Source organism: Lactuca virosa, chromosome 8, assembly GCF_052849685.1.
Source record: "Lactuca virosa cultivar CGN04683 chromosome 8, Lactuca_virosa_CGN04683_v6, whole genome shotgun sequence".
NCBI lineage: Eukaryota > Viridiplantae > Streptophyta > Magnoliopsida > Asterales > Asteraceae > Lactuca > Lactuca virosa.
The window spans coordinates 196,804,966-196,877,054 of record NC_136433.1 but is presented as its reverse complement, the minus strand read 5'-3'; the positions used below and the strand labels follow the sequence as shown (position 1 = coordinate 196,877,054).

Genomic DNA, 72,089 nt, shown 5'->3' with positions numbered 1-72,089 from the left:
TTGGCTCGGTTTCCTCATGCCTTTTTTTGGATACAGCTGCAAAACGGGTAAGCATTGACTCGAAATCGGGTTTCTTTTCAGGAGCTGGTTCCTCTCGTTGGTAAAAGCATCTTCCTCTTTGTTCATATTTCTCTTCTTTGGCTTTCTTGTACTCATCATAAGGTAACCACTTTTTCTTAGGCTTTCTCCAATCTTCATCAAATCGATCGCCGCTCGAGTAGAAAGCTTGAACCTTTCGGTTTCCATTTTCGTTAAGATTACAGTCCTTAGTCAAATGTGGCCGGTTACAGTTTTCACACCCAACTCTTATTGCATGGATTGTTTGATCCATCTTATTCATCCTCCTATCCATGTTTTCCAACATTGCCAAAACTGCCGACATGTCTTCCGAAGCAGCATTAGTCGATCCCCTTGTTACATCATTTCTCAGGTTGTGGTACTCTCTAGATTGTTGAGAGAATTCTTCAATGAGCTCCTTGATTTCCTGCAGGATTTTTCTTGGTTAAGGGGCCTTAAGAATCAAGGAGTTGCCTAGTTGTGACATTCACCCCATCGTAAAAGATAGAAACTTCTTGTTGTATATTGAGATCGTTTTGGGGGCGATTTCGAAGTAGACCCTTGTAGCGCTCCCATGCTTTAAACAACGACTCCCCCATTTGTTGTTCAAAATTAGCAATGGCCTTTTTGAGCTTAGCCACCTTGGATGGTGGGCAGAATTGTTCCAAAAATTCTTCATGCATTTTTGCCCATGTAGTAATCGCGCCTGGTGGAAGTGTCTTTAGCCAATCCTTTGCAACTCCCTTGAAAGTGACCGGAAGCATTCTCAACAACACCGTTTCTCATGGAACATTTGGAATGTTGAAGTAGTCGGTGATGTCGTTGACTTCATCAAGATGCTTGTAGGCATCTTCATCATCTTTTCCGGTGAAAGGAATCTCCTTTAGTGCATCAATGATGTGTCCCTTGAGTTCAAATGTGGCAATAGCAGGTATGGTGGGTTGCATAAGGCCTGGTCCGGTGTCATCACGAATTCTCTTCTTGTATGCCTCCATGGAAATGTCAGCAATATCCGCCATGATGTTTTCGGGTTCGCTTTCTTGATTACTACCTTTTTCCGATTCGTTATCGCTTTCTTCCTCTTCTGTTTCGTATGTGCTTTCGTCTTTTGGTGCCTTGTTGGATTCTCCCACTTGCGTTCCCTTCTTCTTACTAAAAACCGATTTGATATTCTTAAACGGTGATTTCTTTGGTGTTGCAGATTCTCCTACGGTTTTATCCGTGTTTTTACGAAAGGCGGACTTCGGGTCTTCAAGTGGTGGAATCAGAGGTGTGTTAGATCCTTTTGTCATAAACTGCTATAAAAGAAACAAATAAAACGCGTAAAAAGAACAAAAATGAAAAATAAAAGCTTACTGTTACGCCACCACGACATGGTGGTAATGACCACGACGTGGTGAGTCAAAAAGAAGAAAAAACTATAACGAAAATTAAAAACAAATAAACATAAAAATTCCAAAATAAATAGCAGATTTAAAATAACTAAAGCTGGACCGTTCCCCGGCAAGTCGGCAACGGCGCCAAGAACTTGATGCATAAAATAATAAGCACTAGTTAATCCTACTAACGTGACTAATTATTTCCTAAGGCATCGTACCTTGTTGAAGATAGTATAGCACACTAGATAGGTATCGAACACAAGGAACGGTGTTTTAGCTAATTTTTATCTACTACTAACTAATACTAATAAAATTAGAAAAAGGTTTTTTCTCTAGTTTTGCAAGACTTGAAACTTAGTTTACCAAACTAACTAGCTATCAACTAATGAAGTAAATACTAAAACAAAGCAAAGAACACAAAGATGATTTAACCAAGGTAATTGAGAGACTTTCGTTTAACTTCGGATTTATTTGCTATTATGGTTGATTTATGGAAGTGAAATGGATTTTAGTTTCATTGGTTACCGATTCCTAAGATGACCAAGTTAGTGTTCACTAGCTTAATCCTTTAGCAAACAAGCTTATTCATACGGTGATCAGGCGGACAAACTAACGAGTTTACTAGTGTTCAGTTCGAGTTAATTAGACTTATAATTAATTGATCAAATTGGGTTATTGATTCAATTCAATATATGATTTGTCGTCATATATTAGCTCCTATACTTTTCTACCCACTTTTCTACTTAACCCTAGGTTTTGTTCAAAACTCTAGTCTAACAATTTTGCTAGTCACAAGATCATAAGATTCAAATTCAACTAAGAAAGATGGTCATACAAACTTAATTAAATTCAACAATAAGTAGAGAAAATAGTTATCAAAAGTACGTGAAGTTCTTTAATAAGCAAAATCAAAAAATAACCAAATAACTAAATGCAATCCATAAATCTAACCATAAGTAAATCAAATAATCCTAGGCTAAATGAAAGTCATGAGGTTTAGCCCATGATCTCAGCAACAAAAATGGGAAAAACGAGTTTCATATGCATAGACATGATTAAACTAGAATAAGAAATCGTAATTAAGAGTTTTATTGCCTTAATGCTCTCAATTCCCAAGCTTCTATCGATTCCTTTGCTTCCAAGCTTCAATTCAGAACTTTTGGTCTTCAAAAATCGTTAAAAGCTCCAGGCAAAAGTTCTTCATTCAGAGGAGAATGGGATATATTTATAGTTTTCTCGAAATCAGGGCACCACGACGTGTTGAGGCCACATCATCGTGGTCTTCGTGATTATCCCGTATTCAGCAAGCCTTCGAAATCAATCGGTAAACTTCAAAACACCACGTCGTGGTTGGATCACCACGACGTGTTGAGTATATTTTTCTTCATTTTAAAGTATTAGCTCAACCTCCTAGCTTCCAGCATCCAGCTTCCTGCTTCCTTTTTTCTCCAAGCATGTCTTTTACCCCTACAACACAACTCATAACAAACTAAGTACCTTTTGTTCTATAAAGGGCATAAAAGTAATTAGGAATATTAAGATATTATGTAAAATTATGTGTATAAAATATGCACATATCAATGCTAACTGTCTTTGTGACTCTTGCATTGTGTGTTGTATTGGGCCCATTAGTATCTATGTTGATTTAGGCCCATTTGTGTATTGTAATGGGCTCATTGGTATGTTGGGTTGGGCCCATTTGTATGTTGGATTGGGCCCATTGATATGTGGGGTTGGACCCATTGGTATTATGGGTTGGGCCCAATGTGCAGGTTGGGCCCGTTGGTATTATGGGTTGGGCCCAATGTGCGAGTGGTACACCAGGAAGATCTTCTGGGAACACATCCGGGAAGTTACACACTTCGGGGATGTCTTTGATGTCTTTCACGTCTTGTTTCTTGTCTACTACATGGGCTAAGAAGGCGTGGTACTCCTTCCGGAGATACTTTTGGGCTTTGATGCATGAGATGATTTGTAAATTCGCACTAGGTTTGTTACCATAGATGAGAAGGGTTTCGTCATTTGGTAGATTGAGGCGAACGGCCCTTTCGTAACATAGAATGTCGGCACGGTGAGGAACTAACCAATCCATCCCGATGATTACGTCGAAGCTTTTTATGGTGACCGGCATCAGGTCAATTTTAAATGTATGGTTGCCTAGAGTGAGAGTACATTCTGAGTATATATCGCTAGTGCGTTCTACTTTCCCATTTGCCATTTCTACTACATAAGTATCCTTTAGTGATTGGGGATTTTGTTCAAGTAACTGTTTATATTGGTGGCTCACGAAACTCCTCTCCGCTCCACTATCGAATAGTACGCATGCATAAGAGTTATTGAGGAGAAACGTACCGGTAACCACCGTGGGATCCTCGACTGCTTCCCCATGTCCTATTGCCAGGACTCTTCCTACTCCACCAGCATTAGGGGCTTGTGCTTTGGGGCAGTCTCTTTTGAAGTGACCTGCGTCTCCACAGTTGTAGCAGGTCCGGGTTGCCCCCGTACTGGCGACTTGGTTGATTGGTTGAGCCGGCGCTTTACAGAAACGAGCAGTGTGCCCCTTCCTGTCGCAGTTGTTACAGTGCATCTCCCTACAAGCACCATTGTGGTGAAAGTTGCACTTGTTGCACTTAGGTAGTTTTCCCGCATATGGCTTCGGTGGTGCTGGAGTGGTACCAGTAGTGACAGTATTAGTGGCAGCATGGACAGCAACAATTTGTTGCTTCTTAGCGGGGTCCTGTGCTGGTTGGCTCTTCTTTTCGTTCCAGAACTTCCTTTTGTTGTTTCCTCCTTTTGATTTATCAGTGGTGGTGGTTGTAGTATTATGACCGGCTCGGTGGTCAACAAGTTGTTGTGCCAGCTCCCTGGCACTGTCAAAAGTAGTTGGCCTTGAAGCCAGGACACTACTTTGCACGTGGAGAGACAGTCCCCAAAGGTATCGCTCCACCTTTTTCTCCTCCGGAGTAACCATTGTTGGGCAGAGGAGAGCCAATTCATTGAATCGGGTGGTGTAGGTTTCAAGGTCAGAGCCCGTCATCCTGAGGTTCCAAAGTTCTTGTTCCAGCTTTTGAATTTCACCTCTCGGGCAGTACTCCTTCATCATCAACGCTTTTAGTTCTGCCCAGGTTATGGAGCTAGCCACTTCGAGAGTAAGTGACTTAATCCGGCAGTTCCACCAAGTAAGGGCCCGGCCGGTGAAGGTGAAGGCTGCGAACTTAACTTTGCTCGCTTCGGGGCAAGAGCACACCTGAAAGACTACTTCGGTCTTTTCAAACCATTGCATCAACGCGATGACTCCCCCGCTTCCATTGAAGTTGTCGGGTTTGCCATTTGTGAAGTCTTTGTATGAACACTCTTTTGCACGCCACGTACTGTCTCCGTGGTTAGAGTGTGTAGCTCCCGATCCCGAACCACCAGCTCCGTTGGTCCCTATCTGCGACATTGCGGCCGCTACGGCTGCTGTTACTGCAGCCTGGAACATCGCGGGATCAAACTGTGGAGGCGGCGGCGGAGGAGGTGTTGCTGTGTTGCTGGAAGGTCTTGGTCTTCTCCTTGGCGGCATGATTCTGGCATAAGTCGTAAACCAATGTACTTTTAGTAAAAGTGTATTTATAGGGAGAGAAATCTTTTATACATAAAGTATATTTTTACGTTGTTTTCCGGTATGTTTACGATACATACGATTTTATACTTTTTATTGACCCAATACATTGGGTTACGAGGTAAAATGAAAGTATAAAATATTTTTATTATAGTAACACAAAATACTCCTATAGTATTTGTAAATGTTTAGTTTTGAGTTCTTAAAGTATCCTTTGTAGTATGTTATTAGGTTTGTTAGATTTGTTGTCCATCCTGACCATCCCCCGGTATATGCAAGTCAATTCCCGGACAGATATAATTGATCAGGCTATATCCTTCCCAGACTTGATTTACATATACCAAGGCATACCCATAATGTACAACTCCTCTTCTTTTATTTTATGTTTTTCTAGTTATGACACTATGTGAGCATGTATGCATGTATTTATACTTTTAATAAAAAAAAATCATTTATTTTCTAAAAGTATATTTATTTGAAAAATGCACAAATCAGAGACTATTAGTCCCAATTGTGTTTATAGTTTGTATATCTTATGTGGTTTGTATATCTTATGTGGTTAGAAAAATCCAATATTTTCCTTAATGTGTAAATGTAGTCTTAAAACCCAAAGACCGAAATGTACAAGTAATTTGTCATATTTATAGTAAAATAATGCAAGTTTAAATCGACATAAACTCGTTAAATTTTAATGAAGTTCCCGTAATTTCCAATGTTTGTTAATACTTTATGTGAGCTTATTATAACCATACTATGACCAAGGTTGCCTAAAACGACGTTCTTCAGGCGTCGGAAATGTTATGACATTTGTCACCCCAGACCTATCGGTCTAACTGTTGCATGCAGTTTAGGTGTGGGTTTGTCAAACCCAATATAGATCTATACACAAGTATCACGCTCTCCCTCAAGGAGACTCTGGTTACAATACAAGACTTAATGATAATTTGAAGTAAATCTCTCACAAAGTCATTAACGGAATTACGTGTTATGAAAACTTGGTACCGTATGGCCGTACCTTGCTTAATGAAAATATCCTTTGTATAAATGTACCCTTTTTAAATGTATGTGTTATGTAATGTATCATAAACTATACCTATTATAGTTTATCAACCAAGGGTAGTACGTGGTAATGTATGCAAACTATATTCAAAATAGTTTATTTAATGTTTGAATGTATCGATTGTACTTTGATTATAATCACTTGTTATTCTTTATATTTTATATGACCAAATCCAGTTGTAAACTGATGTGTGTCTAAATATTAAGATAAAATGTCATATATTGCAGTAACATATAATCACATAAAGATATACACCTTGCTCAACATGTTACAAGGTGAAATGAACTTAACAGCAACTTTTCGTTAAAAACAGTTTCTGTTACCGTTCTTAGAAAATTTATAGAAAAATCATCAAAGCTCTAAATCCAAATCCGCAAATTTTGAGAGTTTGGAATATGAGTCTAGTTTGTTCGTAAATTTTATCATGATTTTTAGTGATCTCTAACAGAGGTGAAAATGTTCATAATCACAGACTGGTCCGGGTTTGCCTCTGAAATGACAGGCAGTTTTGTAAAAATCACCATAAATTGTAGAAAAATCATATGGAGATGTGCAAGTAGCCATTTTAAAGCTAAGAGTTTGAACTACTTGCACCTGAAACAGTTTTGAAAACTAAAATATTTAAGTTGACCAAAACAGTCCGTGATTAACGTCCATCTTTTCTGATGTAATCTGTTAGGAAAAGTTTAATTGTGTTCTTGATGATTTTACTTGTATTCCCCCCCTTAAAACTTAAGAAAACATGTAAATGTATGGGTATGAACTCACCTTATGTGGTTTCAGTAGATGAAAGTGAGAGAGAGGAAGTGTTCAACCCAAGAACACTAAGAAGATGTCTTGACGACTCGAGAATCTAACACCGAATAAGATGGAACTTGTGTAAGATATCAATGATTTGAGTAGAATGGAGTTTAATAATTATGTGAATGATGAAGATACTTACTAATTGAAGAAAGAAATCCCTGGAGAAAGCCTTGAAGTTCTTGAAGTTGAGAGAAAAGATGAGAGAATTTTGGAGAGTGTTCTTGGTTGCTAAGTGTAGAATGAAAGAGTTTTATGGAGAATGAGGAGAGAGGATCAATCCTCCAGCTCTTAGAACGTGGGAAGAGCTGGAGATTGGCTGTAAAGGTCCACTAAGGAGACAAGGGGTAGTGGGAAAGAATGGCTAATCATAGAGTGAGGTGGTGGTGGTTTGCTTTTGCCATAAATTAAGGAAAAGCAAATATTCCCTCAATAATTAGTTCAATCACCAATTCTTTTAATATATTTTATAAAAACCCTGGAGATTTATATATTTTGGGGCCTTAGTTTATAAAATAAAGTTTTGGGTGAAAATCCCACGTTAAAATAATGAAAAACGGAGTTAAAACGAAGTCGTAGTCGAAAAACCGGTAAATCGCTTCGGACTTCGGACCCTCGGACCTTCGCTTCGGACCATCGGACCTTCGGACTTCGGACCCTCGCTTCGGATCAGAGGCCTCGGATGCGAGGCTTCGGATGCGAGGCTTCGGTCCAGAAGCTTCGGTTTCGGATCCTTAAAGCTATTTTACTCGTTTTTACCCCGTTTCAAGCGATTTTTGACCCGGTCAAAGGTCGAGATGACCCAAATGATTACAAAAAGTTAAAGTAACTTTTGAGAGAGATTTGGGAGAGATTTCAAATAGAAAGAGATAGAGTGAAAACGATTTAGAGAGGTTTCGTTTGTGATTAATTTGAGTGTCCGGCTTCACAACGCAAGGTTCGTAAACCCCATTAAACCGTGTTTTAGTGTCTTACACAATCCCGATGATTGTGTAATAGTGTTTTATCGCTTTGGTTCGTTGTTTAGCACTTGTTAAGGCTAAGGAAAATCAAACACATGAACTTTCCAAATGATGATTTCTTATTAAAATAGCGAATTGTATAGTGATTACATAACGTAAACCCTAGCATACAAGGGTTATTGGAGTTGAGCGGTTTGACTTGTTGACTTTGAATTGACCGAAATTTGACGGTTGTCACATCATCCCCCCGTTAGAAGGAATTTCGTCCCGAAATTTTCATTTTGACTGGGATTTCAAGAGTTTGGGAAGAGATGTGGATACTTTTGTTTCATCTGATCCTCGCGTTCCCAGGTGAATTCGGGTCCTCGTTTAGCGTTCCAACGTACCTTCACGATGGGAATACGACTTTGTTTCGTTCGTTTGATTTCCCGATCCATGATTTCGACTGGTTCCTCCACGAAGTGGAGATTTTCGTTAACTTTGATTTCGTCGAGTGGTATTACGAGTGTCTCATCAGACAAACACTTCTTTAGGTTCGACACGTGAAATGTGGGATGTACTTTGTCGAGTTCCTGAGGTAATCGAAGTTTGTATGCTACTGGCCCAATCCTAGCAAGGATTTCGAATGGCCCGATGTACCTTGGATTTAGTTTCCCGCGCTTGCCGAATCGTATCATTCCTTTCCAAGGGGAAACTTTTAGTAGTACTCTATCACCCACCTGGAATTCCAAGGGTTTGCGTCGTTTGTCTGCGTAACTCTTTTGCCGATCGCGAGACGCTTTCAGTCTCTCTCGAATTTGAACGATCTTTTATGTAGTTTCCCTTATGATTTCAGGGCCAGTGAGGGTGCTATTAGAGACTTGCCCTCTAGCTAGCTGTGTATCCCCCACCTCAGCCCAACACAGGGGTGATCTGCATTTGCGACCGTAAAGAGCTTCGAATGGAGCGACTTTGATGCTAGTATGATAGCTGTTATTGTAGGAGAATTCGATAAGCGGTAGATGGGTATCCCATGCTTTACCGAAGTCTATCACACAAGCTCTTAACATGTCTTCCAACGTTTGAATGGTTCGTTCGCTCTGTCCGTCGGTTTGTGGGTGGTAGGCCGTACTCATGTCAAGCCTAGTTCCCAATGATTTTTGTAGGGACTGCCAAAACCGTGAGGTAAATCTACTATCTCTATCGGAGATAATGGATATCGGCACACCATGGAGTCGTACAATCTCTCTGATGTACGTTCTAGTCAGCTTCTCCATCTTGTCGGTTTCTTTCATTGGTAGGAAGTGTGCTGATTTGGTCAATCTGTCTACAATTACCCATATTGTGTCAAGCCCGCCCGATGTCTTAGGCAGCTTGGTTATGAAGTCCATGGTTATTCGTTCCCACTTCCACTCAGGTATATCCGGCTATTGTAATAGCCCGGATGGTTTCTGGTATTCGGTTTTGACCTTAGCGCAAGTCAAGCACTTGCTCACATAAGTAGCAATCTCAGCTTTCATGTTCGGCCACCAGTATAATTTCTTGAGGTCCAGATACATCTTATCCGACCCGGGATGGATGGAGTATCGAGTCTTGTGTGCTTCATTCATGACGACATCTCGGAGTCCACCGAACTTCGGTGTCCAAATCCGGTTCATGATATAACGTGCTCCATTATCCTTGACTTCTAAGTTTTTATCCATTCCCCTTAATGTCTCTCCTGCCACCTTTTCTGGTTTCAAAGCTTCCAGTTGAGCTTCCTTGATTTGTATGGTCAGGTGGGAATGGATTGTCATTGTTAAGGATTTTACTCGGCGGCCCGAGTACTCCTTCCTGCTTAGAGCATCGGCCACTACATTGGCCTTGCCCGGGTGATAACGAATTTCGCACTCGTAGTCATTCAGCAACTCCACCCATCTCCTTTGTCGCATGTTGAGCTCTTTCTGATTGAGGATATGCTGAAGACTTTTGTGATCAGTGAAGATAGTGCATTTCGTGTCGTAGAGGTAGTGTCTCCAGATCTTCAAAGCGAATACCACTGATCCTAATTCCAGGTCGTGCGTAGTATAATTAACCTCGTGCGTCTTAAGCTGTCTTGATGCATACGCGATAACCTTCCCTCTCTGCATGAGCACACATCCGAGGCCTTGATTCGAAGCATCACAGTACACTACGAAGTCCTCGGTTCCCTCTGGGAGAGACAAGATCGGTGCGCTGCATAGGGCTTGTTTTAACGTTTGGAAAGCAGTTTCTTGTTTATTTTCCCACTTGAATATCACACCTTTCTGCGTCAAGGTGGTGAGTGGTTTCGCAATCTTGGAGAAGTTTTGTATAAATCTTTGGTAGTAGCCAGCAAGCCCAAGGAACTGTCGAATTTCGGTTGGCGTCTTGGGTGCTGACCAATTCTCGATTGCCTTGATCTTGGAGGGATCCACATGTATGCCTTTCTCACTTACCACATGTCCAAGGAAATCCACTTCTCTAATCCAGAATTCACACTTAGAGAACTTAGCATAAAGCTTCTCCGCTCTTAGTGTCTCTAGCACTTGGCGTAGATGTAGGCGATGCTCTTCTTCGCTTCGCGAGTAGATCAAGATATCGTCGATGAATACGATTACAAACTTGTCTAGGTAGGGTCGACACACTCTATTCATTAGGTCCATGAATACCGCAGGTGCGTTTGTTAAACCGAAGGACATCACCACAAACTCGTAGTGCCCATAGCGAGTTCTGATGCAGTTTTGGGAATATCTTCTTCTTGAACTCGTAGCTGATGGTAGCCTGACCTTAGGTCGATCTTTGAGAAGAAATTTGCTCCTTGGAGTTGGTCGAAAAGGTCATCGATTCGGGGTAGAGGATATCGGTTCTTGATGGTGAGCTTGTTTAGTTCCCGATAGTCGATGCACATGCGAAAGGATCCGTCCTTCTTCTTTACAAAAAGGACTGGTGCTCCCCAAGGTGAGAAGCTTGGTCTGATGAACCCTTTGCTCAAAAGCTCGTTCAACTAACTGGACAACTCTTGCATTTCTGATGGTGCGAGGCGGTATGGAGCTCTGGCTACGGGGGTAGCTCCGGGTATTAAGTCAATTCTGAAATCGACTTGTCGTGCGAGTGGTACACCAGGAAGATCTTCTGGGAACACATCCGGGAAGTTACACACTTCGGGGATGTCTTTGATGTCTTTCACGTCTTGTTTCTTGTCTACTACATGGGCTAAGAAGGCGTGGTACTCCTTCCGGAGATACTTTTGGGCTTTGATGCATGAGATGATTTGTAAATTCGCACTAGGTTTGTTACCATAGATGAGAAGGGTTTCGTCATTTGGTAGATTGAGGCGAACGGCCCTTTCGTAACATAGAATGTCGGCACGGTGAGGAACTAACCAATCCATCCCGATGATTACGTCGAAGCTTTTTATGGTGACCGGCATCAGGTCAATTTTAAATGTATGGTTGCCTAGAGTGAGAGTACATTCTGAGTATATATCGCTAGTGCGTTCTACTTTCCCATTTGCCGTTTCTACTACATAAGTATCCTTTAGTGATTGGGGATTTTGTTCAAGTAACTGTTTATATTGGTGGCTCACGAAACTCCTCTCCGCTCCACTATCGAATAGTACGCATGCATAAGAGTTATTGAGGAGAAACGTACCGGTAACCACCGTGGGATCCTCGACTGCTTCCCCATGTCCTATTGCCAGGACTCTTCCTACTCCACCAGCATTAGGGGCTTGTGCTTTGGGGCAGTCTCTTTTGAAGTGACCTGCGTCTCCACAGTTGTAGCAGGTCCGGGTTGCCCCCGTACTGGCGACTTGGTTGATTGGTTGAGCCGGCGCTTTACAGAAACGAGCAGTGTGCCCCTTCCTGTCGCAGTTGTTACAGTGCATCTCCCTACAAGCACCATTGTGGTGAAAGTTGCACTTGTTGCACTTAGGTAGTTTTCCCGCATATGGCTTCGGTGGTGCTGGAGTGGTACCAGTAGTGACAGTATTAGTGGCAGCATGGACAGCAACAATTTGTTGCTTCTTAGCGGGGTCCTGTGCTGGTTGGCTCTTCTTTTCGTTCCAGAACTTCCTTTTGTTGTTTCCTCCTTTTGATTTATCAGTGGTGGTGGTTGTAGTATTATGACCGGCTCGGTGGTCAACAAGTTGTTGTGCCAGCTCCCTGGCACTGTCAAAAGTAGTTGGCCTTGAAGCCAGGACACTACTTTGCACGTGGAGAGACAGTCCCCAAAGGTATCGCTCCACCTTTTTCTCCTCCGGAGTAACCATTGTTGGGCAGAGGAGAGCCAATTCATTGAATCGGGTGGTGTAGGTTTCAAGGTCAGAGCCCGTCATCCTGAGGTTCCAAAGTTCTTGTTCCAGCTTTTGAATTTCACCTCTCGGGCAGTACTCCTTCATCATCAACGCTTTTAGTTCTGCCCAGGTTATGGAGCTAGCCACTTCGAGAGTAAGTGACTTAATCCGGCAGTTCCACCAAGTAAGGGCCCGGCCGGTGAAGGTGAAGGCTGCGAACTTAACTTTGCTCGCTTCGGGGCAAGAGCACACCTGAAAGACTACTTCGGTCTTTTCAAACCATTGCATCAACGCGATGACTCCCCCGCTTCCATTGAAGTTGTCGGGTTTGCCATTTGTGAAGTCTTTGTATGAACACTCTTTTGCACGCCACGTACTGTCTCCGTGGTTAGAGTGTGTAGCTCCCGATCCCGAACCACCAGCTCCGTTGGTCCCTATCTGCGACATTACGGCCGCTACGGCTGCTGTTACTGCAGCCTGGAACATCGCGGGATCAAACTGTGGAGGCGGCGGCGGAGGAGGTGTTGCTGTGTTGCTGGAAGGTCTTGGTCTTCTCCTTGGCGGCATGATTCTGGCATAAGTCGTAAACCAATGTACTTTTAGTAAAAGTGTATTTATAGGGAGAGAAATCTTTTATACATAAAGTATATTTTTACGTTGTTTTCCGGTATGTTTACGATACATACGATTTTATACTTTTTATTGACCCAATACATTGGGTTACGAGGTAAAATGAAAGTATAAAATATTTTTATTATAGTAACACAAAATACTCCTATAGTATTTGTAAATGTTTAGTTTTGAGTTCTTAAAGTATCCTTTGTAGTATGTTATTAGGTTTGTTAGATTTGTTGTCCATCCTGACCATCCCCCGGTATATGCAAGTCAATTCCCGGACAGATATAATTGATCAGGCTATATCCTTCCCAGACTTGATTTACATATACCAAGGCATACCCATAATGTACAACTCCTCTTCTTTTATTTTATGTTTTTCTAGTTATGACACTATGTGAGCATGTATGCATGTATTTATACTTTTAATAAAAAAAAATCATTTATTTTCTAAAAGTATATTTATTTGAAAAATGCACAAATCAGAGACTATTAGTCCCAATTGTGTTTATAGTTTGTATATCTTATGTGGTTTGATATACTTAATTCACTATAAACTGCGCTCTGATACCAATCTGTCACACCCCCAAACCAAGGATGGCGGAAACGTCCGGGGGTGGAGGACTTCATGTATAGTATCATAACAGCAATTGTAATAGTAATTCAAGCAAACACAACCAACATATATATAATTGAAAAAAATTACATCATTGTATGAATTACATGTTTACGAATCAATTACAATATGTTGATAAAATATGAAATAGTAGACGCATTAGCGTCCCATCCTCAAAAGCACTTGATTACCTGTTTAATGATTTCCTGAGAATACAAGTTGTTTGAAAAGGTGTCAACACAAAGGTTGGTGAGTTCATAAGCTTTTCGTTTGTAAAAGTAGTATTTGTGTTAGAAAAATCCAATATTTTCCTTAATGTGTAAATGTAGTCTTAAAACCCAAAGACCGAAATGTACAAGTAATTTGTCATATTTATAGTAAAATAATGCAAGTTTAAATCGACATAAACTCGTTAAATTTTAATGAAGTTCCCGTAATTTCCAATGTTTGTTAATACTTTATGTGAGCTTATTATAACCATACTATGACCAAGGTTGCCTAAAACGACGTTCTTCAGGCGTCGGAAATGTTATGACATTTGTCACCCCAGACCTATCGGTCTAACGGTTGCATGCAGTTTAGGTGTGGGTTTGTCAAACCCAATATAGATCTATACACAAGTATCACGCTCTCCCTCAAGGAGACTCTGGTTACAATACAAGACTTAATGATAATTTGAAGTAAATCTCTCACAAAGTCATTAACGGAATTACGTGTTATGAAAACTTGGTACCGTATGGCCGTACCTTGCTTAATGAAAATATCATTTGTATAAATGTACCCTTTTTAAATGTATGTGTTATGTAATGTATCATAAACTATACCTATTATAGTTTATCAACCAAGGGTAGTACGTGGTAATGTATGCAAACTATATTCAAAATAGTTTATTTAATGTTTGAATGTATCGATTGTACTTTGATTATAATCACTTGTTATTCTTTATATTTTATATGACCAAATCCAGTTGTAAACTGATGTGTGTCTAAATATTAAGATAAAATGTCATATATTGCAGTAACATATAATCACATAAAGATATACACCTTGCTCAACATGTTACAAGGTGAAATGAACTTAACAGCAACTTTTCGTTAAAAACAGTTTCTGTTACCGTTCTTAGAAAATTTATAGAAAAATCATCAAAGCTCTAAATCCAAATCCGCAAATTTTGAGAGTTTGGAATATGAGTCTAGTTTGTTCGTAAATTTTATCATGATTTTTAGTGATCTCTAACAGAGGTGAAAATGTTCATAATCACAGACTGGTCCGGGTTTGCCTCTGAAATGACAGGCAGTTTTGTAAAAATCACCATAAATTGTAGAAAAATCATATGGAGATGTGCAAGTAGCCATTTTAAAGCTAAGAGTTTGAACTACTTGCACCTGAAACAGTTTTGAAAACTAAAATATTTAAGTTGACCAAAACAGTCCGTGATTAACGTCCATCTTTTCTGATGTAATCTGTTAGGAAAAGTTTAATTGTGTTCTTGATGATTTTACTTGTATTCCCCCCCTTAAAACTTAAGAAAACATGTAAATGTATGGGTATGAACTCACCTTATGTGGTTTCAGTAGATGAAAGTGAGAGAGAGGAAGTGTTCAACCCAAGAACACTAAGAAGATGTCTTGACGACTCGAGAATCTAACACCGAATAAGATGGAACTTGTGTAAGATATCAATGATTTGAGTAGAATGGAGTTTAATAATTATGTGAATGATGAAGATACTTACTAATTGAAGAAAGAAATCCCTGGAGAAAGCCTTGAAGTTCTTGAAGTTGAGAGAAAAGATGAGAGAATTTTGGAGAGTGTTCTTGGTTGCTAAGTGTAGAATGAAAGAGTTTTATGGAGAATGAGGAGAGAGGATCAATCCTCCAGCTCGTAGAACATGGGAAGAGCTGGAGATTGGCTGTAAAGGTCCATTAAGGAGACAAGGGGTAGTGGGAAAGAATGGCTAATCATAGAGTGAGGTGGTGGTGGTTTGCTTTTGCCATAAATTAAGGAAAAGCAAATATTCCCTCAATAATTAGTTCAATCACCAATTCTTTTAATATATTTTATAAAAACCCTGGAGATTTATATATTTTGGGGCCTTAGTTTATAAAATAAAGTTTTGGGTGAAAATCCCACGTTAAAATAATGAAAAACGGAGTTAAAACGAAGTCGTAGTCGAAAAACCGGTAAATCGCTTCGGACTTCGGACCCTCGGACCTTCGCTTCGGACCTTTGGACCTTCGGACTTCGGACCCTCGCTTCGGATCAGAGGCCTCGGATGCAAGGCTTCGGATGCGAGGCTTCGGTCCAGAAGCTTCGGTTTCGGATCCTTAAAGCTATTTTACTCGTTTTTACCCCGTTTCAAGCGATTTTTGACCCGGTCAAGGGTCGAGATGACCCAAATGATTACAAAAAGTTAAAGTAACTTTTGAGAGAGATTTGGGAGAGATTTCAAATAGAAAGAGATAGAGTGAAAACGATTTAGAGAGGTTTCGTTTGTGATTAATTTGAGTGTCCGGCTTCACAACGCAAGGTTCGTAAACCCCATTAAACCGTGTTTTAGTGTCTTACACAATCCCGATGATTGTGTAATAGTGTTTTATCGCTTTGGTTCGTTGTTTAGCACTTGTTAAGGCTAAGGAAAATCAAACACATGAACTTTCCAAATGATGATTTCTCATTAAAATAGCGAATTGTATAGTGATTACATAACGTAAACCCTAGCATACAAGGGTTATTGGAGTTGAGCGGTTTGACTTGTTGACTTTGAATTGACCGAAATTTGACGGTTGTCACAATATTATATAATTATGAGTATTGAGTTCTAACGGATAGTTTTTACTAGAAATGAAGTAAAACTATGTTTAGAATCATCCAGAATGTTTTGGAAGTCTTATGAGATTCCGAACATTAGGCAAATATTGAAATTTAACGAAAATATAAAATTTGAAATAAGTAAAATTTTATTATTGAAATTTTTAAAGAATCTCGTTACAAACATTTAGGCGAAAACCTCATCGAAATCCGAGTTATAACGAAGAAGTTATGACCAATAGAAGATCCGCGACAAAACCGGCACGGCGCCGAATGACGTAAAAAGTGAGTTTTTGATAAACTACTTTTTAGCCTTGGTGATCTAAACGAAAGTCGTAGTATTTGTTAAACCGGGAATTTTGATAAAAAGAACGCCCAAATCTGACTTCGTATGAGGAAGTTATGATTTTTCTAAGTTTCAGCTTAGCAGTAGACAGCTAAAAACTCGAATTTTAGATCGAGTGATTTTTAGCCAATACAACCTCAACGAGAATCGAAGGTCTCATCATTAGTAGTACAACGGTAAAAAGACTGACGAAACCGGACGTCGGATGAAGAAGTTATGAATTTTTAACGGATTTTTCTGTCCCGGTCTGTTAAAAATAATAATATTAAAAAGAAAGTCAAAATTAGTCGACGAAGTATAAAGAACGTTAAAAACGGAGCTCGTATGCGAAAGTTATGGATTTTAGAAGTTCGGGGCACAAAATTCGAGAAAAACACTAAAACCGAGAAGAATCGCATGGCACAGCTTCGGCCACGTCGCCCTTCTCGCATGCAGACGCGTGTCCAAGTCGGAGAACCAAGCGATGCGAGGTCCAATAGTCTTCCGACGCGTGCCACCTCCGTGTCAAGTCCGAAGCGCGCCAGCTGCCCCTCGCGTCCGAACCTCGCTGCTGCTGCCGCGTGTCCGAGCTTCGCTGCTACCTGGCTCCTCCCTCTTGCTTCGGATCCGAGGCTCGCACCTATATAAGGGGTGCGAGACCTCCCGGGTAAATGTTAGAAAATGCCCCTTTTTCACCCCTAAACTCATATTTCTACTATTTCAACTTCCCCCGAAGCCCCGGGATTATTTCCAACGCCCGAAACACGCCCCGAAGTTCCTGAGAAGCCCGAGAAATTTATCTTTTCGGTTTGAAGCCCAACCCTCGTAGGGCCCGGTTAAAAAAAACTCCCAGTTTTCATTGAAGAAAGTCAATTATAGTAACGAAGTGTTGCCCAAATTACTATTTTAACCCCCGGTTATTTCACGGTGAGTTTAATATATAGGAACAATTGTATGTTATGTGTTAAATGTGCTATATGCTTTCCTGAGTTATTTTGGTTTTTATACTCTTGATCATGTAGAGCATGTCCCGTATCACTTCTGGTATTGGCTTTGAGCCTCTGGCCATGTAGAGCATGTCTCGTATTATTCTGGTATCGGATTTATGCCTTTGGCCATGTAGAGCATGTCTCGTATCACTTCTGGTATTGGCTTTGTGCCTTTGGCCATGTAGAGCATGACTCGTATAACTTCTGGTATTTGCATAGGGCTATGTAGGGCTGAAAGCCTGTATATTCTAGCAAAATTATAATCAGAAATTGTATGTTTTTTGTGCCATTTGGGCCGAAGTGTTATTGATGTATATCAAGTATTGAAATTGTTATGTCTCGTTGATTGTATATCTTTGAATCAAATCATCGATTGATATGGAAAGTTTGTCGCATGATTCACATATGTCTTTGTTGTTCCTTGTTCCTCTTTGCTTCTGCCATATTGAAGTATATATATGGCATAACGTTATATTGTATCTATTATTGAACTCACTAAGCGGCACCGCTTACCCCTCTCAATGTTTAACAATTGCAGGAGATAAGTAACCAGTATAGTCGTATACTGTTGGAAGGTTTAGAATAGTTATAATATTACTTTTGTATTTAGGGATCATGTAAGTATAAAAGTATAGTATCCTGGGTAGTTGTGTAATATATAAAAATTTGTAATAGTCGGTTTGTATCCAGTCTTATGTAAACAAGTTATCAATGTAAAATATTGTTTTTTTTTAATATGCAAGTAGCATGTTTTGGAGTAACAATTGTCAAGTATGAAAGTTTGGGTCTTTCAGAAATAAGAAAGTTTAGAAAGGGGTTCTTTCAATCATGGTATCAGAGCGGTGGTTTAAGTCAACTAAATTCCACAGATTGGTATTTAGACTTAAACCGTCAGAAGTTCAATATATAAACGGATTCATTAGGAGTATATGGATACAAACCATAGGAAAGACTTAAGTAAAGTATTAGGTAATAATAAATCCTAATATTCTAAAATACTATATTGCTCCAAATTTTCAGAAGAATGGCTGAACAGGAAGGTAGCCATACCCCTGAGGTGGGTGGAGGTCCTCAACCTGGTGAAGTAAATACTCCAGTATCCCCTCGTGAGGAGCGACTCTTAGGTAAACTTATTGGTATAATTCGAAAGACTCTTGAAGAGAACAAGAAGAATAATGTTAAAGGCAAAGAGAAAGCCATTGGAGAATTTTCAAAAGGAGAGGCGAAGCGTCTCTCGTTCAAAGATTTCAAGAGTAGTGGCGTTACGGAGTTTTCAGGTGTTCTTAATCCCATTGTTGCTCTTACCTGGATCCAGAACACAGAGAAAGTGTTTCATATTTCTCATGTGGATAATGAAGACAAGGCTAATTATGCTTCTGCTATGCTCGTCGAAGAAGCCTTGGTCTGGTGGGAAGCAACATATGAAGCTCTCAACGAGTATGACCAGGAGAATTTATCCTGGGAGATGTTCAAAACTCGTTTGCTAGAGAAGTATTGTCATCTAGACATGAGAAGGAGATTGGAGAAAGCGTTTCTGGAGCTTAAGCAAGAAGGAATGACCATGAATGAGTATGAAACTCAATTCAATCAAAGAGCACGGTTTGCCGCAAAGTATATCCCAACTGAAGATGATAAAATTCAGTTATTCTTGGATGGACTGCGGTATGAGATCCGCGATTTCGTAGCTAATCGGGATGTTCTGTCCTTTGAAAAAGTTGTTGAGTATGCTCGAAAGCGTGAGCATGACTTAGAGATACGTGGTGCCACTTTTTCTGTTCCAAAGCATCCACGTATCGATCAAACTGTTCCTGTTTCCTCTATTCCACCAGCTCGATCTGTTCAATTTGATTCTAATACTTGAGAGCAATCTCAGAGCGCCATTCGTGGTCGCGGTAGATCACAATCTTTTTCTCTTCATTCGTCATCGTGTATAAAATGTGGAAAGAATCACCAGGGCCAATGCAGAACAGAAAAAGCGGTGACCTGTTATGGATGTGGAGAAATGGGTCACATAAAGCCTGTTTGTCCAATGAAGAGTGTTACATGCTTTGCTTGTGGTGTTACCGGCCACAGGAAGCGTTTCTGTCCTACGCTTACTAGTCAAATAGCGGGAAGTCAAGCTTCCGTTCAACAACCAAGGAATACTCCAAAGGAGGAGGTGCCAATAGCTAAAGGTCATGCATTCCAGATTACCACAGAAGAGGCACGCGAGGACCCTAATGTTGTGACAGGTACATTTCTTGTCAAATTTTAGACCTGCCCACATCTTATTTGATTCTGGTGCCTCAAATTCTTTTGTGTCTCTTGAATTTGCGCATTCTTTTCAAATTGCTTGTTATGCACTCGTGCAGCCATTTCACGTAGATACCATAGGAAGTGTATCATTACTTGCTAGTAAAGTCCATAGAGATTTTGTCATGGAAACTGAAGGTTATAGTTTTCTTTTTAACCTGATTCCCATCTTCTTGCCCAACTTTGATAATATTCTCGGCATGGAATGGTTGTTAAAGAACACACCCAGGCGTGAAAAGTTTCTTTGTGAAAACTTATGAATGGTGACTTGGGAACTGCGAGACAATACTTGGGACGAGTATGACTAGGTGTGAATAGTAGTAGAGGCCTATACTACTGGAAGCACAGGACTCACACTTGGATCAGGGAAAGTCACAAGGTTACCAAGAAACTAGTAATCGATTTCGTTTTTGTTCGAATATGTCATTACCTTCGTTTCGGTGATGACTAAGAAGATGATTTTCGTTAAGACCTTAATGGTCGTAAAGAATCGAGTCCGACTAAAATAGATTTGCGAAGTGAGGTGATTGGTTCATAGAACCATGTCTCGTGTAGTGACGAAATTTTTGTCAGAGAATTGAAGAATGAGATGGTCAGACAGAGAGAACAATCCAAACGGTAGAAGATATGCTTTGTGCATATGTCTTGGAGTTGGTGCACGTCAAGTGGAAACACCATCGAGGCCCAAATTATAATTAGGAAAATAAGAATGACATAAGAGCGAAATATTCCCAGTCATTTTTATCGTTATGATTTCGGGGACGAAATCCTCAAAAGAAGGAGGTATTTGTAACATACACGTTTAGTTATCGTGTTATGTAATTTTAAAAGTGAATAATATTATGAAATATTATATAATTATAAGTATTGAGTTCTAACAGATAGTTTTTACTAGAAATGAAGTAAAACTATGTTTAGAATCATCCAGAATGTTTTGGAAGTCTTATGAGATTCCGAACATTAGGCAAATATTGAAATTTAACGAAAATATAAAATTTTAAATAAGTAAAATTTTATTATTGAAAGTTGTAAAGAATCTCGTTAGAAACATTTAGGCGAAAACCTCATCTAAATCCGAGTTATAACGAAGAAGTTATGACCAATAGAAGATTCGCGACAAAACCGGCACGGCGCCGAATGACGTAAAAAGTGAGTTTTTGATAAACTACTTTTTAGCCTTGGTGATCTAAACGAAAGTCGTAGTATTTGTTAAACCGGGAATTTTGATAAAAAGAACGCCCAAATCTGACTTCGTATGAGGAAGTTATGATTTTTCTAAGTTTCAGCTTATACTACTAAAAACTCGAATTTTAGATCGAGTGATTTTTAGCCAACACAACCTAAACGACAATCGAAGTTCTCGTCATTAGTAGTACAACGGTAAAAAGACTGACGAAAACGGGCGTCGGATGAAGAAGTTATGAATTTTTAACGGATTTTTCTGTCCCGGTCTGCTAAAAATAATAATATTAAAAATAAAGTCAAAATTAGCCGACGAAGTCTAAACGAAAGTTGTAGAGCATAATTTTCCCTACGCGTGCATATAAAGAACATTAAAACGGAGCTCGTATGCGAAAGTTATGGATTTTAGAAGTTCGGGGCACAAAATTCAAGAAAATCACTAAAACCAAGAAGAATCGCATGGCACAGCTTCGGCCACGTCGCCCTTCTCGCATGCAGACGCGTGTCCGAGCCGGAGAACCAAGCGATGCGAGGTCCAATAGTCTTCTGACGCGTGCCACCTCCGTGTCAAGTCCGAAGCGCGCCAACTGCCCCTTGCGTCCGAACCTCGTTGCTGCTGCCGCGTGTCCGAGCTTCGCTGCTACCTGGCTCCTCCCTCTTGCTTCGGATCCGAGGCTCGCACCTATATAAGGGGTGCGAGACCTCCCGGGTAAATGTTAAAAAATGCCCATTTTTCACCCCTAAACTCATATTTCTACTATTTCAACTTCCCCCGAAGCCCCGGGATTATTTCCAACGCCCGAAACACGCCCCGAAGTTCTCGAGAAGCCCGAGAAATTTATCTTTTCGGTTTGAAGCCCAACCCTCGTAGGGCCCGGTTTTCATTGAAGAAAGTCAATTATAGTAACGAAGTGCTGCCTAAATTACTATTTTAACCCCCGGTTATTTCACGGTGAGTTTAATATATAGGAACAATTGTATGTTATGTGTTATATGTGCTATATGCTTTCCTCAGTTATTTTGGTTTTTACACTCTTGATCATGTAGAGCATGTCTCGTATCACTTCTGGTATTGTCTTTGAGCCTCTGGCCATGTATTTCTACTATTTCAACTTCCCCCGAAGCCCCGGGATTATTTCCAACGCCCGAAACACGCCCCGAAGTTCTCGAGAAGCCCGAGAAATTTATCTTTTCGGTTTGAAGCCCAACCCTCGCAGGGCCCGGTTTTCAAGAAAACTCCTGGTTTTCAAGAAAACTCCCGGTTTTCATTGAAGAAAGTCAATTATAGTAACGAAGTGCTGCCTAAATTACTATTTTAACCCCCGGTTATTTCACGGTGAGTTTAATATATAGGAACAATTGTATGTTATGTGTTATATGTGCTATATGCTTTCCTGAGTTATTTTGATTTTTACACTCTTGATCATGTAGAGCATGTCTCGTATCACTTCTGGTATTGTCTTTGAGCCTCTGGCCATGTAGAGCATGTCTCGTATTATTCTGGTATCGGATTTATGCCTTTGGCCATGTAGAGCATGTCTCGTATCACTTCTGGTATTGGCTTTGTGCCTTTGGCCATGTAGAGCATGACTCGTATAACTTCTGGTATTGGCATAGGGCTATGTAGGGCTGAAAGCCTGTATATTCTAGCAAAATTATAATCAGAAATTGTATGTTTTCTGTGCCATTTGGGCCGAAGTGTTATTGATGTATATCAAGTATTGAAATTGTTATGTCTCGTTGATTGTATATCTTTGAATCAAATCATCAGTTGATATGGAAAGTTTATCGCATGATTCACATATGTCTTTGTTGTTCCTTGTTCCTTTTTGCTTCTGCCATATTGAAGTATATATATGGCATAACGTTATATTGTATCTATTATTAAACTCACTAAGCGGCACCGCTTACCCCTCTCAATGTTTAACAATTGCAGGAGATAAGTAACCAGTATAGTCGTATACTGTTGGAAGGTTTAGAATAGTTATAATATTACTTTTGTATTTAGGGATCATGTAAGTATAAAAGTATAGTATCCTGGGTAGTTGTGTAATATATAAAAATTTGTAATAGTCGGTTTGTATCCAGTCTTATGTAAACAAGTTATCAATGTAAAATATTGTTTTTTTTTAATATGCAAGTAGCATGTTTTGGAGTAACAATTGTCAAGTATGAAAGTTTGGGTCTTTCAGAAATACGAAAGTTTAGAAATGGGTTCTTTCAGTAAGAATTAGCCGACAGAGTCTAAGGTGCTGTTTGATTTTCTGAAGCAAAAATTCATGAAGTCTGCGGACCACCTCTGCAACCCTCTGCAGTAGAAGAGGTGGACCAAACGGTTGCAGAGTGTAATAAGAAGCGTGTTTGTTTTTTTAACATCTGCATACTGCTGCAGATATTAAAAAATTAAAATAAACTAATTTTATAAACCGAAAATAGTTTTTTAATACGTAAAATTTAATAATGTATAACATTTCGGCAACAATTAATGATATTTCAGTAAAAAATAATGATATTTCAACAATAAATAAAGATATTTTAGTAAAAAATAATGATATTTCATTAATAAATTATCATTATTGAATATAAAAAAACGAAAAAAAAAATCAACAAGAATAAACAAAAAAAAAACGAAAAAAAAGTTGAAATAAAATTTTAACAACATATAATCAAAATTACAGCAAGAAAAAGAAGAAGAAGAAGAGGTTGGAAGAGGTTGGAAGAGGCGGTACAAGTGCTGCGCCAAACAGAGCACGCGCAGAGGTTTTTGACTCCGAAGACTTCTAAAAAAACAAACAACTGCGAGATGAAAAGTGTTGCGCGTGTGCTGCGCCGCGCAGCAATAAGAGGTTTGAAGAGGGTTTTTTCAAAAAAACAAACAGCACCTAAATGAAATTAGATCTCGCCAATAGCTACGCGTGGATATAAAGAAAGTCGAAAACGGATCTCATATGAAGAAGTTACGAAATTTACAAAATCTGTGTTTTGCGCGGTGCGCATTTCTAGAAAGTCGACACAGACAAACCCCAAGCTGACACATGGCACTCCGACAGCCACCCCTCCCACCGACCAAGAGCACGACGTACCTATAGAAAAGCGCGACGTGCCTCCTCTTATTTTTGCCTATAAATAGCTCATTTGCTCCCTTTACATTCCACACTAAACTCTCTCTCATCTCTCTCTCTCTCTCTCTCTCTCTTTAAGATCCGACTTTTGGAGTATTTTCGGGAGTTTGAAGAACTCCACTTTAGTGAAACTCTAAGGTAGAGGGTCGGACAAATAGAAGTTCTCGGTATTGAAGTCCCGTCTGCGATCTTCCCGGTTTTCGCTAGAAACTCTCTGTAAGTTAGGTTACACTTACTATGCTTTAGGTGTAACTTATAATTATACTCATAGTCGTTGTTATGAATGTATAAATAAGATTTATCAGTAATTCCAGTTATTATATTGATTGATCTACTTACGGCTGTCTAGAATGGTCACATTGGTTTGGTTGTTGGATTTCAGAAAGGTTATATGCCGAAATGGTCCTATCTCCCAACTTTCCTGTCTGGGTGATCCTTATTTTATAGAACTCTCAGTATTCACTGGGATTAGTGAAAGATCTAGCTTTCATTTCCAGATTGTCATAGGGAGTAATAAGTTATAATATTATAGGTTAGTACTTGTTAGACACCTTACTAGCCAGTTGGATCGCCATTAGAATCGCCTAGATAGCTGTCAATCGTCTAAATAACTATTAAGGTGAGTTTTCTCACTATATTGTATACTCCAGTATGTATCATATGTATGTTAGGATATAGTTGCCCTATAGTATGCAATTAGGCTAGTGCTCTTAAGTTGCATGTAGTGTTGGATTGTTGTCTGTGTGATATATATATATATATATATATATATATATATATATATATATATATATATATATATATATATATATATATATATATATATATATATATATGTATGTATGTATGTATGTATGTATGTATGTATGTATGTATGTTATGTAGGCAGTTGAGGGTGGTCCAGCCTCGGGCTGAAGGCCAATAGACTCGGGTGGACTAGCGTTGTGCTAAAGGCCAAGTAGCGGACCAGCTTTATGCTAAGGGGAAAAGTAGCGGCCCAACTTTATGTTGAAGGCAAAAGGGCGGATCAACTTTATGTTAAATGTCATTATGTGTATTATTGGTGAACCGGTAAATGCTCGTGAGCCATTATGTGTATGCATTGTATATGTATTGTGGGATATGATATTTTAGGGAACTCATTAAGCTTCATGCTTACCCAGTTGATTATAAATGTTTTTCAGGTACTTTATTGATTCGTGAGAAATGCAAGGTTTGACTGTACACACGCACATTCGTAACATGTTTCCGCATAATGTAACTATACTTTGATATATTTGAATAAAAAAATTGGGTTGATAATGTTAACATAATCTTCGTTGTAAAATGTCTATATATTGGGAGTTAATGGCAATAGAGAAATCAAGGAAATTATTTAGAATAACAAGATATATGCAGGGACGGTTCCACTATGGTGCCCATAGTGGCACCGGCAACCCCTTATTTTTTCGGATACAGTGTAAAAATTTTCGAAATTTTCGTTTTTTCTATATTTGTGTCACTACGTAAAAGGAAAAACGTGCCACCAGCAACACCTACTACGAAATCCTTGGTCCATCCCTGGATATATGGTTCTTATTCTTTCCGATGTTTCTTATTTCTTAAGTATATTTCTTTAGTATAATTGTTTGTTCTTTTATGTTCTTCTTGTTATTTTTTGGTTTATGTTTTCTATCTACAAAGTTCTTTTGTGATTAACTTTTTTTTAGATAATTGTTTCCGGAAATGTGGTATTAGAGTCTATTTGTTCTTCAAAGTCTAGTTATCCCTTTACAAAGTTAATTGAATGTCGTCGATGTTAGTAACAAAAGTAATAATAAATCAAGAGACAGAAAAGTACTCCAAAAGGCACGTTAGTTATTACCAAAGTATTTTAGATTAAAATCAAAAGCCAGAAACATAGAAGTATAGAACTACGTAAGTTTAAAAGGCCCAAGAATCGATTACATTGGGCCAATTAAATGTTTAAAATGGATGTATTCGAAATCAGATGGATAGATAAGTTAACCGAGAAAAACCCGACCCGGTTACCGATTCAAACTTATAAAACCAAAACATAATTTTCTGAAACCATGCGATCCTTCCACCTTCACTCGCTATTCAATCATCGTCTTCTTCCTCCGAGAAATCAGTGGCTCTACCGGAAGATTTCAACGCCGGTTCTTCACCTTGCTCTTCTTCATCTTCATCATCATCATCATCATCTTCGTCTTCAATTGTTTGTGGCGCTACACCTCTATGGTCCTCTTCATCATCGTCTATTTCCTCCTCTTTTTCTAATTCCTCTGGCAAAATAACGTCTTCCGGCTCCGCATCATCTTCATCATATGGTGATTCGATGTTATGTGGTGCAGGAGCTTTTTCTGATCCTTCAATGGTGGGAGATCCGAGTGTTGTTTCTTCCGAAAGTTTGGTGAACTCTTCTACCTGTGCAGCATCAACCTATAGGTATTTCCATTACATAAAAATCAAATTGCAATATCATTAATTGATTGCTCGTATTAGAATGATGTTCTTTTGACATTTGATCTACGTATCATAATAAAGGAGTATGCAATTAGCGATTGTTATACAATTTTTCACAAAAATCACCTGTGAATTATCGCATGAACAAATATCTGACTTAGAACGATGAACAACTATTGTATATAGTATTTTCCGGATCTAATTATGCTAACATAACGTTAAAATTCAATCATATTTATCATGAGAAGAGGAAATTAACAAGATGTATATCATTTTAAACATATTTAATTGGTTATAATGTAAACAAATTAACATGATACAAGAACGAAGACATGTCTGCAACAGTTAAGAGGGAGAAAAACCTGAGCAGCGGCCATGTAGCTACTGAGATGATGAATTAGTGAAGCACAAGTAGAGGGATTGAACAAAACTAGTACAGTTTGCAATGATAGTATTGGGTAGAGAATGACGGCATATTAATAAGCAAAAAGGCATGGTATGGTGTAGGTGTAGGGTGGGTGGGTAGGAAGAAGCAAAGGAATAATTGGAAGGGGGAAACATGGGTAAACTGATAAAGATGCCCGGTTGCTATTGTCTCAATTAGTATCTATTAGACTGTATTTGTTACGCGAACAGGACTGAACAAGTTTTCAGGAGTTATTTTCAATTATAAGAACGATAAGGGCATTCATGTCTTTTGCACAAGCATGATTTTCAAATGCACACCAAACACAGCACACAACAATGGGGTTCATGTTTTTTTTCTTAACTACTGGTTAGTGGTTAGTGGTTAGCAGTTAGTATCACCCAAGCTATAACATTTTTTTGCATGATAAACGCAAATCCTTACTTTTTTTTTTTTTTTGACATTGAGCATGTTTGCAACTACTTAAAAAAAAATAAAAAAAAATAAAATAAAAACATGAATGGGGACATGAACACAATTTTTTATATTTTTGCCGTTAATTAAACAAAGTTTGATGATAGCAATAGCTTCATCTCCAAAACAAAATGGCAGTATTCTTTTGGAGATATAGTTGTTATGCTTTAGAGAACAAGATCTGCATTATGAAGACAAAGAATCAATTCCCTTCCACTTGTCAGTGTGTTATTGGCTTAGTTTTGCCTGAAGGTAGATGGTGTAATATGGGAGATGGGTCGTTTGGAGTATTATTGAAGGCTTAAGTTAAGATGCTTTGATGCTTGAAACCATTTGCGAAAGTTAGATGCAAAAGGATGTATGTGCTTGTCTTTTAGGAGGGCATTTCATTTGCCTTCTTTATGGTATTCCATGATTCCATCAACTTCAACTTGTGGCCTTCTAGCAAGGGCAATATAGACGTTTGTTCATGCTCCTTGAGCAAGTACTAGAGTGACATTAATTAGTCTAGAGTTGAATGTTATATGGACCGAGAAATTGATGTATGTGTATTTATGTTTTTGCAATTAACCCTAGTTAATTTTCCTAGGCAATATATTTACTATATCATTGGCAATCATGTGCATTATGGTGGTTTACCAAGAACAATTATCAAACACCGTGATTGGTCCATATGGTTTCATTTTCTTATATGGTTGGTCCTTAACCCAAAGAAAATTTCTATTTTACTTTTTTTGTTTTATTTTTTATTTTTTAGGGTTAATGTCATAAAAACCCTCAAGTTTTCAAGGTTTTGTCGGTTTTGCCCAAAGTTGAATTTATGTCCGTTTTTACCCTAACATTTTCGAAAAAAATGTTCGGTTTTACCCTTTTACCGGTGATAACAGGTTTCCAGGTTACCATTATATTAAATTCGCAAAAAAAACCCTTAAGTTTACCATTTTTTTGCGTTTTTACCATTAAGTTTATAATTTTTTTTACACTTTTACCCTAAGTATTTTTTTTCATAATATACGTATTCATGTAGAAAAATCGTATTTATATACGAAAAAATGTTTAATCATTTAAAAAGATAAATAATATTTTTAGAATTATGAATACATGTTTTATAGATATAGTTTTTAGAAGTATAAATACATATTTTTACATTTTTATATATTAATATGTATCTATACTTCTAAAAATATATTTATACTTTAAAAAAAACATATATCAAAATACATATTTACACTTCTAAAAATATATGTATATACTTATATAAACATGTTTATGATTGAACAAGTTTTTTTTATTGATATGTATATTTTTAAATACATAAAAATACGTATTTGTAATTCTAAAAACATATTAATTTGTTTTTTTACATCTTAAATGGTTTATCCAAGAAAAAAAACATATATACACACACACACACATATATATATATATATATATATATATAAATAACATTAAAAAATGTAAATACAATATTTAATTAAATTTTTTTTCGTATATAAATATGATTTTTCTGCATGAATACGTATAATATGAAAAAAAATACATAGGGTAAAAGTGTAAAAAAATTATAAACTTAAGGGTAAAAACGTAAAAAAACTGTAAACTTAAGGGTTTTTTGCGAAGTTAATATGATGGTAACCTGTTATCACCGGTAAAAGGGTAAAACCGAACAATTTTTGGAAAATGTTAGGGTAAAAACGGATATAAAATTCAACTTTGGGCAAAAACGACAAAACCCTGAAAACTTGAGGGTTTTTATGATATTAGCCCTATTTTTTATATATGTTATTTATATTAATATTAAGTTATAAATCCCCACCATACTCACCCTCACCCCACCTCCACCCACCCATTCCCTTCTTCTGTTTCACTCCACCACCACCGGACAATCCTGATTCCATTAGATTCATGTAATTTTTAAACCATCATTGTAACGCCCGGTTCCCGGTACGTATCTTTATTATAAATTTTTGCATTTTTACATAGGGACTCGTCGAGTAGATGCGAAGGATTGGACGCGGGTGGAAAAGTCTACTCGTCGAGTCGGAATCCCCGACTCGACAAGTAGACCTGTCTGGATGAAACCCTAAATTTGAGGGTTTGCACCCTATTTAAACGCGCTAACTCGCCTCCCATACAGCCCCCATCATCTCCCTTAGTCCAGAACGCCCTAACTTGTGTCCCTTGAGCTTTGTTGAGTGTGTGAGCCATTTGTGAGAGTGTTTGTGTGATTTCAAAGCTAGAAGAAGAAGAAGAAGGAGCTAGAATGTTCAAGGAAGCAGTAGATCCAAGGTTCAAGCTACATTTCCAGCCCCTTAAAGGTATAAAGTTGCTTCCTTGACTTTCCTATTGCTAGATCTCTCCATGTTTGAGTTTAGGGCCATCTCTTAGCAATTTTGTGAACCTTTTTTAGTATGGCGTATGATCTGAAGTTGTAACTTCAGATCCAGATCCCTTTTATCCCCTTTAGCCATAAAGTTCACGAATTTATTATGCTTTAACCCTTCCCTTTGGCCTAGACTTCATTTTAGACTAGGAAATGGTGTTTTTGGCTCATGATACCTTGCATGCACGTAAAGTTTGTAACTTTACGTGTAATATGGACCCTAGGAGGTCAGATCTACGTTTTAGATGTGTTAAGCCCGACTGAAAGTGGCTGTATGGATTTGGACATTGAGGGACTCGACGAGTCGCTCATACGACTCGGCGAGTTGGGTCGCAGTTTCCCCAATCTCTTCTGATATTGAGCAACTTGTTGAGTTTTGAAGAGAACTCAGCAAGTTGGGCTCGTTTGTGGACTTGAAGATCATGGAACTCGGCGAGTTCAAGAACAAACTCGGCGAGTTCAAGGCAACATCCCAACTTATATGAAGAAGAACTCGACGAGTCAAGGACTAAACGCTTCAACTTGTATGAAGAAGGACTCGACGAGTTCATGGACGAGCTCGGCGAGTCAAGAACAAAAACGTCCCGATTATGTATGAAGGTGAACTCGACGAGTTCTTAAAAGACTCGACGAATAGGATTGAAGTTCCATGATTTTGGTGGATTATGGAACTCGACGAGTTCGTGGACCAACTCGGCGAGTTGAGTCAACCAGATGTTGACTTTGACCAAAAGTTGACTTTGACCAGGGGGTTGACCTTGACTTTGACTTTGACCTGAGTAGACCCTTGAAAGGGTTACGGGTATGAAATGGTAATTAAGGAAGGTTGTTATGTGTAGGAGTTGAGGAGATTTGATCCCAGCACCGAGGACAGTTCGGTTACTGCACGACATCGAGGTGAGTTACCTTCCAGTAGGGGTGGGTCTACGGCCACAATGTCGGCCCACTAGTAGGATTTGTTTGTCAGGTAATTGTCTTTGTGATAATTACCTAGGTTTGCCACTATCTGATATGTTCTATATGCTCGTATGTTATGACGTTAGGTGATAGTGGTAGTAGGGGAATAGTCCCCATGTTCCGGTTGTAAGGACCGAAGGGGGTAGGTCGGGCACCCCGGTATCCCTAACAGTATGATTATGTTATGTTATTACGTGGTAGTAGTACGGGTGAAATAGTCCCCGTAACCGGTTGAGATAAATCGGAGGGGTAGGTCAGACACCCCGGTATGTCTGACAGGGGTATGTTAGGCACCCCGGTATGCCTAGCAGGGTAGGTCGGGCACCCAGATATGCCTGGCAGTATGTTTGTAGTATGCTATGTGGTATCATGGGGGAACTCACTAAGCTTTGTGCTTATAGTTTTCAGTTTTGTTTCAGGTACCTTTCCGTCGAAGGGGAAGGAGCCGGCACGGTAGTAGCGCATCACACACACAGGATTTCCGCATTATGAGATTTTTGGGATTGTACTCTGACATTATTACTATTTTTATGATATGGGTTTGAGACATGTGATTATGGTTTTATGAAATGATATGAATCGATGATGTTTTCAGTAAACTGTTTTACAAGTTACTTAATTAAAAACACATTTTTTTTGTTCTTGGAAATTTGGATGTTACAAGTTGGTATCAGAGCCTTGGTTTGAGGGATTCGGACACACCTTCGGGGGTGTCTGGACTCAAATTGAGGGTTTGAAAGATTTTTTACAAGAAAATAGTTTTTCTAAAAATTAAAATGAGGAGTTTTGAGAAAGAACAAGGTGTGTGATGCGTGCGATCAGCCGAGCTCAAGTAAGTTTTCCCCAAGATACCCATACATGTTATGTTACGATATGATATGATTATGAGAACTGCATGCTAGATTAGGGCTAAGGATCTAGGAATGATGCCTTCTATGCCTATTGTTTTTGTATGAGAACTGAATGCTAGATTAGGGCTAAGGATCTAGGGAGATGCATTATGTGCCTGCTATATGTGCTTATTGAGTTACATGCTAGAATTGATTAGTTAGTAATATGATGGCTTGAATAGGATATGTTTGGTATGGTTACTCAATGCCCGAATGTTGCTTGCTCTGTGCTTTTAGGGGTGCTAGTTATCTTTAGCTAACTAGTAAACGAATACGTTAAGTTACATATTGCGAGGACTAAATAATTCTAGAAGGTTAAGTCTAGCCCTATTGTGCAGCTCTTGTTTGAGTCCAACCGTTGTAGGGTAGGACCTCTCATTCGAAGAATTATCTGGTCTTAGTGATATGTAATGGTATTCGCGAGCTAGTTAGGTAAAGGTAGCAGTAATTCCTTATGCAGCTGATGGCGGAGAGTAGGTCGGAGAGTTACCTAGGGTAAGCCTAGGATGAGTTTAGTGCAGTAAACAGTAGTAGTAAGAGGGACTTGGTAAAGTCAAGGCAATCCTTGAGGAAAGTACGGATAGATGTGGAAGGTAGTATGGGCCCGTACTACTGAAAGCAGAGGATCCGTACTCGAGTCGAGGAGGGCCGAGATAGAACCAGGAAACTTGTAGTATGTGATACCTCTCGAGGTTATGTACGACCCTGACGATTATGTGTTTTGTTTTAGAATGGTGGTGATTACGCGACACGGAGGGGGAGGTTCAGGGTCGGGATCAGGATCAGATTCAGGATCGGGTGTCGAGCCAGTTGACGAGAGCCTACGTGAGTTCATTGCTTCTGAGATCACGAGGGGCATCCTTGAGTCGACCCCTGTGATTTTCGGGTCGATCAAGGAAGGGATTATCGAGCTGATGGAGGATCGCCTCAGGGCATTTCGGAGTGACATGGTTGCCAGTCAGTCAAGGACACGCACACTCTCCTTCAAGGAATTCAGGTGATGTCGTGCGCCAGACTTCCACGGGGTGAAGGACCCCATTGTCGCCAGGAGGTGGATCGCAGACGTGGAGTCTGCTCAGTTGACGAGCTTCTGCCCTGAGGGGTCGAAGGTCCGGTATGCTGCAGGATGTTTGAGGGACCGAGCTCGAGATTGGTGGGAGGCGGTCAGTGATTCCTTGGGAGCCCCAGCCATTGAGGCTATGACATGGTCGGATTTTGTGACCAGGTTTAGGGCTGAGTTTGCGCCGGCTGTGGAGCTTCAGCAGCTGGCCAGAGAGTTTCCTGATATGAGGCAGACGACAGAGACGGCGACGGAGATTACCGCCAAGTTTAGAGAGAGGGCCTTATTGGTACCTCAGTATGTAGGGGACGAGGAGATGCGGAAGACCCGCTATCATGACATGTTGAGAGCTGATATTCGGAAACATGTCAGCTACTCGGCATGCCCGACATTGGATGACATGATTGAGAGGGAGAGGGAGAGGGAGATTGACATTGAGCACCTCTGGAAGAGGAAGGCGGAGACTGAGCAGGGTACTATGGTTTCGGGGAAGAAACCCAAGGGGTTCGACTCTAGGTCGAAGGGTCATCAGGGCCAGAGCCGCTGCGGGAAGTGCGGCAAGCCACATGAGGGGGTTTGTAGACTAGGGTCATCGGGTTGCTACAAGTACGGCAAGACTGGGCACTTGGGCAAGGATTGTATGGCTCCTACACCTATCTTCCAGACATCAGACCTGATTTGCTTTCATTGCAATCAAAAGGGCCATAAAAAGGCCAACTGCTCGAGATTGACAGCAGCAGCGCCAGTGGCGGCGTCAACTCCAGTGACCCTGTGGATTACGGATGGCCGATAGGGCAAGACAGATGCTCAGGTGGTGAGGAGCCGAGCCTTCCAGCTGACCGCCGAGGAGACGCGTGCCGCACCTGATGTGGTGGCGGGTATTTTTTCTTCTCCCTAACTCTTATTTCATGTCTATTATGATATTTATGTGTTGTATTCATGTTTTATACTTAGGATCGTTCCATGTGAACGGCATCGCAGTTCAGGTGTTATTCAATTCGGGGGCTACCCGATCATTTGTTTCTCTCGCGCTTAGCAAGAGGTTTTCTGAGCCTTCGGGCATATTGGATTGCCCTTTAGAGGTCGAGATTGCTGACGACCGATCAGTACGGGCATCAAAAGTTTTCAGAGATTGTGTTTTGAGACTGTATGAGGAGCGCTACCTAGTAGACTTGGTTCCCATTCCGTTGCTTGGGAACAAGGTTATCATAGGCATGTACTGGTTGAGCCCTAATGGGGCGGTGATCGACTGTGCACAGCTGCTGGTGCGTATCAGGACCCCAAGTGGGTGAGAGCTGGTGATTCAGGGCGAGAGGCCACAGCGAGGACCAGCTTTGTGCTCAGCAGCGAGGGCTAGGCGCTACCTTCAGCAGGGTTGCGCAGGGTACGTCGCCTATGTTATGGATACCCGGGAAGCGGGTAAGGCGGCGGTGAGTGATGTGTCAGTGGTACAAGAGTACCCGGACGTATTTCCAAAGGAGCTGCCTGGGATACCTCTGGAGAGGCAGGTGGAGTTCCGGATCGACCTAGTCCCCGGTGCGGCTCCGATAGCCAAGGCACCATATCGGTTGGCTCCTCTTGAGATGCAGGAGCTGTCTACACAGCTGCAGGAGCTGTTAGACAAGGGATTCATTAGACCTAGCAGTTCACCCTGGGGAGCCCCGATCCTGTTTGTGAAGAAGAAGGACGGGACGCATCGGATGTGTATAGATTATCAGGAGGTGAACAAGTTAACGGTGAAGAACCGTTACCCACTCCCGAGGATTGATGATCTCTTCGATCAGCTACAGGGGGCATCTTGGGTTTCCATCGAACGAAGTAACGTTGCATCCCGATAGTGAAGGTCCACTAAAATGCCAAGCGGGACCCTGAATTCACTTGGAAGCGCAAGGATTCAATAAAACAGAAGTACCCTCTTCTTTTCTAAATTCACGATTGTACTTTATTCTTGAATTTCGGGACGAAATTCCCTCTAACGGGGGGATGATGTGACAACCCGAAACTTCTTCCGTTATCCTTACCCAGTTTCTGTTAATAAAAATTGGTTTTTATTAAATTTCGTCAAATTTCTTAGTTTGAGAAAGACCTTAAGTTTTAAATAAATAATATGTATTTTATACGATTCGGAATAAACTGGGAATCACGCGAAAACTTGAAACTTCCTCGAAAATCACCGAGTTCACGGTCAGGACGAGTTTACGACCGTAAACTCGTGAAGAACGTAAACCCGTTTACGGTCAGGTGGACTCCCCTTCTTCTGACCGAGAACTCTACCCTATATATAGAGTATTTGGCCTTCATTTCACACTTTAAACACTACAAAGGCTTTCTCTCTCTACTCTCTCTCTCTACCTTCATCGAGTTCAAGCTATCTTCAAGAATCCTCAAGAACACGGTTGTGTTTTGGACCGAAAACACCCCCATTTGCCTCCAAATCGTAAGTACCATCCTCCTTTACATCTATCTAGTTACAATCCTTCATTTTGGACTTAAGATCATCACTCTTTGCATGAACAAAAGAGTTTACGGTCCTATGAATCTTCATAGACCGTAAACCCTTATAAAGGGTATTCTTATAGCCTTTACCCTTCCTAAGGCTAAGCATGGTCCCTAGAATTCGATGCCTTTGAATGAAGCCCTTGAAAAACCATCATTTGTGCAAGATTGATGAGTTTACGGTTGTATCTCCTTAGACCGTACACCCTTCAATGACCGTAAACCCATGGACCGTGAACCCATGGACCCGTAAACCTATGGACCGTAAACCTTATGACCGTAAGGTCATTAGACCGTGAACTCCATGACCGTAAGGTCATTGGACCGTAAACACTAAAACCGTAAACACGAAGACCGTGAACACTTGGACCGTGAACTCCAATGGTCATACCTCTTTGACCGTAAACTCTATAGGGTGGCCATATACCCTAGTTATGCAATCATATGTGATTGTATCCCATAAATCTTAGAGTTTCCTAGCCATTAAGGGTGTTACCCTTCTTATTTAGTCTTCTATACACTAAATTCATACACATACATGTCTATATGTGTCTATTAGGATCGTTGTGTGCTCAAGGTTTCACCTGACACTCTGCACTCCTCTTCCAACCACACGTCAGAACCACTCACTACAGGTGAGTTCATACCCCTACATTTTCCGTGTTTTTAATGTTTTCAGGGGGGGGAATACAAGCCAAACTCAAAGTATTTTATTAAGTTTTAAACTTATTAATACAATCCAACGATTTCTACGTTTAATGACATATTCAGATATTTTATCCCTTTTGTAATATGTTAAGCATAAGGGAAATTGTTATTTTGGAAATCTCACTACATAGCTTTCAAAAAGGTTTTACAAAACATTTTCCATAACAACACTAGTAAACTATAATGGGTATAGTTTGGGATAACCCTCTAGGCAGTTTCTACCAAATCAGATTTCATGGATGAATATATGTAAACTATGGCTGATTTAGTTTATGTTATATGTTTTCTCAGAAGTATAAAGTACATTTATTCAAGGATGATTACTGTTTTATACTGTTTCTCGCTAGTAAACTAGATTATACAGAATTGTGAGCCTCTACTTCAATACAGTACCCATTAGTGTACTGAACTAAATCCTATCATAGTATAGCCAGAGTCTCCTGGAGGGAGAGCGTGAGATTTGTGAATAGATCTATTCGGGACTGACAATCCCACACCTGAACTGCTAGTTATAGTTAGGCGGGCACGCCTGTGGTGGACAAATGTCATTTAGCATAAACGCCTGAAGAACGTTATAAAGGTCTCTAGGTCATATCAAGTATGGTTATACGACTCACAAATAAGTATAAACTAACCTTGGTTTACGGACTCTAATCTTCATTTGTTTTATTTTGAGTAATAAAACTACTTTTATATATGCTATTAGTAATCGGGGATTTCTAAACTGGCATCTCTACCTCTAGGACAGATAACCTGCTTTTAGGGAAAATATAGGATTTTCCCAGGATAACACCGGCATTTCTAAAACTGATAGTTTATTTTCTACTAATGGACGTTCGTATTTATTCCATGACTCCTTGGATTGTGCGTATTTAGTACGAACCGGGAAGTCATGGAAGGAATGGGTTTTTTAAACATGCTTTTATAAGAAAATATATGATTTTCTTGAGAAACACTCTTCAAAAGAATCAAAGAACATTTTTCCATCGAAACTAAATGCTTATGAACTCACCATCTTTATGCTGATATTCTTTCAAAACTGCTTGTATTCTCAGGGAATTAGTAGACAGGTACTTCCAGGAGTTGGAGAAATCGGAGCGTTAGAGTCACGCCTTTTTATTTACTTTTGATATGAACGAAATTATGTATTAAGACAAATGTAAACCTTTTTCATATATGTATTCAATGTTTGGTTGTGTTTACTATGCTTGCTATGATACAATTGTTGTGATACTACACATGACGTCAACCACCCCCGACCGTTTCCGCCGTTCCGGTTTGGGGGTGTGACAGTGGAGGATTTTGTATTATACTCTGATGCGTCCATTTCGGGTTTGGGCGCAGTATTGATGCAGAGAGGGCACGTCATCGCCTACACCTCGAGGCAGCTGAAGCCTCACGAGGCAAACTACCCGACACATGATTTGGAGTTGGGGGCGGTCGTCATCGCCTACGCCTCGAGGCAGCTGAAGCCTCACAAGCCGAATCTGAACATGAGGCAGCGTCGGTGGCTAGATGTGGTGAAGGATTACGACTGTGAGATCCTTTACCACCCGGGGAAGGCCAATGTGGTGGCCGATGCTCTTAGCCGCAAGGTGGCCCCGATCAGAGATATCTTCCTGCGGATGAAAGTAGTGACCCCGCTTCTGGAGCAGATCCGAGAGGCTCAACATTAGGCTATGAAGGAGGAACATCGGAAGAGCGAGTGTATTGTGGGTCAGGTTTCCTCCTTCGACTATGATAGCCGAGGGTTGTTGACACTACACCGTAGAGTGTGGGTTCCATATCATGGAGGGGTGCGCCATGTTTTGATGGCGCACAAATCCAGATTCTTGATTCATCTCGGGGCGACGAATATGTACAGAGATCTTCGTACTGATTACTGGTGGCCCTGCATGAAGCGTGATGTAGCCTGGTACGTTGATAGATGCCTGACCTGAAGGAAGGTCAAGGCCGAGAACCAGAGGCCTCACGGCAAGACGCAGCCATTGGATATCCCTATATGGAAATGAGAAGATATTACCATGGATTTCATCACAAAGCTTCCCAGGACCGCATGAGGAGTGGATTCGATTTGGGTTATCGTGGATTAGTTTACCAAGAGTGCCCATTTCATACCGATCCAGGAGAGCATCTCGGCCGAGAAGTTGGCCGATATCTACATCCGAGAGGTAGTAGCTCGACACGGGGTGTCAGTCTTCGTGATTTCTGACAGAGACGTGCGGTTCACTTCCAGATTCTGGAAGAAGTTTCACGACGAGTTGGGCACTTGTCTGCACTTTAACACCGCTTTTCACCCGCAGACGGATGGTCAGAGCGAGCGGACCATCCATACTTTTGAGGATATGATGCGGGCATGTGTTTTAGACTTTGGTGGTAGCTGGGATACCTACCTCCCCTTGGCAGAGTTTTCCTACAATAATAGCTACCACACGAACATCGACCGTCCTCCCTTCGAGATGTTGTACGGGAGGAAGTACAGGACCCCGATTTGTTGGGGTGAGGTTGGGCAGAGAGCCATGGGGAGTACCGAAGTGGTACTCAAGACGACGGAGAGGATGCAGCAGGTCCGGAGCAGGCTTCAGACTGCTCAGAGTCGGAAGAAAAGTTATGCAGACAAGCGTTGTTCGAACCTGGAGTTCCAGCTCGGGGATATGGTTCTCCTGAAGGTGTCACCTTGGAAGGGTGTCATCCGGTTCAGGAAGCGGGGCAAGTTAGGCCCCAGGTACATCGGTCCTTTCAGTAGGTTGACCTTGACTTTGACTTTGACCAAAAGTTGACTTTAACTTTGAATTTGACTTTGACTTTGACCAAAAGTTGACTTTGACCAAGGGGTTGACCTTGACTTTGAATTTGACCTGAGTTGACCCTTGAAAGGGTTACAAGTATGAAATGGTAATTAAGGAAGGTTGTTATGTGTAGGAGTTGAGGAGATTTGATCCCAGCACCGAGGACAGTTCAGTTACTGCACGACATCGAGGTGAGTTACCTTCCAGTAGGGGTGGGTCTACGGCCACAATGTAGGCCTACTAGTAGGATTTGTTTGTCAGGTAATTGTCTTTGTGATAATTACCTAGGTTTGCCACTATCTGATATGTTCTATATGCTCGTATGTTATGACGTTAGGTGATAGTGGTAGTAGGGGGAATAGCCCCCATGTTCCGGTTGTAAGGACCGAAGGGGGTAGGTTGGGCACCCCGGTATATCTGACAATATGATTATGTTATGTTATTATGTGGTAGTAGTAGGGGTGAAATAGTCCCCGTAACCGGTTGAGATAAATTGGAGGGGTAGGTCGGACACCCCGGTATGTCTGACAGGGGTATGTTAGGCACCCCGGTATGCCTAGCAGGGTAGGTCGGGCACCCAGATATGCCTGGCAGTATGTTTGTAGTATGCTATGTGGTATCATGGGGGAACTCACTAAGCTTTGTGCTTACAGTTTTCAGTTTTGTTTCATGTACCTCTTCGTCGAAGGGGAAAGAGTCGACACGGTAGTAGCGCATCATACACACAGGATTTCTGCGTTATGAGATTCTTGGCATTGTACTCTGACATTATTACTATTTTTATGATATGGGTTTGAGACAAGTGATTATGGTTTTATGAAATGATATGAATCGATGATGTTTTCAGTAAACTGTTTTACAAGTTACTTAATTAAAAACAATTTTTTTTTTGGTCTTGGAAATTGGGATGTTACAATCATACAAGAACTATTATATTTTTTTGATATTATAAAGTTGTATCATAAGCTTAAAAAATACCTTACAAGATCAAAAGGGTGTGAATCAGAAATGCACATAGTTCTTACACCACTATCATGAAGATCAAGAAGATGTGAATCAAAAATACACTTAGTCATACAATCCCCGAATCCATCATAAGATTTGCATAATCAAAATCTAATGGAGCAACAAAGTATAAAACTTGCTTGAAATAAATAATAAAAAAATCTGAACTACATTAAAAAAAAAATTGAACCCGAAATCCCACATCTGACATCAAATCGAAACCTAAGGTGGGGCATTATGGAGGAGTCTGGTGGTGCATCGATCTTGGGCTCCATTGATCTAGATTTTGCCATCGGTAAGTTGAGAGGCTAGGTTTTGTCGCGGGCGATTGAGGGGAAAGGGTATGGCAGTGGTGTGGTGATTATGTAAGGTTGAAGGGATGCATCACACGTTTGGTGGTGGCATGAGCACATGTAGAATAATTGTGGTGTCTCCCTTTTGGAGTCATTTCGGACATCGCTAGGACTCTGTTGCTATGATGTTGCAACAATTTGTGATTGGAAAAACGGTAATAGATACTTGTTTTGACAAGTTGACTTCACTACAGCTCGCCTCACACATCTCTTTCATTTTCTTTAAAATTGTTGGAAATGGGTTAAGACCGAACAACCAGTGGGTTGAAATCGAAAAACCCACCCAATAGGTTTCAAAATCTAAAAAACGAACTTTTCGATTTGGGTTCGGTTTTACCCCAAAAGTGACTCATGCTCAGCCCTATGTTCTAAGAGTAATTAGATAAAATTGAACTAGATTGATTGGTTCAAATCTGTTTCTTATTATCTCTTAGATGTAATTGTTTTTACTAGTTTATTGCTAGTTTTATATAAAAACTTCGTCGTTCAAAAAGTACGTAAACTAGTTCATAGACGTGTAGAATGTTCATTGTAGATATCATTATAAAGTCAAGTAAGTTCATTTTTGCTGCACCACTATTTGATGCTACTCCCTTCACTATTCTCAGACTCTTTTGAAAACTGCTACACGTTAAACCAAGTTGCAATTAGTAGCGGACCTAAATCAAAATCAAAATATCAGAGGTAGCACATGTAAATTTTATGGGTAGCACACCGAAAAAATTACACTACATCAAAAAAAATTCAAAAAATTTCAACAACTAAAAATTTGAAAGTTAAGACGGGCTACCCCAAGCTCCTTAGTAGATCCGCCTCTGGTCGCAATGCTCGTGACCGGTGCTCGGATGCATATCAATGCTTTGATAACGTGGTTGGTTTGTGAGGATCCAACCCAAAACTCCTGGATTATGTTACATACATCAGCCATGTATTTTTATTTTTTTATTTTTTTGCCTTTTGTTAAAAAAGAAAATTGCAATCTTAACACCATATTATGAAGGTCATGTAATCGGCCCAACATTGGTCCATAAAATGCCCAGTACGACTCTGACCCTTATTTAATTTTATTCGCTTCTTTAGTTTATCAAAAAACCCAACAGCCCACTAACAAAAATTGTTATTCAATTTCAACCTTCTGCCCAACTTTATGTAGTCGATCTATTCTGTATTCAGGTTCTTAGAACTTACAGTAATGGGCTTAAGAATAGTTTTACCCGTCGAATTTGGTTTCATTCTTTCATATGCGAGTGATTTAATTAAACAATCTAGTAAAATGCAACTTTGACCAATAAAGTGGTCTGTAAAAAGAATATATATATATATATATATATATATATATATATATATATATATATATATATATATATATATATATATATATATATATATATATGGTTAGGTTCATGTGAGACGCCCTAATTTTGTGAGACCGTGAGACGCAATCCTAGTCACTCATTTAATAGATAAAACAAAAACATTTTTAAATGCAAAATAATTGAAAATTTTCGAAAAAAAAAATTTCCAATATTATTTTTGAAATATATATTTTCCAAAAAAAAATAAAAAAAATACCAAAAAAAAAATAAAAAAAAATAAAAATACATTTTTTTACATATTCTAGTAGAATATTAGAATATTCTACATATCTGGCAAATCTAGTTGAATATTCTAACATTCTAAAAATCACATTAGAATATGTACAGTGTAATATTCTATTAGAATATTTCACGTATTTTTCAAAAAAAAAACGGTAATTTTTTTTTTATTTTTTTATTTTTTTTAGGTAAATAAAGTTCCGAAAATAATAATTAAAAAAATAATTTTTGGATTTTTCCTTTTATTTTGCATTTTAAAATCACGGTCTCATAAAATTAGCATGGTCTCAAATGAACCTGAACATATATATATATATATATATATATATATATATATATATATATATATATATATATATATATATATATATATATATATATATATATAGGGGAGGGCTCATGCGAAAACACATATATTTTGTGAAAATGAAAAGAGCCTATTAGGATTTGACACCTCACCCACATATAATTTTTAAATTATAAATTTACAAGAAGGTTAAAAGGGTATAATTGTAATTTTAAAAACTTCCTGATTTGTAACTTCTATAATCGGTTATATCAATCTAAGAAACGGTAAGTTGGTTTTTTTCTACATAATTATATGTGCATTAGTTATGTCTATTACGATTCCTACATAAAAACTATTTAATTATGTTGAAATTATCCTTTTCCGTTTAATCATAAATTTTTACAAATTTGACTTCTTAAATCTTTACTTTTTGCTTCCATTTTGCTAGCTCGATCTTAATCTTTTCAAATACTTATTAGAATATCATTTCTTTATATAACACTTAACTTCAACATAATTTCAAAGAATATAACACCAAATTTGATTTATCCAATGAAATTTTACATTTTCGATGATAGGAATAAATAACAATACAAAAGGCCATTCTTTCATGGTTAACACAAATTAAAAAAAAATTATAAAAAAAATAAACACAGTAAATAAATATATATTAGCAAAGGCCCCATCATGCATTAACCAGTCCAGCCTGCAACAATTGCATAGAGATCCTCATCACCATTTACTTCCTCAAGATTTCCATGATGTACTCAGCATAAAGATCCCTACAACCAAGACAAAATCAACATTTTTATCAACAGTTAATCAATCATGCCATAAATAAAAATTATAAATATACATAATCACTAGGTTCAGTTTGGAATCTTCTTGGATATGGGATTTTATCACCTCCAAGTGATGGCCTAATATAGTGATTTCCCATATCCGGATTTCCCAAATCGTTATAAACATCCTAATCATAGATTCGATCTGATAGCTTTCTGATTCCATCTCCATCGCCTCTTAAATCTTTAAGGTCATTTTGTCTTAAAGACTTTAATCTTAATGGAGTTTCATTAGGCAGATATGGCTGCAAATAGGAAAAAAGAATGTTATAGTTTTGATCAATGAAAGCGAAAGCTTGGAATCCAAATTGGGTATCTTTTTAAGACCAGTAATATTCAAATTATGATAAATCATCGGATGGAAATTTAAGGTTCGACTTTGAAAGTTTGAATCTTGACATTTTTGATTCGGATGGAAATTGGATTCTTTTGTTGCTGGTTTTTTCAATTTGAATAATAACGAGCTAAATAATCAAGATTTAAATAGGAATGTATGTGGGAAAAGTGTTGAATTTACCTGACTAGAGAAGAAAATTTTGGGTTTTCAATGATCTTTGGTGGATTGAACCCAAGAATTACAAGGGAAATGAACAGGACCACATGCAAATCCTTCAATGGTAATAGTCTCCAAGAAGAACTAACTTTGGTGTTTATTGGTAATGGCGATTGCTCCAGGTGTTCCAAATTCTGAACCCACCAATATATCAGCGGTGTAATTAACCCTTTCGGTTTTTAGATTTGATTTCTTTGACCAATCGTTAATCGCAACTTCTTTGCTTTTCTTTGGAGCTCTTGTTTCTTCAAGATCAAATATTGAAACAAAAGAAGATTAGAAAGTTAATAAGGCAATCTAGTAAGAGAGAATGAAAAACCAATTTGAGAGCATTCTTTCTTAATCATTTTGGCGATGATTTGTAATGATAAGATTCTTAGAGGCATTTCATCGAACAGTTGGCTTACTTGGATCAATATGGTTGTTGTAAAGCTATAAAACAACAGTTCTCCCGATTTGATCAGTCAAAGCATCTATTTTCTTGACAACTGTCTCGGTAAAATCCCCCTTCCTCTTGTTACTAACAGTCAACATAGCTCTCACCTTAAACGTGACCGACTTTTCAATTCTCACAATTTTAACCAAATCTTCACTGATGGCCGCCACCACCCCAGACTCGTTGTTCTAACACCTTTCTTCAATCGACTTGACCTCGACCTCGACCTCGTTCTATCAAGCAGAAACCTAATACTAACAGGGTTTACAGAAAATTGAACCCGATTCTGGTGACCTAGAAATGGTGATTTATCCACCATAGAATAGCTCGTGATGTCCTTTACAAGTGCCATCTTAATTCTAGTTTATTCTGGATGAAACTGAAATGAGTTTTCTTAATCAACAAAGACAAATAGGGAAAAACAGAGTTTGGTGGATATGAAAGAATATGCTTTGGGGCGCCAACATATATATACACACAAAGGAATGAGAAAAGTGGAGATGATAACGAAATCACCGACCAGTCATTTCCCCATCCGGATTTCCCAAATCGTTACAAACATCCTAATCATAGATTTGATCCGAAGACCTTCTGATGGAGTTTCACTAGACAGATATGGCTGCAGATATGAAAAAAAATGATGGGGCTGATTAATAAAATCGAAAGCATGAAAAGTGAATCGTGATTATACTTGCTTTTATAAAAATATTACAAATATTGCTTATAGTTCTTATAAATCACGACAAAGTCCTGCCCAATTCTCTCTTCAATAACAGGTATAATCATTTCAAGCATCCAATTCGCAGGATTGTACGCTAAGATCCCATTCATACCGTGCGATACTCATATACACCAAAAAAGAAAACATTTTTATTATTTTCTAAAAGTCAATTTACCAATTTCACATAATCAAAGCAGTGAGGGAGAAAGAACGAAGAAAGAAGAGAACCATAGAAGAGAATTAGAACCGTAGAAAAAACTGGTGGTGCCGAAAACGAAGAAAAAACTAAAAAGAGAACCATAGAAGAGAATTAGAACTGTAGAGAGAACTGGTGGTGCCGACAGACGGCGGTAGCAAGCGACGGTAGTGAACGTCGACTATAGCCAGCGGCGGTCGCTTGGACTATAGTCGCGAAGGGCGGTGGAGCAGGACAATGTCGTTTAACGCATCACGAATGAAGGCTTTCGTTTGATTTCAGAAGCCATGATTGGAGACGGTGCATTGGTCGAAGGGGTCTAGCGGTGGTGGAAGACTGGAAGTGGAGACTAACTTTGAAGACCGACGATAAATAGAGGTGTCATTTGATTTCACTTTTCATAATTAACTCCGTTCAATCAGGAACATGGCACAGTTACATTCTTTGTAACCGTATATAAAAAATAAAATTTACCAATTTCTCCCTAGTTCTATTATGTAATCAATATTTAATTTTAAATTATTTGTAATAAATAAACACACGTGGCACATTTTGATAGGTTCTTTCATTTTCACAAATTATTTATATTTTCGCCAGAACCTACTTCTATATATATATATATATATATATATATATATATATATATATATATATATATATATATATATATATATAGGAGTAGGATCAGTTAAGAACACCAAAAAGGTTGAGAACGCGAGAACACATCTGGGCCACTTAAATATTCAAATCTAAGGCTATTATCAAACGGGTAATTTATGTTGATTCTAAAACTATCGGTAGTAAAGTGTAACTTTTAAAATGGCATAAGGGTATAACAGTAATTGAAACTTTAGGTCAATCCTATAATTTCTCATTACCATTCTTATTTCCATTAAAGAATGTCGTTTCCCTATTCATTCCCCTATCAAACGATTTTTGTAGCCCTAATCGGACCTGCAAGCTGCTGTGAAGATAAAGACTATTGATGGAGTCGCTTTGTTTCTCTACTCATCCAGAAAGCACCCCATTTCTCCTTCGTCTTCGATCTTCAACAATCCATTTACCTCTCACCAATCTGCAACGCCGCCGCCTCCTTCTGCTGCCCTAGCCCCAACAACGCAAGCTTCGCCGAAGATGGTGCAGCGACGTCGACTTCCCCGACCATTGAGGCGTCTCAGAAGAGACGAGGATCTGAGACGAGGAGACGGGAGTGGATTCGAAGCATGAAACACAATTTGAGGTAATTTGGTTGAAGGAAATCGAGATACAGAGGGAATAAATCGAACACACATGGGTGTATATCAATTCTCCTGTTCTAAATCTACAATCGATGATTTTTTTGAGGTTAATGGTCTTCATCGTGTGTATATCAATTATCATGAATCGATTTTTGTTAATTTTAATCCAAGATCATATTTTTTTCATCAATTTTCTCGTTCCTGTTCTTATAGTCAATTTGATTTCATGATTATTAATTTGATTCGTCTCGAACATGAAAATTTCTGATGATCTGTGAGTGAAATCGATCTTTGAAGAATCGATTTGGTGTTTGCTTGAATGCTAATCTCGAAGTCTGGTGATGAACGGACGAACCAATCGGATGTGAAGACTGAATCGCTTTGCTGGGATTATCGAATTCTTGGTTGTTTATAGTGATTCTGATTTTGATCGAAATTAATTTGATGACTGGTTCGCAATCACTAAATGGGTTTTACATTCGGGGCTTAAGACACCGGTTAATTCGCAATCTGTGATAAAGCTGAGTCGGAATGGTTGAGATTATTCTACATAGTCAAAACCATAAAAGTCAAAATCGACTTATGTAAACGAAGAACAGCGGGTTGTTGATTTGGTTGTGGAGGGCGTATTTGACATTGGGTTCATTGGCTTTGTATCTGGAACGATTGGGTTGTTTGATGAAATGCGTGAGAGAGGTATTTATTTGTGAATAGCAGGGTATTCATTTGTTAATAACAATGTATTCATTTGTAAATAGCAGTGTAATCATGTGTGAATGGGAGTATTTATTTATGATTAGATGTATTTTTTTATTCATTTGTGAATACCAGGGTATTCATTTGTTAATAACAATGTATTCATTTGTAAATAGCAGTGTAATCATGTGTGAATAAGTGTATTTATTTATTATTAAAGGTATTCTTTTATGAAGAAATTATAATTTTTACACCCCTTTATTTTCGGTTGATTAAAAGAGAGGTGGATTACTTGTAAATTGATATGTATTCATTTGTGATTGTAGTAGTATTAGTTTTTTTGAAAAAAAAAATCGTTTATGAATACAAATGTATTGATTTGGGGTTGGATTTCTATTAATTTTTTCGAAAAAAAAACGTGAAATACGAGAAAAAAAATATTTTTTAAGAAAAAAAAATTAAATTTTTTTAGTTTAAAATTTTTTTTTTTTTGATAAAAATCTTTTTTATATTTCATTAATAAGAAAAATAAAAAATCAAAGTATTTCCTTCTTTTTTGGTAACTGATCCTAAATTTAAGGGAATTTGATTGATTTTATTTTATTTTAATTTAATTAAAATATACAATTACTAATATGACCTTATATATTGATTGGTCCAGAACTGTTCTCGCGTTCTCAACCTTTTAGGTGTTCTCATTTGATCATTCCCCTATATATATATATATATATATATATATATATATATATATATATATATATATATATATATATATATATATATATATATATATATATATATCTTTATCTTTACTATATTATTAAACAAATTGCCTCTTTCTTGAAAATTAAGAGGTACAATATGTATTACCTCATGTACAATAATATTAAGCATATAACCAATCATATACGTATTATGTAACACCCAGAATCAGAAAGGCCAAGAAAGGAAAGGAAAACCCTAAGTCAAAGGGGTCAACTCGTCGAGTCCAGGGAAGAACTCGACGAGTCGGAGCGGGATCCGGGTACAAGATTAAGTGACCGACTCGACGAGTCGGAGAGTGGACTCGGCGAGTCAGGTCTGGGTTAGGAAGCCCTAATTCCGGGACTTGGTGCCCTATTTAAGCATCTTATTCTCTTCCCTAGGGTTCATTGCAGCCTCTCTCGTCCAGAACCCCAAAACCCTAGCCACCAACTTCATTTTTGGAGCTTTTGGTAAGATTAAGGTCCATTGGAGTGGATTTTGAAGGCTTGGGAGAAAGGAGCAAGGAAGGAAGTATAGATCCAGCCTTCACATCGAGTTGGCAACTGTTAGAAGGTAAAAAGTCTGGACCTTGAGCTTTCAATTGATAAATCCCCTTTCTAGCTTGCTTTTGGTCACATTTGGATCATTTCCAAGGTTAAACCGAGTATTAAACCCTTAAGGATGGTTTGGACAGCAGATCTGGACACTCTTGAGCTTTAGAAGCTCAAAGTAGTTGGCTTTATTCAGCAAAGGTCCCATTTCATGACCTAGGTCTTCTTTGAAGCTTGGATTAAGTGTTTTAGCCCCATAACACCTTGCATGCACGTAAAGTTAGCAACTTTACGTGCAATGCTAGCGTAAGGAGTCCAGATCTATGAGTTGGAGGTGTTGGGATGGTATGTAATTGACAAAATTGAGATGCCACAAGATGGACTCGGCGAGTCAGTTCATGGACTCGGCGAGTCGGGTCGCAAACCCAAACCCTTCTGTTTGTGCTTCGGATCAGTGAGTAGAGTTAGTAAAGGATTCAGCCAGGGTGGGTCCGTTATGGACATGAAGATCATGGTACTCGACGAGTTCGAAGAGGAACTTGGCGAGTCCAAGACAATCTTCTTAGTTATGAAGATGAACTCGACGAGTTGTTCATACAACTCGACAAGTCATGGTCTAGACATTCATACGATGATGATGAACTCGACGAGTTCAAGGATGAACTCGGCGAGTCGAGTCAACTGGAAGTTGACTCTGACCGTTGACTTTGACCTTGAGAAGGACCTTGACCAGAGTTGACCTAGTTGACTTCTGGAGGACAGTTAGGCTAATTGTTATTGTTGGTATTGGTAGCTCGGGGAGCTAGAGGAGCAGCGGTTCAGAGAGTCGTCGGACAGCAGCCAAAGGGTTATCAGCAGTTCGAGGTGAGTTTCCCTTTGTGTGAATGGGTCTACGTCCACAATGCCGGCCCATATAGTTATGAGTAGGAAGACCCGGGGGTTAGCCATAGGCACAATATGCTAGTATGGCATTCGGGACTAAGGTCCAATGTTAGCGGGCGGGTGCCCAAGGAATGGTTTGTATGATAGTTATACTTGTTGTCTGTGTGATACATGTATGTGCCTGGTAGGGAGGTGAGTGTGGGCGAGGTCCCGTATCTCACCAATAGCAGAGTGTGGACGGTGTTCCATACCTCATTAGCAGCAGAGTAGGGGCGAGGCCCAAGTTAGGATCAGAGTGAGTGTGGGATGGGCCCGTATCTCACTATCAGTAGGAGCGTGGACAGGGTTCCATGATTCACCAGTAGCAGGACAGGGGCGAGGCCCAAGATAGGCGAGGGTGGACGGTGTTCCATACCTCATTAGCAGCAGAGCAGGGGCGAGGCCCAAGAAAAGCGAGGCCTTAGCATAGTAATCTAGTAGAGTATGTTAGTTATGTGTTGTGATATGATTGTATGCTAGTATATGTTAGCGGGCGGGGCCTAAGGAAAACAGATATGTACGCCGAGCGAGGCTCGAAGCCTGGCGGGGCCTGGTGACGGACAAGGTCCGATAGCGGGCAAGGCCCACTGCAGCGGGCGGGAGCCCAGTATGTTGTTATGTGCTCAGTATTATGTATGGCATGTATGGATCAGTAGATATGTACGGTATGCGGTAGGTTGGGGAACTCACTAAGCTTCGTGCTTACGGTTTTCAGTTTTGGTTTCAGGTATTCAGTTTTCAGAAGAGGAGCTCGGGAGGATTGCAGTGCACACACCATGACAAGTTAGCCTGGGATGTTTACTCTGACAATTAAACAAGTGTTTTGGAAATGAAACTATGATTTGTCATATAAACCCTTTTAGTATGTTTGAATGTATTAACGCTATGAATTAGTAATGTTTTTAAAAGAAATTTTTAGACCCGATTTTTGGGATGTTACATATTAACACTACAGGGTACGCGGTATTACCTTACCCTAATCTCCTAAACACACAAAAACCGCCATCAAACCAATTCTCATCCGTCTCCACCAAAGATGTAGTCCACCTTTTTCGTAACCATAGAAAACTTAGATCAACCACGATCAATCAAGATTCTCGGGGAAGTTAAGGAAGATCATCAAGAAAGAAAAGAGAAAATCACAGATCAGAAAATTGAAATCCTCTTCTTTCCATATCCTTCCAAATCGCTTCAGAATCGATCCATACTCACCAAAGCAAACCAAATCTCTATCGTCTATCTCATCTCTACCGTCTCTCTCTTGGCGGCGTTGCTGATCTCTTCGGTGCGCATGGTGGCGAGCGTCCACCACTACCTCCTTTGCACAAATACCTGATCCACGTCACCTGCCAAGCTTCCGCCTATGTCGTCGGAGTAGCCGGATGGGCCACCGGACTGAAACTCGGCAGCGACTCCGTGGGAATCGAATACAACACTCACCGCAACATCCGGAATCGCACTTTTTTCCCTAGGAACCATTCAGGTATGCAAAATTCGATCATATTTTTCATAATTTCTTGTCGATCTTGTGTAAAATTGAAATTGATGTTAACAATTTTTAAGAATATATATTCTTACTTTCATAAATCGATCATAATTAGTACCGTTAGTAATCTAAATTCAGGCTTTTGTTGGTGTTGTTTCCAATCTGGACAAGGGTTAGCCATCAACCGGTGTGAAGCTTTTGTTTGACATATTTTCTATCTGCCTATTGGTTTAGTGTTGGTATTTTTCATTTCCTGTGAACAACCTGGTTTCTGTGGTCGAAATTGACAATTCTCAACTGAAGTACAAGTTTAATTCCATGATACGTGGCTTTCTTGATTTTTGTAGCTATTAAAACCAAATCCATGGTCTGAGGTAAAAACAAATCTTTTTTTTTAGATTGTGGTAAATACTTTGCTTCAATGTGGAGAAACATTTATTTGATTTTTGCCTTTTGGATGTTTACTCGAGTATTTATCAAATATGTGTTTCGGGTTGTGGTTTTCAGGCATTTGACCCTTTTAGAGCTCTCTGGTATCAAAGAAAGGTTGGGTTTTTTTTCAAGTTTTTCTTCCTCTCGCCACTACAAGGCCACATCTCTTTCTTCTCTCTTCTTCTCTCGATCCACATAAGTAAGTAAACAACCTATGGATCTGGTTTGCTTTTTTTTTAAGTTTTTCTTATTTGTTGCACAGCATCTCTATTTACCTTTATCAAACTTATTTTACTCTATATATTTAGGATTTATCTATTTCTTTTGTATTTTTTTTCTTATGATTCAGACACATTCAGTGTATTTGTACTAAAAGATGATGTTCTTGATCCAAAAAAACATGTAATTGTTACTGAGGAGTAGAGAGGTTATATTGTTTGTTTTAACTTTGGTTATACATGTATTTGCTAAATTCAGAAAATAGGAACATACAACAGACTATGAAGTTACAATTTAGAAGTATAATTAAGGCAATGGGTATCATGACTGTTTATATTTGAACTTTTTTTAATCTCTATTAATAGAAATCTATACATTTATAAGTCTTTTCTGTTTTTGTTTTCTATTTTTGGAATGTCGCTTTGGAGTAGGCAAACTTGATGCTGTTGGGCACCAAAGGATGTTGGTTCAACAGATGAACTGGGACCAGATCCCAAAAATGTGTTGCTGAATTTACAAATGGAACATCAGGTAGAATATTGTTTCTATAATTTTACTAAATAGAAAAGAACCATCATTAAAGAATAGTGAATCTGATTGTTACTTTTGTATTTCACCAGGGTGTTTTAGGAGATGCTAAAGATATTAAAGGTTCAAATGTGTAAGAAGAGCATATGTAAGTATGATTTTATATCTTGCTTTTTTTGGATGACATATTGCTATAATAAGATCTTTTAAAGTAAAATGCCTGAAAACCATTGAAAATCAGAATGGCATAATATAAAGTACGATTCTATTAAGGTTATTGATTAAGAAATCTAAGGATTTAAGATTAAGAAATCTAAGGATTTAAGTATAATTTTTAAGTAATAATTCTAAATGAAAGTTACATAAAAACTACTCCTCCTTTGTTTTTTTGTAGTTGGCCAAGTGAAACACCAAGACCCCTACCCCCCCACACACACACACACAACTAAAAAAAACTTGTGTGGAAATAATGCAAGCCAGATAGATAACAAGTCTGGGATGCTGAAAAATATGAAAATTAGGAAAATAGAAAAGATTGGATCTTTTGGATCGGCATCAAATACTGATAGAAAAAGGAAGAGCAAAAGAAAAAGAAGGGGATGAAACCATTGTAGGAAACGAACAAAATGATGGGAAGAACGAGAATTTGAGATTCCATTCTTGGTTCAAGTGTTGCTATATGAATCAACGATTCTCACAAGACGTTAGTGCCGAGTTGTGTCCTGGTTGTAACTCCATCTGTTCCCCGTCTTTCTTACTTTCGAATATGATTTTATTATTTTATGATGTCCAAGGATATGCATAATGTACTCATTTGGTTTATGACTACGAAGTTGTAAGTTTCGATAATGGTATGAATTTTGATTGCACTGTATTTTGGTTTAGATACAGTGTATACCAGTGTATACTTGGTTGTTAATGCTAAAGCTTGTCAAACCCTTTGTCAAGAGCTCAACAACTAATGTTGTGTCATTCGTTACTCTCTTTTCTTATTCTCTTTTACTTCAAATAAATAATAGTTAATACTTGAAATTATACTTTTAAGTTCTAGCTATTGGTTATTAGTTATTAGTATTATTATTGGAAATCTATTTTGCCATACATTGATGGCTTGGTTAACAGATAAAAATCAAAACTATAAATTACAAATTCCATAAAACTATTATAGTTTTAGTTTGTTCAATTCATTGGAAACAAATTCGGATTTAACCATTAAAAGGAAGGGGGAAAACCATAAAACAAAACCAGTCATCGTCTCTTTTGTTCGATTTTAAGGTTCTCTCTCTCTCCCCTTACACATGATAAACTGCTGCTATATGTTATCGATTAGGTTCCTGACTGAAATCATCACCAAAAATTAATTTAACTACTGTGTTGTTGCTGCAATCCATCTTGAATATGTGTGAGTTGCTTATTGAAAATAGTTTCAGTAGCCTTGGACTTTCCTAATGTCACTTGTACTTACTTTGACCATGTCTTTTTCAGTTCAGTGATTTTTTGTGTTATGTTGGTCAACGAGAAGAGGCTGGTTCAAATATTCTTAAAAAATCAAAATAATTATTTTTTCTAATTTTGGTCAATGGTGTATGTTAGCACTATGGTGAATAGAGATACACATGGCGTGAGATAGTTGAGGAAATAAGATTGGGAGCCTGTGATCTGACAGACATGTGAAAGGTGTAGTATTTGTAGTAAAGGTGCTTAAGAGAGGCATTTTCGTGATACTCTTAGTTAAGGTCAGTTTAGATATGTTTAAATAGGAGTTTATAGTGAATCTGTCATTATTTTGAAATTGAAATAGTAAACGAGAGAGATCTTGACATGGGGTTGTTCCATGGTACTGTCTTGACTCTTGAGTGACTTTTCAAGTTATCTGTTATGAATAAATAAGTAAATTACAGGAATTTAATGAGATTTCTGAACTCATTTTCTTTTCTTTTTGTACAGGGAACCAAAAATGGTTAGTATCTTAAATTCATCTTTTGATACAACTTCTTAAATGTTTGTAGAAACTAAAGCCAAATATGGAATTATGGATCACATTATCCACCGGTAACTCCTCCCTCCTCATTCATATGTTTATATATATGTAATTGGTATTATTTCTTGTATGAAGTGCAAATTAATAATTATTAAAAGTTCAGTATAATTTTAAAGATGCATTTACAATAATATAAATTAGTTAAAATCTTCTGTAGAATATACATAGGATTGCATAAAAAAATTAATCTACATTTGCTTCCTGTTTTAGGTTCTCTGTTTCATTGATATATCCACACTAAGAGCCTGAGATCTTTAATTTGTAAAAAGATACGATGAGGTTTTGGCAATTCACCAAGAAATAGATAACGAAGTGGATAAAGCCTTCTTTAATTTAGTCTTTTTTGCATTTTTTTTATAATTATTATGACACTAACTTTTCAAAGATCCACCTGGTGTCATATCGTCTTGGGGTAGACGTTTTGTTGGTTTTTTTTGCTGCATCTTGATATTCCTTCATGCATGTTTTTTTTCTTCATGGGTCGTTTTTTTTTGGGAGGCGGGGGGGGGGGGGGTCTTGGTGTGTGCGTGTTTTTTTCTTCTACTTTCGGTTGTTTTGCAGATCTAATGTACAGTGGTTTGGTGTTTTTCAAGTTGTTTGGAGAGGTGCATGTTGCAGTTTATTGGTTTTGCCCATGTTTGTTTCTTTGGTTATGCTTCATTACAACTTTTAGTAGGCGACATTTTATCCCCCCTGCTTGTCCTGATCGATATCTCCCAATGGGCTTTCTTGGTGATGCTTTTCTTGCATTCTGGCGTTTTTGTTTCGTATTGGACTTTTCTGCCCCAAGGGCATTCTGGTCTGTCTGCTTTGCTTGGTTTGTCTGTTGTGATGTGGCGTGTTGGTGATGTCGTGACTTTCTCTTTCTCTTTTTGGTGGCAGTGTTGTTTATGTTCATGTTTCCATTATTCTTTGGCGTTCCACCGATGTTTGGTTGTTTGTTTTTTTCTGATTGTTAGTTGTTGCGACTATTGCTTCTATTTGGTTTGGCTCCCTTTTGGTGTTTTGTTTCTCTTACCCTTGATATAGAAATAACAATGTGGGGATTAGATAGAGATTTTGCTCTTTTTGGTCTTAGTTAGACAAAAACGCCCCTGATGGAATCGCTCTTGGCAGATACACAGAGGAGATAATCGATTTTTTTTGTTGTTAATAATTGATTTGGGTTTTTTGTTGGCTATACAGATCTCGACATTACCGTCCTCTTCATCGATTTGTTATCCCAGTACCTACATATTTAGTTTTTTTGTTGATAGTTGATTTGTATGTTAAGTATGAAAACAATTATCCCATTATTCATTAATATACTTTCAATATAAGTGGAATGGAGTCTTAGTATCTTTATCAATGGTAAATTTGAAGGGTTTTGTTTTCATTTTGAATATTTTGCAGTTGTAAAAATACCAAATGGAGTAGCAAATGCTGAAGAGAAGACAGGACATGCAAAAAGATGCAAATCAAACAAAACATGGTGTGATAGGTTTTTGTGTTTCCATAATGTGATTGGGTTTCCTTTATGAATTAGCCAACTTTTTATACTACATCCTCATTTCCTTTTTAGTAATTGCAAGGAAATGGTTTGGTTGTATGTGTAAAAAATAGGTAGCAAAAAGAGAAATAAAGACTTTTTTTTTGTTTTGCTAACTGTTTAGAAGTTAACTTGTATGTTTTTTAATTATGAAGACAATGAATTTTTTTGGTTCTTTGATAAAATTTAATTTAATATATATTTTTTTCATTTAGGGTGCACATAGTCGGTTGCAATGTGCCCTATCAAATTTCTTTCTTAATTTGTCAGAATAAAAAAAAGGTGTAGACCATTGTCTCCAAAAGAATTCAAGCTCATTATATTAATTTCGTTATATTTGCAAATAAGCAATTTTTGTTTTTTTAATTGCTTAAAATAAAACATATCTAATTAAAACATAATTAAAAAAGATTTAAAAACTGTCAATAATAACTTATCAATTGTATACATATGATTTTAAGACTTTTTTTTTTATAAATTATATTAAATTATTTCACTAAATAACTTATTTATTAAAAAAATAAATTAAAGTAAATAAAATATTTAAACGTATATCTTTTTAACAAAAAGGGACATAAACATGTTTTTATACAAAAAAATATAAGGTATTTTTATCTTTAACCCCAAAAAATATATGTCACATTTAACGTACAACATAATCATATTTTTACGTCTTTGCTTCCAAACTTTTTTAAACCTAAAATAACAACAAACATTTTCATTTTAATAAATAGTAACATAAGATTCATTTGTAAACCATAACACCAATATAATTATTTAGGTTAACAATTGTTACTTTTATTTTTAACCCAAAGTAACATATTATATTCTAAAACTAGGTGTGAGACCTATGTATTATATGGGTTTATTTAAAAGAAAAAACTAAATACAAAATTCTAAAAATTTAAGATGTTTGAATTTATAAGAAAAGTGAGAAAATATTGAATTATAAAAATTAAAGTGTTTTTTTTCTCTTTTAAATATAAACAAATAATTTAGATAAATAAATAAAGAAAATTAATGAATCTTTAATTTAGTAATTTTGAAATTAAAAGGAAAGTTCATTAATGGAATTGATATGCATTTATTATTACATTTAAAATACTATTTGGAATTTAGTAAAATAAAAAAACCATAAAATGACATGTGGAATAAAAATTAATTTAAAATAACCACAAAATTACATGTGACAAAAATAAATATAAATGTGACATATGACAAAAAGATCTTTATTTATTAGGGAGGACTAAAACTATAGCATACTTATATTTATTAAGTGAACCCCCTCCCCCTCAGCATTAAACACTAAACTCTAAACTCTAATTTACAATATATTGTGTCTTATTTTTAATATGATATGTTTTCTATACCAAACTAACCGTTAAATTGTAACTAATCAGTGTCTCCCGAAAAGAAGCTAATTTCCGAAATAAACTATTCGCCGACTTATAATTTGATTGATATTAAAGGTATTATATAACATTGTAATGTTGTGGATGAGTCTAAATTGAATGGATTGAGTTAATGTTAATGAACATTGAATATATAGGTGGGTTAACTATGAAAGTTTTAAGATTACCTTGAATTGAGTTTTTAACACACACACTGTTTATTTGGTGTAGTAATCAATTTGCATAAAAGAAATAATCATCTCTACAAACTAATTTCTGAAAAACTATTCGCACCCGTCGCTTGGTGCGGGTAAACGGCTAGTATATATATATATATATATATATATATATATATATATATAGTGAGAGAAAAAAAATCCAAAATACATATGATATAAAGATATAAGAAAGATACAAAAAGTACCTTTATGTGAAAGAACCATTTCGCAGGCCATTTCGTTCGCAATTAATGGTTCTTCAGGGAAAAAACAATATTTATTTATAAATCTTGAAAATAGCTTTAACCTTCTTGTCAAGATTTACCTTTTTTCTCTCTAAAAAAATTTCTAGAAATTTTCAAAATGCATTGTGATAAAAAAAAATGAAAAATTCTGATGCCATTAAATCTAGGGATACTTTTCTGAATATTTCACTTTTCGTAATGCCCACAGTAAAATTTTAAATTTGAAGTCAATTTTAATGATAATAAGGTTTTTGTTATTTTTTTTACGCCTTTTCTTTCTATTTTTGTTTTCTATAGAGATAATGACTTAAAAGGGTAATATATTTTTTGATTTGTATATATATTTGGTCACTGAGTTTTTTTCGTCAACATTTACCCTTTCAACTTGTTAAACTATACATATTCAATCATTATGATCGGTTACTTCAGGTTAGCGGGTAAAATGACTTAATAGGTTAATATATTTATCATTTTGTACACATTTAGTCCTTAATATTTTTATACATATTTACTCCTTAATAATTTTTGTAACATCCCAAAATTTAAACTTTTCAAATCAACCATTTTGTTATAGAAGTGTTTACAAAAACCGTTATTCTCCAAAACATTATTTAAAAATCAGAATCTCTTTTAACATAGTTTTCAAACATTTACATTATCAGAGTTTTCCAGGATTCATAAGTCCAAAACGCGATGATGTACGGTCACACCTTCACTTTGCCACGATCCACTGAAGTACTTAAAATCATAAACAAAAACTATAAGCACAAAATTTAATGAGTTTCCCCCAAAGTACCAACATCCAATCAGAAAACATATACAAATAACAGCATACATACAGAGCCTTCAGCATGTCTGGACCGCCTCACCAGGCCTACAGCCTGTCTGGACCGCTCCCGAGCCTTCTGCATGACTGGACCGCCTCGCAGGGTCTACAGCCTATCCGGACCGCTCGTCGGGCCTTCGGCCTGACTGGACCGCCTCGCAGGCCTTCAGTCTATCCGGGCCGCCCTGGGTCTGTTGGCCTTCAGCACAAAGCAGGACCGCCTCAACCCAACCACACACACACATGTCGACATATACATAGCAGTTAAACACATAACCAATCAACAAACCAACAGTCAGATCTTACAGATCACTAAGCATGGCATCATCCTATCTATCAGGATACAGATCTAACAGAAATCCATCAACTCGTCGAGTTCACCAGAAATCCAACATCTTAATTCATTAAGCCAACCTTATCGAAACTAAGGGCTTCACAACTCAGATCGTAACTGAAAATGGCCTCAAGAAGGGTAAAGTTTCCAACTTTACCCCAAAGAACCACCAAAATGGGTTCAAAACCCAAACCCTAAACTTAAAAGGGTAAGGACTTAATCATTAAGCACTAAATTACCAAAGGCAATACTCCAAGATGCAGATCTGACCACTTAAGGCTAGATGACCATGTAAAGTTTCCAACTTTACACTTATCCATGACTAGAAGAAGCTCAAATGCACAAAAGATGCCAAAATAAGGACTTAATGAATGCATGAAGCCCTAGGACCATAAAGTTGGCACCTTTATGCCAAAAGAGCTCAAGAAGATCATAAATCTGAAAAGGATAGACACTTGGGACTTCTACTTTCCCAACAACCACCCATCCATGGCTAAAAGCATACAAATGAACCCAAGAAGAGATCTAAGCCAAAAATAAGCAAGGTTAGGACTTTATACCCGAAATGTGCTGGAAATGGAACAAAGAACCCAGATCTGAAAGCTCTTACACAAATCACCACTTTGCACCAAGCCTTTCTTCCTTCAATGGTCTTCAAACACACCAAAACACACCCACAATGAGCTCACAACACTTAAGGAGGCTCTAGGGTTTCGAGATTAGGGTTAGAGGCTATGGAGGCTGGAAATGAGGCCAACACCTGGGACTTAAGGTGTTTAAATAGGGTGCAATACCCTAAAATTAGGGTTTCCTTTTAAGTGATCAACTCGCCGAGTTGAGGTTCCTCAAGTCGTCGAGTTGGCTCCTCCAACACGCCGAGTTCAACTTGAAATTGGCATAATTCCACAATTAACCTTCTAGATTTCGGGTGTTACATTTTTTTGATACAAAATAAGTCATTTTTGTTTTTGTACTCATTCGGTACTTATTAATGATTTCTTTAGGTTTTTTCTCACGACATCTTACGTGAGACAATCATTAATGATGTGTTTGGGGATTTTGATGTTTATGTTCATCGCGATCTCGACTACTTGGTTGCTTAAGTCATGTGTTCTGAACGTCATAACTTCTTCATATGATCTCGGACTTTAACGATCTTTATATACATGAGTTCATAGTTTAATCTACTAAACTTTCGTTTAGATTAGTCCCGTTAAAAACTGATATATTTTTATTTATGATTTTTATATCCATACGTTTTTTATGAATACATGTATGAATGTTTTTTTTATAAAATCGTAAGTAAAAATATATTACAAGAGTAATCTTAACGAAAGTTATAGTAGACTCAAAAAACGAACACGTAGATATAAAGATCATTAAAATTTGATATCGCATGGAGAAGGTACGATGTTCAAAATACAAGACCTAAGCCTAACCAAAAGACCTACGCAACCAAACAGTCGAGATCCTGATGGACATAAACATCAACAGCCTCAAACACCTCATCAATGATTATCTCACGTAAAAGATCGTGAGAAAAACCTAAAAAAATTATTCGTAAGTACTGAATGAGTACAAAAACAAAAAAAAAATATTGAGAACCATATGTGTACACAATAAGTAATATATTTCCGTATTAGTTATTTTTCCCGGCTAATAAAAAATAAATATATACAATTTAAGTAGTTATAAAGGTAAATATAGACGAAAAAAAAAAAAAAAAACTCAGATCAAATATATGCAAATCAAAATATATATTATCGTTTTAAATCATTATCCCTTCTATGTATTTTCATGACATTGGCACATAGTTCATAAACAGCTCATGTTGTTGATCCCCTAAAGTTTAACCATCAAACATAGTTACTTCAAACATTCAAATCCTTAAGAGCAACGAAAACCCATTATTATATTTGATAATGCTAAAAACGTGATCAAATTATCCAAAGCAATAAACCCAATATATTGTATTTAAAATTTACTTTAGAAATAATCATTTTATATTAACATAAGAATACTTTGATATGATATCGTACATAATTGCTAAACGATTCTGTAAAAAAATAATTTTTTATGTCTCGTTTTTATGTAAAGACGAAAACGACGGTTGCCGAATCCCGTGCAAACGTTTCCTATCCATCTGCCTGGGGACCACAACGTCCTCCAAAACCGCAAAGACCATACTTTGTCTCTTCAATAAATCCCCTCTTAACTTTAATTTATTTATTTATTATTTATTTTATAACTATATAAATATTAGTAAAAAATAACACGAAATCAATAGATAGAACGTAATTAGTAGATAAAGATTGCCATTTGTCCATAAAGAAAGGAACATAATCCAGATCTCAAAATACCAATTAACACCCACTTCTAATAATCCCTATCCATTTACTGCAACTAGAGGTTGTAACATGCAGTGCTCATCGAATTAAAATGTTACTAATAAAAAAGAAAACCCCATCAAGGACGAAGAGAAAAGCGATGCTTGATGATGAAGATGATGATCGGACGTTCCCTATGCTTCCACGTTAGCACACTTTTTAGCAGGAGTGCAGATGAGCCAGACGATACCATAGGGGTCCTTCACCTTTCCCACGCGCCCACCACAGCACGCGCCTTCACCTTCGGTTATTTCACCTTCTGCAACCGCACCAGCCTTTACTGCCTTGTCAATTGCAGCTTCAATGTCTTCAGTCTCTAGACAGAACACCAGCCCAGTCCCCACTGTTTTCACCCTGTACGGATACAAAAGAAAATGCATTCAATATTAAATGAGCATCAGATAATCCAAATTGACTCATTGACAAATAAGTAATAAGGAGAGAGAAGAAACTAGGAGTACAACAGATAAGAGTTATTAAAATATAATATAAAAGATGAACCTGAGAAGAAAAATAAACAAAGACAAATAAATTAAAAACGGACAGGAAAAGGGAATGGAAGAAATCTTATCTACAGAGGAGTTAAGAGATAACATCGCGTATAATAAGTCCTAAAAAGTGTTTGAACGGGAGAAATAACAGAAGGAAATAGAAAAGGAAAGAAAAAACGAGAAGATAACTATCACAATCATGACTAAATTAAGATCTGCTTGTGTGAATAAACTCATTAAATGTAAACAACGTAAATGATCCAAATCCAACCTAATGAACAGTGATTGGAAAGGAAAATAATAATACAGCTTGAAACTAGAAGGAACATACGAATACATCAAATACATGAAGAAATACGGAGGGAAAATGAAGTCTAACAGAAAAGTAAGGATCAAACAACGTGACAAAATAAGGAAAAAAAATTCACAAACAAAAGTCCACCCAAAAATAAGCATATTCTATGCTAGAACATCAGATCAGTAAGAAATCAGTCTCAAAATATACAGAAACTCTATAGAAGGGATAAAATCGACACAGATCCACCGTTATCCTCAGATCTTATGAAATGTACAGCATATCATGATTATAACGACGAGTAATGCTAGATAATCTAACAAGAAGAATAAATAACACTCACAGAGCAGTAGAATCATCAGAGAGGTCGGAAATGAGAATACTAGAGGAACCGAGCTTGATCTCAGCAGAGAGAAGAAGCGGAAGCTCCTGATCAGCCTTCCTCTTCGGATGACTGACGCGATTCACCTCCTCCGCTCCAAACGCAGCTTTGTAAAACGCAACAGCATCGCTCGCCTTCGCCGACTCCACGAACAACTGCGGCTTCAGAGACGAAAACGTCACTGCCTTCTCAGTCGCAGCTCCGTTCTTCTCACCGGCAGCCGCTCCGTTAGTCGCCTCTGTCGCCATTTCCGATCACGATGTCTGTTTGAAAATGAAAACCCTAAGAGAGAGAAAATTTGTTGGTAGGGATGGGAAGGAAGTTATGTCGAGAACAGGTACGTGGGTGCGTTTTTATAGAAGCGAAGAAGCGGAACCGTTTGTGCTTTTTCCAGGGATAAAATAATGTTGAGGTTTGAACTGGACTTTGGTATTAACCCTCGTTTTTCGGGGTTAATTACGATCGTGCCGTGTTTGAGAGAGGATATCGAAGGGGTAAAATGGGAATATTGAAATGAAATTGTGCTAAAAGGGACTTGATATTGGGTTTAATTACGAAAGGTGCCACTGGCTTGAATGCTAGGTGGATGAAATGCGTGCGACGTGGAGTACCGTAATGGGGCCACACATGGAGAGTATTGGGTGACCTGCCTAAATTGTTTCCACGCCAAAAAGCTTTTGTTTTACGTGATCTTTTTTATTTTATTCTTGTTAAATCGTTTTATATAGTTTTTTAAAACAAAGTGATTCTCCGATACATATTTATTACTCGCAACTCTATATTTGTAAAACGGTTAATCATGAAAACATCATTTTTCAAGTTTTATTTAGGTAATGTTTGTTTTTTGTCTGCAGATCTGCGTGGCCTCTTTTGTCTGCGCCGTGCAGACTACGCGCAGACATTAGCCTTCGCAGACTGTTTGTTTTTTTGAAGACTGCAGACCTAAAAATGTATGCGCGCCCTCTTCTTGGCGCAGATGTGGACTAAAGTCTTCTAACATCTCAGACATTTTCTAGCTTAAAAAAACATATATATCTTTATTTTTTTTAAGTTTTTTTTTTAATGTATATTTTTTCCAACTTTATTAATGATAAACAATTTGAAAAAAAAAATTACAAAACTTAAAAAATACGTTCGACGATACAAACATGATATTTTTGACAAATTTATAAATAAAGATTTATTACAATAATAGTCGTTGAAGTTGTTTATATAAATATGAAAAAAAATCATAATATATTTTTATATTTTTTTTTGCCAAATTTTGTAAAACATTATTTAATACAATATCGTCAATTTCTCGAGAAAGTATTTATGGTATATTTTTGAATGAATTTAATTGAAAAAATCGAAGTTTATTTCCATCCTTTTATGTATCAAATTCTTTGATCACTAATTATAATGTTTAGTTATAACTTTGCAACCAAAGTTGTTGGTTTTTATCAAATATATACATTAATTCATACCATTTTTATTTTTATTTTTTATATAATAATACATAAAAGTTGGTCTAGATTCGTTAATTATTTATAACAAAGTCATAAAAATATTAAAAAATCACTTTGAAGTTTAAAAAAATCAGTTTATTTAGATTTCAGTTTATTTTAGTAGCCCGCAGATATTAAAAAAACAAACAGTCTTCTTTTTTCAGACTGCAGACGTTTGGTCCACCTCTTCTACTGCAGAGGTCTACAGATGTGGTCCGCAGACTGCAGAACTTTTGCCTCAGAAAAAACAAACAACACCTTAATGTTTTATATTTTATTTAAATAATAATAATAATAACAATACTCCTAACTAAGCTGCGACTTTTCATTTTCAAATTTATTTAATATTATAATAGACATTATTAGTTAAAAAAATTGTTATACCATAATGATTTTAAATTTATATAGAGATTTTATATTCTTTAAGTTGCTAACAATTATAATAATTACAAACTTTTAATAATAATAATAATAATAACTAGAAAGGTTATCCCCGCTACGCGGGGGCCAGAAGCTTTCAATGTTGTTTCTGAATTGATAAATATGACAGACATAGAAAGTGCAAGGATGAAAAGTCTGGGCTTTGCCCCGGACAAAAAATGTAAAAGTTTTGACTGCAAGGACCAGAAGTGTGAAAATGGCTAAAGAATTAAAGGGGTAGGAATTAACAACTTTTTAGAAAATGGATCAAAGCTGTCAAATCGTTAAAGTTTTATGGCCAAACTTTAAATATTAAAAGGTTCCAAAAAAATATAAAATTTTATTTAAATAATAATAATAATAACAATACTCCTAACTAAGCTGCGACTTTTCATTTTCAAATTTATTTAATATTATAATAGACATTATTAGTTAAAAAAAATTGTTATACCATAATGATTTTAAATTTATATAGAGATTTTATATTCTTTAAGTTGATAACAATTATAATAATTACAAACTTTTAATAATAATAATAATAATAATTAGAAAGGTTATCCCCGCTACGCGGGGGCCAGAAGCTTTCAATGTTGTTTCCGAATTGATAAATATGACAGACATAGAAAGTGCAAGGATGAAAAGTTCGGGCTTTGCCCCGGACAAAAAATGTAAAAGTTTTGACTGCAAGGACCAGAAGTGTGAAAATGGCTAAAGAATTAAAGGGGTAGGAATTAGCAACTTTTTAGAAAAGGGATCAAAGCTGTCAAACCGTTAAAGTTTTGTGGCCAAACTTTAAATATTAAAAGGTTCAAAAAAAGTGTAAAAATATTGATTGCAAGGACCAAAAATGTCAAAATAGGTAAATAATAATGAGCAAAGTTGCCAAAAAACATCCAATTTTAGTATTCCTAACTTCCAACAATAATACAGGGACCAATTCTGCCAAAAAAATGGGAAGTTGAATGGAACACAAACAAAAGGACATGAATAAATTAATTAAAGAAGTATAGGGACCGGATATGTAAATCAAGGGACCAAACCTGGACAAAGTATGCCAACTTCACTATTCCTTTCTTCCACAACTTTAATATATACTAGAAATGAGGCTCGTGCATTGCACGGGTCGAATCTTTTTTATTAGTGTTTGGCGGGTCACGAAAGCATGATGCTATAATGTCATTCAAATACAATACAGCTGGATAGATTGAAGAGTATAATGTCCTAATGTAAGAAATGAAAGTATTCGGTGTGGTATCAGAATTTTTAACTTATTAGAAACTCCTTATAAATAGGGAAACCTAAATTAGTGCAACTCTCTTCTTCGTACAGCCTCTTCATAAACTGCATCAAGTTTGTTTCTGACATGTTCCTAAGAAGAAGATGAACAAAAAAAAACTTTAGTTTAGCAAACCTTCAATAGTGCAGTTGTTAAGGTACTACAAAGTGAAAGTTATCCTCGAAATAATTAAAAAGAAAATTCATATACTGATTAAAAGTCTGAAGAATTTAAACAGAAATTCATATATTGAAAGAGCAAGGTTACCTTTAAGAAACCCTAAAAATATGTGGTAGTGGCTGGAATTAAGGTTAAGACAAATAGTCTTCAATTACTGTACACAATGGCAACTCATGTCATCAGAAGCTATAACAAATCCTACATTCCAAATCGAAATGGATGAGAAATTGGTCAACTATGGTGTGGATCAACAGCATATTTGACGCACAAACATGTAGACAGAGAGAGGAAGAGTGAATCGATACCATGGGGAGAGTAAGCAAAGTAAGCTCTGTAAGTGCAGGTGTGATCGTTGCACCCTTTTAAACTCTGTTGGGAAGAAGCCCTATATTTCTCCTTCCTCCCATTCATCCTCTTGCAATCTGTAAGCAAAATCCAACACAAATTAAAACGATGCACTCAACCACGTTGAGATGTGGCCAGATTTCAATAAAAATTACACAAAATGAATAAACCATTTGCACCGTTTTCAATGTTGGACAGTTGGACAGATATGATTGGTGGGTAAGATACAGATCTACAACCAATTAGGGTTTAAAAGCCATTAAGCTATCTGAGAAGATGGAGGGGGGACGATGAACACCTGGAAGGGAAACAGAGAAGATGAACGGCAATCAGAACGAAAACATTTGAAGAGCTGAACAGAACATAAAATTCAGATTGGGAAGTGGAAGCAATCGGCAAACATCCATGAAAGAAGAGATATAGAGAACTCGTCGGAGTCTTCTGTGGTAGAAGCGAACTCACCGGCATCGGCTACAATACAATTATAAGACCAAAACCGTGAATGTTGCATAAATTGGTAAACAAAAAAGCACAACATTGTTGCATAAATGGTAAAAATGCAAATCATTGTTGCATAAATTTGAAAAAAAAATGAAACACTATTACATAAATAAACATTCGACCGGTCAAATTTTTAACTATAAAAATAGTATGCAGGGACAGTTTGGTCAAAAAATCTTAAAATCATTTTTTTAATTATAAAAACAATATGCAGGAGTTGCATCAGGTTGAAAAAAAAACTTGAGAAAATTAAAAGATTCCATTTAATGAAATTATATTGAAAAAATAAAAAAAAGTGTAGATCAATTTTATTTAGACTACAAAATGGCAGCTTGACTTTGTGTATAACCAAATCAAACATCAATTGAGAGTCATTTTCCCTCCTTTTAACAAAATTAACATATATGGTTCCTGTATATTGAACAAAATGGGCAAATTGATAAAAATGGTGAAATGAATTCTTTGACAAAAAAAAACAAAAAAACTCCGATAAAATTACCAAATTGGATAAAAAGGTCAAAATGGTCATTTTGACTAACAAATTAAAAAAATCAAACTTTCTGTTTTAAACGTTTCATTTCAGTATTTTTTTTTTCAACCTAAGTATGACAAATTATGAAACATTTTTTTTTCTTAAGAATGACAAAGTTGATAAAAAAAGGTAAACTCATTCACTTAGTTGCTAATATTAAGCTTAAAAAAAATGATATGTTTGCAATTTCATACATCCATATGATGAACATCAAATGCTTGATAGGAATGAGGACTGAAAATTTGACTTGAGCCAAAGAAAAAAATAGATTTCAATCTGAGCTGCAGCAGTTGTCAATTGACCGAATTCTTTTGAACATATTTATAAATTCATGTAATGTTACTATAGAACAATGTCACAACAACTTTTTACCCCAATAGTTTCATACCAGAATTAAAAAAGAAACAAATAGACATAATTGATAATACCATTTGTATGTTAACAAAGCATAAATAATGTATTAAGAAAATTTTTAAAGAGCTGAAATTACCTTTACTTATGGGCACATCAGGAAGACCATACCAGAACTCTCTTTTCTCACTACGTTTCCCACATTGACCAATAACTATAACCTAATTCAACATTAAAAAAAACCATTAAAAAAATTCTTTCATATTTTTCCAAAAGATAACAACTTGCATTGATTCAGAGATTTCTTGCTGGAGGATTTACTCTTGGTGATCATCATACATCCATAAGTTTAATATAAAAGATTTGACTCTTTGAATATTTCCCTTCAGCACATTTTTGGTTAATACACGAAAAACTATATTAGATAAGCTCGAAATTGGCTGAAATTTCAAAGAATAATATACCTGATGTTGGAGTTCATTAAGCTGGATTTCCTACTGCATAATTACCTCCCACGTGTGAAAATGCATCCAATGTATTGATCCCTATGTTGAAGAATGTCACCTACAACAGTCATGATTAATTGCAAAAAGAGTAACGAAAAAAAGTATCAGTTAAGAATCTTAGGGTGTGTTTGGAAGCAGAATTTGGAATTCCAGATTTCGTTCCACCGTGTGGTCACTATATTCTCGAACATTACATTCCCTTCTAGCATCAAAACCCCTGAAAACATAGTTAAAAGAAAGATTAATCAGATAACATAAAGCCCCCTTAAGTCCTAACTCCTTACAGACAAGTAACAAAACAAAAGTGTGAACAAAAAATTCAGCTGAAACATTTATACAATTAGATAAAAAATGAAAATAAATAAGCTAATGGAGAAAGCATCGCTGATCAAAAAGCTACCAGATGATGTGGCTGAACATATTTTCTTCAAAAATTCATATCCAACCTACTAATATAATGATCAGATAGAATCCCATATACATGCAAACACGATTTGTTGAAATTTTGAACTGTTTGAGATGTGTTGACATGAAAATGGAGAATCGGAATCTGCTTTTGTGAGGGTAAAAATGACCCATATCCACCATATTTTGGCTCTGTGAAGAAATTTGTTATAAAGTTGTTCAGAATACATGGTACAACAACAAATTATACATCAAATTCAAGCACTCTATGCAATAAACGCATCAAAACCCTAATTACACTGGAGTTTACTGGTATCGTACAACAATAGTTGATTCAAGTGGGTTTTTTGGTTAATCAAATGAAAATTAAGGAAAGAAACATACCGATTAGCGCGTGATGTGCATAAGCCACTTGAAATTTTTGGTATGCTTTGAAATGCATGTACCGGTAGTTGCCAGAGCTTCAAAATTCGGATATGGAAATGAGTATCGCTGGAGCCAATTTACAGTTCTCTTTAACAATATAGAGCAAAAATGGGAAAAAACGCAAAAAGAATTTACGGGATTGGAGCTTCGAAAATCGGAAATCAACAACGACGACCGAAGTTTAAGTAGGAATCGATAGTGATGGTTGAGTAGAGGGAGGACCGGTGGGACTGAGGAGCTACAACGAAGTCGTAAGAAGAGAGAGAAGCAATCGACGGGATGAAAGTGTTGGGTTTTGAGCATTCTAACACTCCTATGGTGTACATGCAACCCTATAAACCTTGGATCTATGTTTTCTCTATTATACATGCAAATATTAACTATTCCAAGGTTTCATCCTAACTAGCATATTATGAAGCACCTATACTACAAAGTTCTAGTTAGATGACATACCTTTTGATGTAGCTTGATGTCTTCAAGCTTTAAGAGCTTAGCCCCAATAGTGTGGAAGCCTCAAATGGAATCACAAATCACCAAAACACCTTGGAAGAACTTGAGAGAATATGTATGCACACTAAAATCGGCCCACTCTTATTTTCACACACTTGTGCCAATTTTGTGAGCCAAGGACCCCTTTATATATTATGGAGGATTAGGGTTACATCCATGTAAACCCTAATACCCATGACCTTTCATTTACATAGGATCCATGGGTTAAAAGCTCCATGGACCATCCATGAAAGCTTAGCCCAACCTAAATGAACTTGGCCCATTCCATATATATAAGAGTCCATATTTAATTAGTTCTTTTTGATCACTTAATATATTAGAACATATAATATATTAATATAAATCATAAATATACTATTCTCAAAAGACTATCCATATAAATTGTGCCGGTGAAGTGCAACCCAAATGGACCATGCCGGGTCGGGTCAAGTACATATCAAATATAGTTATGGACTTAGACATTAATCCAACAGTCTCCCACTTGGATAAGTCTAAAACTATTATTGAGTATGACTTCAAAACCTAACTGGCAATCGTAGCTCTTAAAGCCGCTGTCGAACTCTGACCTTGTCAATGACTTGTCCATTAGATAAGGGATCATATATTCCTCCATTCTAGATATCATATGGACTGAGACATGGATTATAATCATTCTCTCTGTCCATTTGTTGTTTCTCGATTTTCGATTTATGATGACTGACTGATTGAACAAATCAAATCAGTCCTGGCTTGACCAAGCACTCACATGTGTCATCGCTAAATCATCGAGGGGCCCACATATATCGCTTTTATCCCGAAGGTAAAAGGAATGGATAAACTTCGACTCATATGGCTTGTTCTACTACTTGTTGAATCATACACAAAAGCACGTTTTATAACATCGAGTTACCAAATGCATTTTCGTGCAATCAATGTATAACCAACTCATAGTAACAACTCATATCTCTAGGTTTGAAGAATATAAGATATTATCGTCTCATGATCACTCGTGATAAAATCCATGAAGTGATTCAAATGAGCGTGGGTTGAATCCAATACTCAGAACTTATGAGCACTCATGAGTGTTGTAGCACCACTTTGTCCACCAACTTGGACCTCTACAAACCAACCCATGACAGTCTTGATTCATATCTACTTCCAACATATGACCGACTGTGGATGGTTTGAATAACTTAATCATTCAGGAAGAGCGACTTAGTTATTCTGGAAGTCAAAACATGCAAAGTGAAACACAAGAATAAATGAATCAAATATGGTATCAAACCCTATGAATATAAATAAACACTTTTATTTATCACCATACTGATTACTCATTATTCATTGTTTCGGTTTTATCAACTTTATACTTGAATTAAAAACACTAGTTGTCCCATGCTCCAAGCATGTACACTATGTTTTTCTTAAACAATAGCTTTGCCATACACCAAGTATGCACTCTATGTTTGTCTATGATCCTTACTTTGTGAAATAAACCAATTGAACATAATTTCAATGATTCTAATTTCACACTCCCAAATCCTTATCGAAAAATGTGAGAATTTCAAATTCCTATCATTTATCGAAATCTGTTTAGATTTTAAACTTATATGCACTGACCCTCCTGTAATGAATATGTACAAAATCACAAAGACTTGTCAATAGTCATTATAAGGTATTCCAATGGAGATTAACTCCATGGAAACTAAGTCTCATATTCAAAGTACATTGCTTTGGACATGCTTCTTGCATTAAGTTTTCTAATCTTACACAGATAACTTCCACCTATGGAGACAACTCCATATTCTCATTTTGACTATCACTTCTGAATAAGAGATGCCTCTTTTCAGAATATGTCAATATGGTCATTCCAAAATTAGCACTATACTTCCAACTGTCCCTGAGCAACCAATCTTTGGTAAACCTCAGATTGTCCTTGACAATTGCTTAATCATTTTAGTCATGTCCAATTCTAGACCTTTTCCCTTCTTAATGCCTCTGGGCATTTGGAAAAATTTAGAAATGACAAATATTATAGCACATGCAATCGATCCTGTACCCAAAGCAAATGGTACACGATTCATGATGTCTCACATAAAGACATGATTCTAGACCAGTCTTTTGCTACAATATTTTTATTTGCCATGTTTTTCAAAATTTGACTATGAAGAGGGATGCCGTAATCATAATCGAATTTTGAGAACGCAATATATAGAATTTCCTTAAGTTGAACTAATCCAACATGAAATTCATATATATATTCTTGACTAAAGATGACTAAGGTCTCAATCTAAGCCTTTAGAACTGAAATGAAGTATATCCTCTCCCTTAATTATAGCAAAACAACTTTTTCAATCCATGCAGCCTCACGAATTGAAACTTTTGTTTTCTATAATTAACATTGCTAACTTGCAACACTAACAATAATTATCATGCTCCCACTAACATGATGATTATTAGCATAACACTTATGCTCCCACTAGCTTTGACATGTACTCAGAAATCAGCTGGACTTCTAGAAATCAATACTTTATTGACTTTCTTACCAAAGTTCAGATTTCTGATACGAGATGCTTTGATAAAACTTTATCAAAATCATACACCTTTCCTTAGATAGCATGCATGTGTGTCTAAACAATTTCAGAACTATGAAAAGGGATGCCGTAATCATAGTCTCATTTGTTTAGACCTTTTGCCATCTGCTTCAAATCTACTTGGTGGAAGTGTTTCCTCACCATCATTTTCATGAATCGGAGAGAAACCTTATGACCCTTAGATTTTATGATGTATGTGTTCTTATCCATGTGAATCGTCAAAACCATAGTCACAAGACAAGGATAATGACAAATCCAAACTCATATGGACTAAACTTATGCAATCTTAACTTCTTGCCACCTGGCAGTACAGGGCCTGCCATTGCTTCCAAGTTGTTATGCAACAAATTGAGAACTTTCAGAACTCCTATGCAAAGCCAACTTTAACTGGAATGGGCACAGAATATGTCAACACGATAGGTTATAAACCTCAAGTCGTGTGCTAGTGAAGAACCTCAAGTTTTATTCTCGATTAGTTCTTGAAATTCTTTTTAGGATCTTTAAGACTCCCACTATCCTCTTGACATATAAGACTATCTTGCCAAATATTCAAGAGATAGTGCGGATTCTTTATCAAGACAAACACTTCACACAATTGGCCTTAGTTGGTCTTTGTTTTATCCAAAACATCACAACTTACCAATTTCAAATGTACAAGAGTAGGACACTTTTACTCTTACATTTGACAAGTGTTTTAAACCTTTCTTTAAGATATGTCACTCAAGTTACAATCTTGGAGTATGACTCTAAGAATTGTTTTGGAACGAAGTATGACTCATCTTCCTGATCTAACCATTTAAACAATTCATGACTCCTCTTCTTAGTCATAAGAATGCACTAAGATGACCTTTAAAGGAATCATTGTGATATAATTTCTAAATCATTAAGATGATCACAAACATGATACTAAAGTACTCTCCCATC

General features: G+C 37.3%; 2 protein-coding genes, 1 long non-coding RNA gene, 1 other non-coding gene and 1 pseudogene across 4 annotated transcripts; 1 reads left to right on the top strand and 4 right to left on the bottom strand.

The window, feature by feature from the left end:
• The first annotated feature begins 585 nt into the window (after positions 1-585).
• LOC145134988 (small nucleolar RNA R71) lies at positions 586-692 on the top strand. The gene has a single exon (XR_013719470.1). It is a non-coding gene; the product is annotated as a small nucleolar RNA R71 (small nucleolar RNA).
• A 25,249-nt stretch (positions 693-25,941) lies between these two features.
• Positions 25,942-27,038, bottom strand: LOC145134145 (uncharacterized). The gene is made up of 2 exons (XM_079069043.1): positions 26,913-27,038; positions 25,942-26,526 (listed from the first exon to the last, which is right to left on the bottom strand). The coding sequence occupies exons 1-2, from the start codon at positions 26,925-26,927 to the stop codon at positions 26,185-26,187; spliced, it is 357 nt and encodes a 118-aa protein (XP_078925169.1). The 5' UTR covers positions 26,928-27,038; the 3' UTR covers positions 25,942-26,184.
• Positions 27,039-42,925: 15,887 nt separating this feature from the next.
• LOC145131183 (lipoxygenase 1, chloroplastic-like) lies at positions 42,926-45,868 on the bottom strand (annotated as a pseudogene).
• Positions 45,869-60,385: 14,517 nt separating this feature from the next.
• Positions 60,386-61,996, bottom strand: LOC145133760 (Lactoylglutathione lyase / glyoxalase I family protein). The gene is made up of 2 exons (XM_079068724.1): positions 61,618-61,996; positions 60,386-60,842 (listed from the first exon to the last, which is right to left on the bottom strand). Exons 1-2 carry the CDS (start codon positions 61,902-61,904, stop codon positions 60,623-60,625), a joined length of 507 nt encoding a protein of 168 aa, XP_078924850.1. The 5' UTR covers positions 61,905-61,996; the 3' UTR covers positions 60,386-60,622.
• Positions 61,997-64,745: 2,749 nt separating this feature from the next.
• Positions 64,746-65,371, bottom strand: LOC145129445 (uncharacterized). Its single transcript, XR_013717492.1, has 3 exons — positions 65,325-65,371; positions 65,107-65,217; positions 64,746-64,932 (listed from the first exon to the last, which is right to left on the bottom strand). It is a non-coding gene; the product is annotated as an uncharacterized LOC145129445 (long non-coding RNA).
• Positions 65,372-72,089: the final 6,718 nt, after the last annotated feature.

Excerpts from the sequence above, each read along its gene's own strand:
- LOC145133760 (XM_079068724.1), bottom strand. The coding sequence starts at position 61,904 with ATGGCGACAGAGGCGACTAACGGAGCGGCTGCCGGTGAGAAGAACGGA. Across the intron at positions 60,843-61,617 it reads TCTGATGATTCTACTGCTCT|GGTGAAAACAGTGGGGACTG; the intron begins GTGAGTGTTATT and ends GTATCCGTACAG.